At 44.9% G+C, this 70,349-nt stretch overlaps 6 protein-coding genes across 6 annotated transcripts; 4 read left to right on the forward strand and 2 right to left on the reverse strand.

Annotated features, from left to right (window-relative positions):
* Positions 1-3,198: 3,198 nt before the first annotated feature.
* Positions 3,199-8,473, reverse strand: LOC124659644 (plastidic glucose transporter 4-like). The gene is made up of 13 exons (XM_047197478.1): positions 8,218-8,473; positions 7,347-7,458; positions 7,132-7,199; positions 6,751-6,883; positions 6,560-6,659; positions 6,354-6,466; positions 5,922-6,015; positions 5,645-5,798; positions 4,883-5,029; positions 4,730-4,803; positions 4,553-4,641; positions 4,341-4,455; positions 3,199-3,835 (listed from the first exon to the last, which is right to left on the reverse strand). The coding sequence occupies exons 1-13, from the start codon at positions 8,456-8,458 to the stop codon at positions 3,608-3,610; spliced, it is 1,668 nt and encodes a 555-aa protein (XP_047053434.1). The 5' UTR covers positions 8,459-8,473; the 3' UTR covers positions 3,199-3,607.
* Positions 8,474-12,650: 4,177 nt separating this feature from the next.
* On the forward strand, positions 12,651-13,193 carry LOC124664445. The gene has a single exon (XM_047201964.1). It carries the CDS (start codon positions 12,651-12,653, stop codon positions 13,191-13,193), a length of 543 nt encoding a protein of 180 aa, XP_047057920.1.
* Positions 13,194-14,648: 1,455 nt separating this feature from the next.
* Positions 14,649-18,276, reverse strand: LOC124668257 (translation initiation factor IF-2-like). Its single transcript, XM_047205428.1, has 4 exons — positions 16,638-18,276; positions 16,480-16,583; positions 15,965-16,100; positions 14,649-15,428 (listed from the first exon to the last, which is right to left on the reverse strand). The coding sequence occupies exons 1-4, from the start codon at positions 18,274-18,276 to the stop codon at positions 14,749-14,751; spliced, it is 2,559 nt and encodes an 852-aa protein (XP_047061384.1). The 3' UTR covers positions 14,649-14,748.
* A 9,383-nt stretch (positions 18,277-27,659) lies between these two features.
* LOC124665449 (chloroplastic group IIB intron splicing facilitator CRS2, chloroplastic-like) lies at positions 27,660-33,525 on the forward strand. The gene is made up of 8 exons (XM_047202865.1): positions 27,660-27,920; positions 28,010-28,094; positions 29,389-29,456; positions 31,630-31,680; positions 31,775-31,848; positions 32,436-32,494; positions 32,585-32,661; positions 33,316-33,525. Exons 1-8 carry the CDS (start codon positions 27,696-27,698, stop codon positions 33,430-33,432), a joined length of 756 nt encoding a protein of 251 aa, XP_047058821.1. The 5' UTR covers positions 27,660-27,695; the 3' UTR covers positions 33,433-33,525.
* An 8,939-nt stretch (positions 33,526-42,464) lies between these two features.
* Positions 42,465-43,606, forward strand: LOC124664446 (zinc finger protein GIS3-like). Its single transcript, XM_047201965.1, has one exon. The coding sequence runs from the start codon at positions 42,465-42,467 to the stop codon at positions 43,416-43,418; it is 954 nt and encodes a 317-aa protein (XP_047057921.1). The 3' UTR covers positions 43,419-43,606.
* A 10,020-nt stretch (positions 43,607-53,626) lies between these two features.
* Positions 53,627-58,230, forward strand: LOC124665049 (mediator of RNA polymerase II transcription subunit 22b-like). The gene is made up of 4 exons (XM_047202443.1): positions 53,627-53,794; positions 53,870-53,935; positions 55,051-55,285; positions 58,003-58,230. The coding sequence occupies exons 1-3, from the start codon at positions 53,627-53,629 to the stop codon at positions 55,276-55,278; spliced, it is 462 nt and encodes a 153-aa protein (XP_047058399.1). The 3' UTR covers positions 55,279-55,285; positions 58,003-58,230.
* Positions 58,231-70,349: the final 12,119 nt, after the last annotated feature.

Below are 70,349 nucleotides of genomic sequence, written 5' to 3' on the forward strand. Positions count from 1 at the left end.
CAAGGGTGAATAGTGAGATGAATGTTGCTTTATTGAAGCCATATACGACAGAAGAGGTAAAAAAAGCTCTCTTTTCAATTGGAGATATGAAGGCCCCCGGTATTGATGGCTTGCATGCTTTATTTTTCAAAAAATGTTGGCACATCTTAGGGGAGAGTTTGACAATGGAAGTATTGGATGCTATAAATCAGAAGAATATACCGCAAGGATGGAATGATACCATTATAATTCTGATTCCTAAGATTGACTCACCTGAACATATTTCTCAATACAGACCAATCAACCTTTGTACTGTTATGTATAAGGTAATCTCCAAAATGATTGCAGCACGGCTGAAACTAATTCTGGATGATGTTATATCTCAAGTTCAAAGTGCCTTTGTGCGAGGGAGGTTAATAACTGAAAATATCCTTCTAGCTTATGAATGTATACATAAAATCAAAAATAAGAAGATGGGTAAAGAAGATCTTTGTGCGGTGAAGTTGGACATGCATAAGGCATATGATCGTGTGGAGTGGGTTTTTCTGGATCGTATGCTTATTAGACTAGGATTTTACTGAGAGTTCGTGGACCTTTACTAGCATGTGTAAGATCTGTCAAATACAAAGTGAGCAATAATGATGAAGAGACGGAGGAATTTATCCCTACAAGGGGACTTAGACAAGGTGATCCGCTTTCACCGTATCTATTTCTTATTTGTGCAGAGAGTCTATCTAGTGCTTTGGCTCATAGAGAGGAGGTTTGTGGCATTGAAGGTGTTCGGGTGTGTAGAAATGCACCATCAGTTTCTCATTTACTATTTGCTGATGATTCCGTTATACCGATGAAGGCTAATATGGTTAATTCAACCTCATTGAGACAGGTCCTGGATCAATACTGTGCAAGCTCGGGGCAATTGGTAAGTGAAGCAAAATGCAGTATTTTCTTTAGTCCTAATGTGGAGGTGGATGTGAGAGCTCAGATTTGTGCAGAATTGAATATTATGAAAGAGGCAATTTCAGATAGGTACCTTGGACTCCCCTCTATGGTGGGTTTGGACCGAACTGATAGCTTCGTGTATCTTCTGGAAAGGATTATTGAGAGATTGAAAGGATGGAAGGAAAGATTCTTGTCTATGGGTGGTAAGGAGATATTGTTAAAAGCTATTATACAAGCTATTCCAGGTTTTGCGATGGGTGTCTTTAAAATTACAAAACAGCTATGTAAGGATATTAATGATGCCATGGCCGGCTTCTGGTGGGGAGACACGGACGAACACAGGAAGATGCACTGGTTTGCAACGTGGAAGATGTGCATTCCGAAGAAAATCGGAGGTATGGGATTCAGGGATTTACATTCTTTCAATTTAGCAATGTTAGCGAAGCAAAGCTGGAGACTGTTAGAGAGGCCGAATTCTCTATGTGCGCGTGTGCTCAAAGATAAATACTATCCAAATTCAAATCTGCTCATGGCGGGATCAAAGAGTGGATCATCATACACGTGGCAGAGTATTGTAGCGGGTTTGCAAACATTTAAAAGGGGCCATATTTGGAGAATTGGCAATGGTGAAAATGTAAATATTTGGGACGATCATTGGATTCCCACAAGTCCAACAAGGAAGGTTTTCACACCAAGAGGTCATATTATCCTAAGGACTGTAGATGAGCTTATAGATCTGATCACTAATAATTGGGATGAGGAGCTCATTAGATCCTTATTTATCCAGACGGATGCAGAGAGAATTTTGAAAATACCTTTAAGTACAAATCTGACTGAGGATTTTGTGGCTTGGAATTATACAAAAAATAACAGTTTTTCTGTCAGATCGGTTTATTATATTCAATGGAATCATTTATTTGGTGATACTTTGAGGAGAAGGGACGAACATGGTTCATCCCAAATTAATCCTGTTTGGGAGATCTTATGGAGCTTAAATATTCTGAGTAAGGTTAAAATTTTCTTATGGAAGGCATTGCATGGGGTACTCCCTGGTATGGCTATTTTAGTGAGTAGGCATGTCAAAGTGTCACCTCAATGTCCAGTTTGCAAGAATGGACCAGAAGATATATGTCATATTCTGTTTGGGTGTCTAAGAGCGAAGGAGGTCTGGGGAGAGCTCGGTATGTCGGAGGTGATCGAGCATGCAATGATGGTGGACAGATCGGGCTCCGTGGTTCTTGAACATATTCTCCGATCGCCCAATAGTAAATTACCACATCTACAACATGTTACTCTACATGAAATCATAGCTGTCGGAGGCTGGTATATATGGTGCCAGAGAAGGGAATTAGTAAAAGGGGAGTCTGTTAGCCACCTGAAAAAATCAGCGTTTGCAATCAAGGCGATAACTGCAAACTTTGAAACTGCCAACAAGAATTCGGTAGAAAAAGAGATCAAGTGGTTAAAGCCAAATACAGGAAATCTGATGTTAAATATTGATGCAGCTTATTTTCTTAATGGAGCGGGGGCTGTTGCAGGAGTTTTGCGTGACAGTAGTGAAGAAGTCCAGGGAGGTTTCTGTCGGCCTATTGATAACCTCCTTAGCGCGGCGACGGTAGAGGCAAAGGCGTTATCTGAGGGCTTGGTTTTCCTTGAATGAATCAGATGCTCATCTTGCCAAGTTGAAGCTGATGCTTTAGAAGTGATCCAAGCTTGTAATGGAGATGTTGATATAAATAGCCCTTACTCCGCTATTCTTGCTGACTGTTTCTAGAAAGCTAGTGAGATCGAAGAAATTGTCTTTCTGCATTGTCATAGGGAAGCAAATCAAGTGGCGCATGAACTGGCAAAATTGGCGTACTCCAGTAGAGAGAATAGGGTTTGGGAGGGTGATCCACCTGCTTATATTCAGCCCTTTGTAATGAATGATGTGAATCTGTTCACAACCCTAATTTGTACTCTTGTTTATCAGGCGGCAAGTACCAGACGCACTCTTTTCCTTCCAGGGTACCTAAAGGGGCTGGAAGGTTTTTAATGAGGCGGCTTGCTGACCTTAATATATATGATATGATTTCAAGAAAAAAAAAACTCACAACATCCTCTGTGTAGCGGGGATTTTGAACCGCACCGAATGGAAAAACGCTTTGGAGCATTCGTCTAGGGGCGGTCAAACATCCGAGGCGCCTAAATCTTTTTAAGGGACATCTCCAACGGCCAGTAGCCGATTGGAAAGGGCAGCCAATTGAAAAGAGGTAGGGGAAGGACCCTTGGATGCTAGAGTAATCCACAATATGTGATCATATCATTGCACGCAGCAGTCACCACTGGATCTAACATCAGTGACATTCTCCAGCAACGAGAGCTAGTTAGATGAGAAATATATAGTTACACAGTTCGCTTGAAACCCGACAAATGGGACTTTTATTCCCGATAGATTTAGAGAAAAAAAAAAACTAGTTCATCTATACACTACAAAACAACCTATACTTCTTTTGCGCCTCCAGTCAATGCAGCTATTCAGTTCTGAAGTTCAACAGAACAAACAGCCAAGTCCACTGGCTGGCCACAGCCCCCCTAAGCCCCGACGATTTCATGGCATCAGGTGATCTTGCAGCTGGCTTATTTCAGTTAACCGCATAAAAGCTGGAGACAAAAACATCTCCAGGTCCAGGGATGTTTGCGCCTCTGCTCATTCATCGCTCACCAAAAAAGCACCAGCGCGACCAGCGTCGGCTTTACTGGGCGAGCTTAGAGCACGCTCAATCTCTTCCAGGGATCGCCCCTTGGTCTCGACCACATTTCCAGCAATGTAGAGAACTGCGAGAGCGCATACGGACGCGAATCCCAAGTACACGGTGCTGATTCCGAACTTGTTAACGACACTCAAGAAGTACAGGCCAATAAAGAAGTTGCATATCTGCAGCGAGAAAGAACAGATAATGAATCATGGTGCCAGTATGCAAATCGGGGACACAATAAGTTAATAATCATACAACATGCTGAACATCTAGAGAGGTAGTACAAGGATAATTGTAGATGCAACTGGTCCATCATTAGGGTACCCTTTACTCTCTTTTGTCTAAAAAATAAACTAACTGATGATGTCATGGGCAAAAGCTAGTTCTTTTTTTTTTACTAAATAGGGTAGAGAGTACCCTAATGATGGACCACCTGCATCACCGGGATAATCTGTGTCCAGTTTCTGAATGCTACAAAATGAAGCAGGATGCATTCCTTTTTCCAATTTCAACTATCTAACGAAGGGAACAAATCTTAACACTATAAAACAATTTATCACATCCATAAATCAATCAGACTTCACAAAATGCACAATTAACGATTGCCTTGGTTTTTAGACAATGTATGGGATATACTGCTATAGAAGGAAACTATACACAATTGGCTAGTGACTAGAGACTTACCCAGTGCATGCCCAGTGATAATGCAACAGCCTTGGCCCTTATTCTGGAGGCAAATATTTCGGGAAGGAGCAGTGCTGGAACAGGGCCAGCTCCAAGAGCAAAAGACAGCACATACCTGAATAAAATTGTATTTACAAGATTTCAAGTTAAAATGACTCAAATTGATAAAAGGATCAGCATAGGGCCATATTAGGGGAACATAAACCACTTACAGGACAGTGCCAACGACAGCAAGTGTGCCCGAATAAGGTGCCAAAGCCTTCCAGGTGAAGGACAGTGACAGGAGTAACATTGATGCAGCCTTCAAGAGAAAAGAAGAGGTTAATTTGCAGGCCATTTCTACAATGGAAACATAAACACACATGGTTTACTGTAGAGAGAGTCAATACCATTCCAGAAAAGCTTGTTATCAGAAGGCTCTTCCTTCCTTGCTTGTCCATCAGTGAAGACGCAATCATGGTGCCTATGAGAAGTATAAATATCTCTCAGGAAAAAGGTGTTGAAAGTTACAGCAAAAATACTATTAACAACATTGAACTAACCAAAAACATTGGCGGCACTGACAAGAGCACTCGCTGCAACATCAGATGTAATGCCGGCACTGCGGAACACTGATGTAGAGTAGTATACAACCGCATTTATGCCAGCAAGTTGCTGGAACAAAAACAGTGCCGCTCCCATGCTAACAACTGAAACATAATAAGAGAACAAGAAAATCATTAGCTATGATACAAGCACTAAGAAGAGAACAAAAAAATCATGGCGTTGTGGACTGTCAAGAACATGTAGCAGAATTTCATCATAATCATTAGCTATGATACAAGCACTAATAAGAGAACAAAAAAAATCATACAGTGCTAGCCAAGTTATGTAGCCCCTACAGAATCAACTTCTAGCCTGAGTACATGATATTCATGGCGTTGTGGACTGTCAAGAACATGGATGGTAGCAACAGTCTGCTAGGTTGAAGTTCTAAGCTAATCCTGAGATTGTAGTTTCAAGCTTGCAACTATGCAAATGTAAGAGCATAAACATCACTCTAATATTTTCTAACATTACTGTGCATTTTTTGGTCATCATAGATGATAATATAGGCAAGTTTGCTCTGCCCAAACCACTTGCATCTACAAGATTCAGGACTTCCAAGACACATCAAACTTTATCCATAAGTTTTTTGGTACCGACCCTATTTGATACTAGCAATAGAAGGGTTCAGAAAAACAATCAGAAAACATTTTATCGTGATAGGGTGCAAAATATAAAGAGCCAAAAGAAGTCAAATCTAATACAATCTAGCAAAATACCTTTCAAATAGCGTTTGCTGAAAAGATCAAACCAGCTGGCATCTGGCTCATTAGATCCTTGACCACTAGCTTTTAGGTCATACATAACTTCAGTAACCTTTTCCTTCCCATACAATTTTTTTATGGCTGCTTCTGCTTGAGAAAGCTTTCCTTGCTGCAGTTAAGCATAAAGAAGTTATTCTCAAGTGTTGTGTTAATCACAATAAGTTATTTTCGAGTGTCGTGTTGCCACCCGAGTACAAAATATGGTGAATGAAAGAATTTACACATCACAAACCTGGAATAGCCAGCGAGGGCTTTCAGGTGAAACAGCCATTCCTAGAGCCAGCAAAATAGATGGAACTACTGAAATTCCAAACATTGTCCTCCACCTGATTACACACATGAGAAAACCACAAACAGATAAAACAAAGTGAATAATTCATCTATTTATCATGCCAAATTTGTTGTGATTGCATCTCAGTCATTTCCTATATATTTAATTAAATGGGTACAAACATGGCTGTTATTCCAACTTCCTTCCCTACAGTTGCATTTGTTCACAAACAAATTACGAAAGCAATTGGTCTTACATGCATCCATGACTTCATAAATCTGAAGTTTCGAGAATTCAGAAGTTCACAGTCACTTGATCTTTTGCACAAGTACAACTAAGTTCAAAAGGCAACAATGAAGTAAAATAAATGAATGAGGAGATGAGAAAACTTACCATGCAGGATTTTGTGCCAGAGGCAGTCCAGCTACCAAAGCTGCGAGAATTCCAATGCAGATAAAAAGCTGATTGACTGAACCAAGTGCTCCTCGTATTTCAGTTGGTGAAATCTGCAAGGTGCAAATAGCACAGCTGGCAAAGTTCAATCTCACAGACGTCGGTTTCTGAAAAGTGATTGCAATAATTTTGATATATTACAGAACCTCAGATATGTAAAGGGGCACAAGCGCAGAAGAGATCCCAATACCAATTCCAGCAAGTAATCGACCAATAATCATTGTGCGAACATCTTGAGCTGTTGCACTACAAATGTTTTGCAGGTTACGTTTGCATAGCACTACTATACCTTTTGAACGGTAAATTGCTAAAGCAACAAAGTGAGTCTGAAACACACCTCAAGAATGCACCTACAGCAAGAGGGATTGCATCCAGGATAAACGTCCGTGTTCTCCCTAATTTATCAGCCAAAGCACCTCCAGTAAAAGAACCTACTGTAGCCCCAGCGAGGGTTGTGCTAACCACCCATCCTGAAAGAGAAGCAGATGCATTGTGAAGCATATAGGAAAAATAATATCTCATGGAACCATGTTATGAAGTCCTAGCGTATATGTTATTCTTATCCATCACTGCAGTATGCAAACAGTCTGTTGCAACAAAACAAAAAGGTTGTACATAACTGAAATTTCAAATGTCCCTATTGCAGACAATAAGAGAAGGTTGTGTACAAATAACTGAAGGATGGCTTATAGATTGAGCAGGTAAAAGAATTCCATACCTTGTAACACAGCATTTTCGGCAATCCCAAGATCTTTCGAAAGATATTCAAGTGCGCCGTTGACCACACTACATCACATAGGTTCAAATGAGATATTCAGTTTTGCTAGACATTGGTATTTTTGCAATTAAAATTCACTCTAGGAAACTGTGTGCTTTATCCCCCTTGCATGGGAGATTTGTCCACTGTACAGTACAGCAAAGAACAAAACGTACCCGAGATGGTAGCCAAACAAAATTGCCCCCAAGCAAGCGACGCCAACATACGGCAGAACATTTCCAGAAGATTTAGCCTGAACCTTGTCGGGCAGAACATCCTCGGGGTCGACTGGACAAGGCAGTGCATGAGTCGAGATTAGCTGGCATGTTTAAAAGCATACTCAAGCGTCAACTTGCAGAAACGAAGCTGTGAACAACGCATGGACAACAACTGTGAGGTTGGAAACAGTATCAGAAGAATGTAAGAGCCCACGGATCATGTTGCTTTAGGGTTCTCACAAAATTCAAAACATAGAAAAAATGTACGTCCCCCATTTTTCTTCTTATGAAAAGACTTTATTCAGGACCAATATCATCATTCATCAAGTACCACCTCTTCACTAACCCAAAAACAGAACCGTACAAAACAATATAGTGATACACTGTCATGGTCACGATGTACAGGTAATCAGAAGGGGATGCTCTTAGAACCACAAAACGGTGACAGCCCTTCCCCAACGGCGTGTGTAATTCGGAGCCTACTATGCAATACAGCACAAGGACATTCCCGTGACACAATCAGAAGCTGAATCTAAAACAGACAATAAGCATGTCAACTCCCCTGCCAACCACCACCCAGGACGATGACGATGCAAACTCATCCCTGTTTCCAGCAATCCCCCCAACAAAACAAAATTGATACCCGACACAGCACTGCACGCATGACCCTCCTCCGTCACATTCCCACGCGGAATCTATCGACGATTTAGGTGCTGCTAGAGCGTAGAGGCTAGAGGTGAGCCCTAACAACCATCCCCAGATGGTAGAAGCACGCATCCCCTGCAAGCCCCCAACCAGTGACGCGGGACCGGAGCAACGAACGACGCACCTCCGGCTGTGGCGCGCACGCGGCCGTAGCGCGGGCTCCGGAAGACCGCCCCCGCGTTCGGGCGGCCCATCTCGACCCCCGCGAGATCCGCCGCCCGCGACCTGACGCCGCAGCAGAGCCCGCGGTCGTCCGGCATCCGCACGACGCTTCTCCTGCTGCCGAAGCCGCTCGCCGACGATGACCTCCGCTGCCCGCCACCGACGACCCCGACGCCACCACCCTTCACGGCGCACCGCATCATCTTAACGGCGCGTCGGGGCCCGCCTGCGTGCGTGCGTGTACGTTCCTGCGATCGCACACCACCACACTATTACTTTCCGTAAAAAAAAATGGCAACCGAGAAAAGTCGCGGTAAATCGGGGAGTTGACTACTGGTGGTGGTGATAGTGGAGTGGAAAACGACCTCGTACCTTGGAGTGGGATTAATGGCGGGCTCCCCTGCTCGCGAGTGGGTGAGGAAGACGATGGTGGTGGTGGATTGGGAGGAGGAAGACGACGAGTGGGAGCCAGCGCAGCGGGGATATCGTCTTCTCGAGATCCGATAGTTCCGAGGGGAGAGCGCTGGAATTCTTACTGTTTTTTTTCCTCGTTCTTTGGCGCGAGCGATCCACGCGACGTGCCGTGCTGGCGACGACGTCGACGTGTGCGTTGGATAAGGATCGCGTCAGCAAACCGATGATGGGTCTGGTCTGGATCACGAGGATATATCTTGGATATGATGGTCCCGGCCTGGTTGGATACATGAAGTTCAGGTAGCTCGGACTGGGCCTGTTCCTTGGGCCTGTCGCTGTGCGTTCCTGCATGCTATGTTTCTCTCCCGCCATGTCCTCCTCATCCTCACATGGCCTAAAAAAACCACATGGGAAACTAAATCTATATATAAAAAAACTTACTATGTTTCAAAATGGAATTAATATTTCTTTAGATATTCCACGAAAGATATAGTAATTCATATCACCAAGTAGTATCCACATAGGGTGGTGTTCTAGTTTGGAAATGTCGATACTCGCCTATGATGGGTGACGACCACTCGCGTCAACAACACTCTTCATTTAAAGGACATATTGAGCTAAAGCACATGTATGTGATGATTCAAACTCCATATAAGGAAAAAAGGATATTGCCACATGGATTAAACAAGTAATAAACTAGAAGGATATTCAGCGCGTTGCAACGGGAATTTCTTTAATACTCTTTTATGTAAACGAAAGGGTATAAGAGGATACAAAAAGTGATGTACAAAAATATGTAAGATTGAATTTGTCGTAGCAGTGGAGAGGCTATATTTCATTGATGTGAAAATTGTTGTGACTTCAGCTGCTAAAAGATAAGGATGTGGACAACTGGATAAAAAAATGCTGATGTGGATAGCTTGCATATTTCATTAGTGGATGTTGATGGAGATGACATGAAAAATTGGATGGCTAAAACAACTGGTGTTGTGCATAGCATGCATGTAAAGATGTGCTATCATTAGTACATTAATACATGTTGGTAGAGTTTTGCTTTATAAGATATATAGATGAATCACGTACATAAATCGATTCTCATGAGAACAAAAACACGAAATTGGAGAAGGCGGGACATTGGAACACTAGAACACGTAGTGCTTAAATTGATTAAACTAGTAAGGAAGAAAGACGGAGTCATATGTAAACAACTTGTTGAATCAAAAAGTTTAGAATTTTCTTCTAGTTACAAATAGTCTAAGCAATCCTTCCATAAAAGATATTGTAAGCTCGTAAATCTTGGATTCGTACATTTTAGAACCATCTAGATACTAAGAATCTAAGACGATACACAAACATATAAACACATCATGGCATATCTACGTGGCCTAAATCATTTTCTGGATGAATATTACATTCTCACATTTGTATGGACCGGCTATATTTAGATAAAATCTTTTTAAATACTATGGTTGAAACCAATATTCAAAAAATAACATAAGCTTTTACAAATAAATCTAGTTGTATAATAACACTTTTATTTATATGTAACCAATGAAAAATTATTTGTACAAAAAAATCAAATTATAATAGACAAGCATTATTATGTAATAAATGATGTTACTTGAAGTTAGAATTTTATCGGTTAATGTTATACGCTAAACGAAAGAAATAGTTATAGTTTAGTGAGATAGTAATGTATAAATTACTGAGACAAGGAAGCCAAGCGGGCATGATCATTTTACAATACTTAAATTGGTTTGTATGATTATATTTAGGTGTTAAAAAATGTTCCGCTTTAGTAAACTGTTCTTCGACAAGGTATTTGCCTCACGTTTGGGGAGTAGTTAACTCATGGTAGCTAGAAAAGGTTTCATATTTCGTATTTTTCTATGCACAACGAGCGATTTGAGTGATAATATTGTTAGGTTTCTTTTACGAAGTTGAGGACGGCAACAAAAAAAAATCGAGATGAGGATCTTTTTAAGTATAACCAACAAGAACATCCTCATTTCGTGGAACCTTTTTACCATGTCATTTTGCAACATACAACAACGACATATGTAAAATGTAGATACAAATATCTAACAATGTCCACATTCGGTTATCCAACGTTTCAGTTCACTCAAGTTCATTATCATGTTGTTGTAAAAAAATCAAGTTCTTTATATGTTCCAGCTTTCTCAAATCCTGCCATTGTGCTATATATATTTATCAGGAAAGTCCTTCTTAACCCGATGTGATTACGATCTTCCTCTTTAACTCTGTAGACTGTCACATGTATAGTGGAAGTGATTTTACACAATCGTGGTAACATTTATTAACAAGGGTTTATTTCCAAACTCACACATCTCCCACGAAGAAGGTATTCTCCGGAATTGACGACGTGCAGTTGTTCATGTAATTCAGCTTGTTTGTTTAGAAAAATATAAAACCATTTCAAACATTTAAAAAAAATCGGGCCAAAATCCCTAGAATTGATGGTGTGCAGGTGCGCATGTCGATGAAAATCTAGTGGCTGCTCCCGATGTGGGCATGATCTTTCTCTTTAACTCTCTAGAGTGCAACATGTATAGTGGAAGTGATTTTACACAATGGTGGTAACATTTATAACAAGGGTTTATTTCCAAACTCACACATCTCCCACGAAGAAGGTACTCTCGTGCAGGTATTCATGTAATTCAACTGCTTGTTTGTTTAGAAAATATAAAACCATTTTAAACTTCAAAAGAAATCGGGCCAAAATCCGCAGAATTGACAACTTGCAGGTGCCCATGTCGACGAATATCTAGTGGCTGCTCTCATGGTTATGGTTCAGCCGAGAGACTCCAAGACAGAAATATGGTTGTATTATTTCTTGAAAATTTGCATGAGTAATAACTATCAAGGTGACATAGACGGGTGTGAATCATTTCACTTTTTTAAAAACATTTAGATCGAATCTTCCGATATTTTTAGGTGGCAGGGTGCATGGCACCTGAGTGCTTCACCGTATTTCTCCTGCAGTTGACAGCTAGTGACACCGAGATGGTATGGTGTGGTGGTGACTGTTTGACGAGAGCTGTAAATCGGGTGGCGGTGTTGATGCAGGAGTATGAAAATGAGATCGGTGTACTTGACCGGCAATGATATTTGGATCGATCTGATATACAGGGACTGGACGGTGCGAACCACCGCATGGACCGGAAGTGAATGCGGATCGAGCGACCAGACCAAACCGGCGACGAAGGAGCACGTACGTGCGTGCTGCGATCTGAAATAAAGGCGTCAGTCCGGCCAGCTAGGATGCGTCAGTGTCAGTGATGAGTGACCAAACTGGGTAGAGGAGACGTGACGTTGGCGGTATGTGTGGGGTTCGTTCACGTTCAGGTTTTCGTGCTCGAACGAAAGGCGCCAACGGCTAGCTGGGTTTGAAAATGGTCGGCCGGGCGGCCAGCTCAGACCACCGACTCGGCGGCGAGTGTACGGGCGCTTTCCAGCTACGACCCCACGAGTCCACCACGACCACGAGGCCGCTCCTCCATGGACCCCGGCGTGTGTGCCCTCCACTCGCGTCGCCGTTGCCCAACCAGCCGCGCGTAATCTGCCACAGTCTCCCGCGATCGGTTCCGTCGCTTGCATCAGCCTTGTTTTTCTCCGCTTTACCACGACGAATACGGAGTACTGAGTATGTACGTGCTTGTGCGAATAGGGAGTACTACGATGAGGCCGCACCTACGCCAGGAAATCGAAACATTTTCGTTCCAACTCCTGATCGTAAACCGTAAGGAAAGGCGCTTTACGACGACGACGACGCAACTTTCCTGTACGCACGATCCGAATCAAAATTCTGAACGGGCAGCCACCACCACACGACCATAAAACCACCCGCTCCCTCCGCCACCCCACCACACCTACAGCAACCACCGATCAGTCGCTCCACCACATTTGAATGTGAGAAAGAGAGGGAAACCGAACCAAGAAGACCCCGGCCTCGCCGCCACCATGCCGAGGTCCTCTTCCACCTCCACCACCAGGCGGCCCATCCTCGGCAAGGCCATGGCCATCCTCACGACCCTCCCGCTCACGCCCATCTCCAAAGCCAGGGCGGCACGCACCCTGCTCCTCTTCAAGCGCCGCCGCGCCAGACGCCTCCGCCACTACAGCTACGCGTACGTCGGCGAGTACCAGTTCTCCCCCTCGGGCTCCCCACTCCTGCTCCCGCGCCCGCCGGGCCTCTCCGCCTGGCGCAGCGCCAAGCAGCACCGAACAAGAGGCGGCAGGGCCAGGGCCGTCCTTGCGTCCCTCTTCTGCTGCGCCGGCGGGGACGCGCTCGACGTCGCCGTGCTCGACGGCCTGCCGCCCCTGCCACCGCTGCCGCTGCCCCAGGACGACGGCGCGTACGACGGCGAGGTGTACGGCGAGGTGCAGGAGGAGGAGGAGTACGAGGAGGACCAGGAGGAGGAGGTGGACAGCCGCGCGGAGCGGTTCATCGAGAGGTTCTACCAGGAGATGAGGATGCAGGAGACGCGCCGCCTCCTCATCTAGGCTTCCTGCGGAGCTCCATGGAGTTCTGCGTTTCGCTTTCGTCTCGCTAGAATTGTCGCTAGCTATCTTAGCTGCAGTTCGGTTCGGTTCAGATGTGTTCTTCGGCTCCTCGCGCAGTGTTTGATTGTTGCTGTCATGTTATGTCGTGACTCGTGTATGAATTTTACCCACAGAGCTCGTTCCACTGTTGTTGATCACTAATGTTTTTCGAGTTCAAATCCTGGCATGGCTCCATCTCTTCTGTCAGTTCACCACACACCTCCTAGACCCCGTGGCTCGTGTCTGAAATTTACCCACCTCGTTACAGTGTTGTTGATCATTCATGTTTTCTCGAGTTCAAATCCCTGGCATCCCCCCGATCTTTTTGTCAGTCACGCCACATCTACTCGTAGTCACCGTTCGAATTCAGCCGTTCACTTCGAAAATCCCAACGAGCGGTAGACAGAGAGCAAAACACGGAAAAGTTCTTGATAATATACTAATCTGATAAGAGTAATATATCTTGTGTAAACTAAGTCCATCGAGGAATGCTTTTCAGGTTACAGAGAATGCTATGCTTCGAGAACCGGCACTGTTTTGTTCTCTCATCCTTGCATGTTTCCTCCGGCAGCGTTGCTGCTGTGTTCTGTCATGATATGACTCTTGTCTGAATCTACCCACTTCGTCAGTGACTCGGGTTGATCAGCACATTGGCTTGGTGCCATAGTCTCCGTTCCAATCCGGTTGTTTATTTCAAAATCCAAATGAGCCGCATAGCAGAGAGCAAATCATGGGAAGAGTTTTTCTGACAGCAAATCATGGAAAAGTTCGTAATAATCTAGTATTGTGATAAGAGCATTTCAAGGAACGGGGCTCCTTATCTCTCTTGTAGATTAAGTCGATCGAGGAATGCCTTTCCGGATACACAGAGACGACGCTCTGCTTCGAGAACCGGCACAATTTGTTCTCTGATGCTTGCCTGTTTCCTACCCAGTTTATGTGCTGCTTCAGACAAAAGCAAGTCCAGGAAATGCAGCAACAAAAATCCCAGCTTTGCTCAGTGGGAGCTCCGCTCACAGATCACAACGGCATGATGCCGGAAAGGTTAAAGTGTTTTGAGATAAAGAGACACATTAACAATTTTCAGATGGATTAGCAACTAGACGATCCAACGGCAGTACGCCAAGCCTTTGCTTCATGATAGATCCAGCAAAAGGTGCAGCACGCGATGCCATTCTTCCATCAACACGCAAAGGTGTAGACTGTTGGTAACATGCAGTAATTTTACAGTGATTCAGACAGGAATTGGTAAGAAAGGAACTCCAGTCTACAACTCTAGAACAAAGAAACTTCAAGTTCTTAACATTATTCAGTGGAAGGGAAGAAATGCCCGGGAGAGTGAGGACAGTGCATACACTTTTGGTAGGAGCACGTTTCAGTTAGAGAGTACAAAAAGTGAAATAACCCTGAGCCGTTTCGATCTTACATGACTGTACAAATTTTCCTTGCGGAGAAATATGGTACATATCTGCAGAGTGTTACTTATACGTGATCACGTCAACCAGAAAGATCCCCTTCAGCATTGGTCGGATGCAAACTCACCGACAAGGGCCTCAAGTATGTCATTCTCGATCGCGACGCTGATGTTGAACGCTTCCACCTGGCATGCGTCCCGGCTGGCAGCAGCCACTTGGTCCAGCTCTTTCTCGGCTGCTCGGTTCGGAGGAACCTCGACGGTGTCCATCCAGCTGCTGATCTCCTCGGATACGTCCCTCTTCAGCAGGTCGTTGCTTAGAGTGAGAGGGAGCCTCAGCCACGCCTTGTACCCGCATTTGCCGAAGTTGCGGAACCTTGAATCCAGCGACTCGACGATGCAGTCGAACAGGAAGTTGGTGCGGTGGTACTTGTTCTCTTCCTCGAAACCTAGGCTCTCCGATCCGTCGCAGAAGCAACCCTCGACAGTTTCCAACATTTCGACGATGAAAGAGTGGAGAGACAGAGTTGATGGTGTGCCGCAGAAAAGGCTATTGTCCAGAAGCAGTTCGGTGTTTGCAATAGCCTCTCCAATGCTGTGGAGCCTCCCTTCTAAGAAGTTGAAATCTTGTGCCGCAAAACTCTGAACATGTGGAATTTCACCACTGCCGTGAGCATCAGTCTTTGTTGTGTCAATGGACATGGCCAAATCTACCATGTCAGAGTCCAAATTGAAGAGGTCTTCCATCTTGTTCTCCATTGAAACAAAAAACTCTTTACCCTCTGCAATCGAAACAAATAATAGGTTATCATTATAATCAACTAGCATGCACGCCAAAATCTACTAACCCAGTTTGGTCTGTAACTAAGAACTGTTTTAAGATTCTCTCCGGAAAAGAACATTTCTAAGCCAAGCGAAGTTAACTATATTGTAACAGCACAGTCTGATAATAGTTCAAATATTAATGATACATGTAGATTATTTATTGCTCTTGCTACTCATTGTGATTATGATCTTCAATCCGCAATAAAGCGCAAGATGTGCACTAAAGCAATCAATTTTGTGACCAGATGCATTTTGTGCAAAACATAGGTATTCATTTGAAGTTTTATCAACACGTTTATTTACTTGAGTTCAGCAAACGAAGTTATGTAAATTAATTAAGGGAATATATATTTCTAGCTCATTTTTTTTTGAAGAATAAGTCATTCAACCCAGCTCTATAGACAGCTACAAACTTAAATTTTGCTGGGATTACTAGCTACCAAGTATACTCTTCCATTCTAGCTCAAAATTCAAGGTGATAAAAAATGTTTACCATTCTTTTCAACTGGACTGCCTAAGGAGGAAGCATCATTTGAAAAGCATGCTTCGAGGACTGATGTTGGACTTGGCTGATTGGGCTCATCATTCGTGCAAGTAACGGAAAAATCAGCCTCTTGGTCACCCTGGAACTAGAACAGAAGAATGTTTCAAAATTTCAATAGCCAGCAAGAAACAATAGTGTGACCACAGTAAAATGAATGTCAGATTGTTAGGTCAAGTACAGCATTACATCATCAAAGGCTTGACAATGTCTAATTACAATTTTTAACAAATTCACAAAATGTACCAGTCATGGATTCATGCAAATGCTTCCTTTGCAGTCAATACCATTAGACAAAGTGTTACATATTAGCAGTGGAATCTCAGTCTATGTATAGTAAACAAACAGAAAATGGAAAGGCAAATATCAAAGAAGTATTCTCATCATTGATCAAATAAATTCTGAAGTGAAGATAAGACTTTTAAATAGATGGCACAATGATGTAACACGGAAACATCCAAACTGACCTGATAACACTTGTGAAATCCAGGAGATTGATCATTGGACTTGCATACAGTGCCAGCATTATTCAGAGGAGCTGATGAATCGGAGTAGTTACTGCATTGAGAGGCTGAAGTGTTTGTGTCAGCATTGTTCAGAGGAGCTGATGAATCGGAACAGTTACTGCATTGAGAGGCCGAGGTGTTTGTGTCATCAGTAAGGGCAGCGATGAGCTCCTGGAGCAATGACACGGTCAAGTTTGCTGAATGAGCATCACTTGGTGCAACCTTATCAGACAGGCCAAGCTCATCGATTTTCGCTTTCAACAACCTGCTAAACTCCTCTTTCTCAGATGTACCGCCCGCTACTCGATGTTCAGCTTCCAAACATTTGGGATCTGCTGCTGGCATTCTTGTACCACTGGTATCAGATTGCGTGCTTCGGAACCCTCTCTTCTCTGAAACTTGGCCGAGCGACGAAGCCCTGGACGCCGGTCTCGTGGATGAACCAGAGGCAAATGCAGCTGCATTACGGTCTTCTCTGTTATTACTGCCAGCCGTACTACGGTCGATTTTCTTGCGTGATCCTCTTCTCGGCCCAGATGCATTGCTTGCATTCCTACTTGTGGACGCCAGCCCGCTACGATCGATCCCGTCTCTGCGAGTGCTTCTTTGCGGAGTGATCGAGCTCACCAGCTCCCTGCTTGGACCGGAATTGCGTGCCGCCCTCCTACTGCAACCACCACCAGGTGCCAGTCCACCAGCATTGCCAATCGGATGCCTTGAACTAACCAAGTTTCCAGACGCAGCACTCCTCGGAGCATCCGGCCTTGAGAAGGTACCACGCTTGCGCAACAGCCTCTGTTCTCCAGCCCTTGTTACAGCGCCGGCACTGCTCGATCTGACCCGGGCACAGCTGCCCATTCCCCCATTTCTTGATCTATAATCCTTGCGCACTGCATCCAATACAGAAGTGTCTGCATCACCAAAATCTGTTCTTGGCACCACAATCGTGTCACTACCACCCATCACTAACCCAGCAGCAGCAGCATCGCCGCCCATGGCGGTGTCAACGGAGTGCTGCATATGCTGCCACCGGGACGAAGAACCGACCCGCTCCGCATCCACCGGGGGAGCGGCCAGGCTGTCGGACCGGGACAGGAAGTCCTGGAGCGTGCCGCCGGCGTGGCCGCGGTGCTGCGGCGAGGAGCAGGCGTACGCGAGCCTGCCCCTGCCCCTGGAGGATCCCGGGTCCAGCAGCCTGGCCGCGGCGGCGTGCACGAGGCGCGGCCGCCTCGGGCTCCGCGCCGGCAGGTCGGCGCTGTGGTGGCTCCGCGCGTGCGCGTGCGCTTGCGCGTGCGGGTGGGGGTGGGCTGGGGCTGTTGGGCGCCGGCTCGGCGGCAGCATCACCACCACCGACGACACGGCGCCTTCTTGCACCGCCGCCGGCGGTGCCGGCGCCGGCGCCGCGTCCACCTTGCGCTGCTTCTGCGGCCTGGGCGTAGGGGTAGCAACGGTGGCGTCGGCGGGCCAGGACTCGAGGCCCATGAGCCGTGCGACGACGCCGGGACCGGCGGCGGCCATTCCCGACGCGGGGCGAGGAGGCGGGGGTAGCGGGGCGGGGGACGGCGGCGGGGCCGGGAGGAGCCGGCGGGTGTTGGAGGAGCGGGCGGCGGAGGGGAGGAGGCGGCGCGGGGAGAAGAGGCGGCGCTTGCGGGCGAGGCGGCGGTGCCAGTCGAGCAGGTGGAAGAGCACCCCGCCCGCGCACCCCCCGGCGTTCAGCGGCGGCTTCTTCTCCACGATGGCCAGGCTGCCGCCGCCCATCCTCCGCTCGCCACTCGCCACTCGCCAGTCGGCCACTCCTCCGGTGTAGTGTAGTGTTGCTGGTTTCGCCGACCCCTACCTGGGTCCGGGAGCAGGAAAGCGGAGGATGTTGTAGTAGGTGGCACGCAACGGCAGCTAGAGCTAGGCTAGGTACCCTCCACCTCGGCACGCGCCGCGAGGACGAAGGAAGGGGGGAGATGACAGGTGGGGCTATGTGGAGGGTGGGCCGTGGCGTCAGTGGGAGTGGGTTGTGTGGGGTGAGCGGCGCCGCGGACGGGACGGGATCGATGGACGCGTCGTGAGGAAGGAAAGCCAGGCAGCCAAGTGAGCAGTATGAGTGGCAGCCTTCTCGTCGGCGCGGGAACCGAGGTTGGGGAAGAAGCGGACGGACCTGAAGAAAGGTCAGTGTACTGTACAAGCCTACTGGTGTAGTGGCGTGGGAACGGGAACGGGAAGCGATGGGCTAGACTGTACCTCACCGGCCGCCTTCTCATCTGCTGCTTGCGACGGAAGAGAGAAAATGACCAAAAAAACCAATCATATTTATTTTGGATCATCTTATCACATACTAGCCAACATTTTTGGCCTTTTGCACGTATAAATACAATTTTTAGGCCGATGTGCGGAACACGTAGTGTTATCCTCTAGGCCCCCGGTCCATAGACCGAGGATCAAACAACCACATCAAAAGAGCGAACACATACATTCGATAACGCAGTTTGCCGAATTTAATACTCCGCGGATTGGAGGAAAATTTGGCTGGGGAGCGCCGAAGTTCCAGCCGTCCCCCGGCAGGACACCCCAACTTCGGCCATTTGACATATTTCAAACAAATTCGACATAAAATTTAACAAGTTCGGCAAACAAGATTCAGAAAATTGCTGAAACAAATTCGTCGAAAATCAGTACAATGTTTAACAAGTGCTGAAACAAATGAAGCACACAATTTTACAAGTTTTGAAACAAATTAATAAAGACAGACTAGTTGGCGTCGGTATTGGCGTTGCCTCGGAGCGTCCATATGTGCTCCACCAGATCATCTTGCAGTTGTTGATGCATTGTAGAGTCTCGAATCTCCTGGCGCATAGCAATGAAGACGACCCATGATGTCGGCACCTGGTGATTAGGCTCATATGGTGCTTCTTGCTCAGCCAGAGGAACCGGATGTTTTCGCTCATTTTCAATAATCATATTGTGTAGGCACACACAACAGTTCATCACCTCCCACATCTGATCTTTGGACCAAGTCATAGCGGGGAACCGGACGACAGGAAATCTCTGCTGGAGGACACCAAATGCACGCTCGACGTCTTTTCGGCAAGCTTCTTGTTTCTTGACAAACTCGCAATGTCTGGCGGTGCCGGGTCTCGAGATAGTCTTCACAAATGTTGCCCACTTTGGATAGATACCGTCTGCAAGGTAGTATCCTTTGTTGTAGTGCCGACCATTGATCACATAGTTCACCGGGGGAGCATGACCCTCAACAAGCTTGGAAAAGATCGGGAGCGAGTTTAGCACGTCGATGTCATTGTTGGATCCGAGCATACCAAAGAAAGAGTGCCAAATCCAGAGATCATGGCTAGCCACCGCTTCAAGTATCACGATGCGGCCTTTTTTGTGACCCTTGTACGTTCCTCGCCACGCAAACGGACGGCTTCTTCCATTTTCAATGCATGCGATCAATGCTTCCAAACATCCCTCGGAAAACCCCTAGTTTCATTTGTTGCAAGGATCCTCCGAGTGTCTTCGACAGTGGGTGATCTCAAGTAAAAGTCCCCGAACACTGCTATGATGGCCCTGCAGAACCGGTAGAAACAATCAAGGGCAGTGGACTCCGCCATCCGAAGATAGTCATCTGCACCATCACCGGGAGCTCCATACTGAAAGATCGAGATGTCGCCTAGAGGGGGGGTGAATAGGCAATTACAAACTCTTTCGGATTTGTCTTGTAAGAATGCGGAATTAAACTATCGTTTAGTTTACAAGCACAAACCCTAGATATGCTAAGCTCAACTAAGTATAACAATAACAACTAGAGCTAAACAAGATAGGCACAAGATATATGTAGCACAAGTGATAGCAAGATATATGTACTTCAAGCACGATGGCTATCATAAGGAAAGAGAGCTCGGGTATAGAAATAACCGAGGCACACGGAGACGAGGATGTATTCCCGTGTTCCCTTGCTTTGCAACAAGGTACGTCACGTTTGGAGGAGTGGAGGTCCCACGAAGGATTCCCCGCGCCACGAAGGCTCACCCTATTCTCCGAACCACACCCACGAAGGATAATGGCCCTTTCCTTATGGTTAGCTTTTCCTCCGCTCCGGAGATGGCAAGCTCCACAACCACTTCACAAGCTCCACGAAGGAGAAGCCCGGGCCTCTTCACAATCTTCTTGAAGAGATCACCGGAGCACCAACCGCCAAGCCAACTAGGAGGTTTCCCTCCAAGAGTAACAAGCTCACGGTCTCTCACTCGAACTAATCGTGGTGGAGAGCTCAACACTATGCAATGATGCAAAGCAAGAACACTAGAGGTGTTCAAATCCTTCACTCTCAAATCCCACCCAAGCAACAAATGCTAAGATGAGATTGGAGAGGAAGAACAATGGGGAAAGTCAACAAAATACTCCAAGATCTAGATCCCAAGAGTTCCCCTCACTTAGAGGAGAAATGGATTGGTGGAGGTTGTAGATCTAGATCTCCTCTCTTAGATCCCTCAAGAATGAGTAAGAAACATGGGAGGGAAGGGAGAGGAAGCAAGCTCAAGAGGTTCAACAATGGTGGTCAAAACGTGCTCAAGAACCCTAGAAAACTGTTGGGGAAGAAGCCCCTTTTATAGCCAAACGAAATATGACCGTTTGGGGCAGATCTGGGAGTTTTTCGTGCAGCCTGGCGGAAAACCCGGTCAGACCGGGCCAGGGACCGGGCCGCCTGGCGGAAAACCCGGTCGACCGGGCCAGGGACCGGGCGCCCCTGAAAGCCCCCTGGAAACCGTCCGGATGGCACCGGTGTGGGAGCCGGTCTGTGCCGGACGAGCCGGTCAGACAGCCGGCGCCACCGGGCCAAACATGAAAACATGGTTTACAAAAACCATGATAACTTTTGCGTCCGGACTCCGATTTCGATGATCTTGGGCTTGTTGGAATCAGGACAACAAGCCCTACAACTTTATGCATAGAAACATCATTGTCCACCCACGGAATAAAAACCATAAGATGAATGTTTGACCTATCTATAAAAGAGACACCGGTGAAACCTCCAAGCTTGAAAACGCAATAGAAGATGCATATGGATTCCGTTTTCGATGAACTTGGGCTTGTTGTAAAGCTAGCAACAAGCTCAAGAACCTCACACAGAGAAACACCAAGAAGCAATAGATTTATGGAATGCAAAGCATGCAAAGGGTTGAGCTCCCTAAGACGATGTGATCAAGTTACCCAACCGAAAGCCCCTCTTGATAGTGCGGCTATGTATCCTATAACCCGGTCTCCCAACAACCACCTTGAGACCGGTAAAAGCAAAACCTAGCAAGGCCATACCTTTGCCTTGCGCATCCCACTTGATCTCGATGATAGATCTTCAAGCTCAACTCAATCCGGAATGCCTCACTTGATCATTGTTGCTTCGTGAAGACTCACAAATGCTCCCCCATACACCATGATGGGAAAGCTCCATTGATGCACATCTTCATATGTCCATTATCACCAAAATGGACGGCAAGCTTCAAGCACATGATCCTCTTGAGATGCTCAGTCTTGAACTTGCCCAACTCAACCTTGATGACGATCACCACTTGACGTCATCCTCTCATGGGCTATATGAGATCTCACTTTTGATGCATGCCCATGGAAAGATACCTAACCCACATAGACAACACAAGGGAACATATATGATGGGTTAGTTCATAAAGCATAATTGACACGGCTTACCCTACCACATGACTTCTCGTGGCACATTCTTCATGCTTCATGGAGGTCCTGCTGGTCGGAATCCATGGGAGGTCGACGGAGATGGAGGCTGTGGTGGCCGGCGGTAGGGGAGGCGCGGGTGGCGGGCTGGCGGCGCCGGTGCGGGTGCTGGCTGGCTGCTGCTAAACCTAGTTTCATGGAGAGCTGAGACCAGAGAAGATCAAAGGAAAAAATGAGATGTGGAGGGGATTCGGTGATTTTGGGGATTTTGGTGGACGGCTCGTGAGCCGGTCGAGCCGAGCCTCAAGCCTACTTTTCAGGTTTTAATTTGGTGCAAGCCAAGCCTGGCTCGGCTCAATTTTCCTCAAGCCTTCACGAGCCGAGCCTCAAGCCTACTTTTCAGGTTTTAATTTGGTGCAAGCCAAGCCCGGCTCGGCTCGATTTTCCTCGAGCCGAGCCTCGAGCCGGCTCGGCTCGTCTGGATTCCACCCCTACTTGTCACGCAGCCTTGAGAGGTGCACCCAACTGTTGGAAAACGGTTTAACACGTCTAACCGGTAAGATCAGTGATGTGTGTTACAGGCTTACTCTAAAATTGATATTTATATGTGTTCAAAAGGCCAAAGGTGGTGATCATGTGACAAGAAAACCCCAAATGCGATGGTATTTTCTCATTTTCCCCATGAAAGATCGTCTCCTAACAAAATGGCGTAGCAGTTACAATTTTCATGGGGCCGTGAGCTCTCCAAGGAGCGGCGAAGTGTGTGTTTTGGCGAGTCATCAAAAGAAAAAAGCTCCAAAACGGACACCCAGAAAACCGATGACCACCGACGGAAGAAGAACCCGTGTCCATTTTCGCCGTAGCTTTCACGATCCGTGCGCAATCATGCGGCGTCGGGGCCCGGCCACATCAACCCACCCGAGGATTGCACGCACGTAGTAAACGGCGTTCTCCCTGGGGAACATGACAAGACAACGGTTTAATGGCCGCCGAGTCGGGACAGAGACAGACGAAGGAAGACGGGCAGGTGGCAGGAAGGAGAAGGTTGGTGTATGTCGTAGTTGTAGTAGCGGCGCAGGTCCGTCGACACGCGACGGCGCCCTCGGTAGACACCGGCACCGGCGCAGGTCCACCTTCCGTTTACCGTGGATCTCGTGGCGGATCGGTCGACAGTCACCGGCGCAACGGCAGATCGGAGCAGAGAGAGAAGAAGGAGAAAGATGACGCTGCTACGTGAAAAGCGAGGGGACAAGCCGTGCAGGTGCAGGCGAGTGACCGAAGCTACCGCAGCGCCAGCGCGGGGTCTGGCCCTGGCCGTGGAAGGGATGGGTCAAAGGCAACGGACCCTGGGTCCGTGACGACGAGCCAGACAGCGTCAGAACTGCGAAGAGATAGCATGCACAGAACAGGGCCCGGACACGGGCCACGGGCCACCAGTGTCGCTTTTGGACGGATCCATCCATGAATCCATCCACCCATCATCGGCCCCGCACCGCCTATTCTTCTTCTTCTATCCAGCTGCACCGCCCGATCACCGACGCCAGGTCCCCGACGACGCCGCCCGGCCGGCGCACCGTCGCGCACGGTCAAACCACTGTGCCCGCCTCCTGTTCTGGCGATGTCGCGCTGCTCCGGCAAGCGATGTTTTTGCGACGGTGCTGGCCCGCGACCTGCTTCCTTCTTCCTTGCGTTGCGTTGGCCGTGTCTCGGTTCACGCAGGACGTCCGTCCCTTTTACAACGTTCGCTGCTCACAAAAGAGCTTTTTTCAGGTAGGGACATAGCCCGAGTGATGATTGGGGATCTAGGACACCCCTCGCTGCGCTTTCCATGACCGTGAATCAGTGGCTGCATCATCTCCAATCTATATATATGCGTGCATCATTGTGTGCATCATTCTGTTGGGAGTAGTGGCATAGTAACTTCTGTGTCGACACGCCGACGTTCATGATCTATCTATGCGTGCATCATTGTGTGTGCCATCTTGTTGGGAGTAGTGGCATAGTCCCCCGGGAAACGGCAAGTTGCCATGCCAAACTTTTTCTGTCGACATGGGAACGTTGTAATAAGAAGTATAACCCACGGAAAACAACATAGCTGCACCACGTAGTATGTGTTGCTGTTGCTTCCATCCCACTCTTGTCCTCTCGAGTGCTTTGCTCAAGTCAAAAATCCGAGGTCTACCATTTCAAAATTCTTGGGTAGTTGAAGATCAAGGAGCTCAAGTTTTTGTTTGAGGGGTGCTTAGTCCCGAAGGGCGTGTTTAGTTGCTCACGGAAAAACTGAGCCAAAAAAGGGTGTTTGGTTGTCTGAGCTGCACTGGTCTCCTGCATGGAACGAGTTTTAAAGCATCCAATTTTTTTTTGTCTCACTACGAGGTTGTTTCCACTTACCTAGCTCCGGCCGGTGCAACGTGCAAGCGTTGCAAAGCGATGAAGGCATCGTGTTTCGGCACAACTCCCCACTCCACTCCCACACCGCCCAAAACCGCACTCTCACTCCGATTCAGTGTTGCCCTCTACAGTCGACGCTCCTCCACCTCCGTGTCAACCCCACATGTGTTCAAACATCTCCATTTTTCCATGAGGTCAATTATTTATAAGATTTCTTTTAGATTAACAAGGAGAACCTCCACGGTTCCAGTGATCAAATCGACGAAACCAACATCTGGCCCGATATTCTGAGTTATTACAAAAACAAACTAAAGAGAAAGTTGCTTTTCAAAGTATCTGATCCATAAGAACATACTAGGGGAAAACTAAAAACTAAATGCTAGAGGAAGCCGACGCACTGAAACATCTCCTCGACCAAAACCTGAGGCTTCATCAAGCTCAGGAGAAATACATGTCGATGCTTCCAGGGTCGAGGTGAGAGTGGACCAAGTTCCAAGTGGCGTCGTCTTCTTAGTTGTTGGAGAGGATGGGCATGAACCCGAACGAGGCAGCATATCAGTCAGCCACCTTGGATCCTGAAGGTTCCTGGCAGCTCCTTCGATACATGCTCGCAGGATACATGCTCGCAGAAGCGATCGACGAGAGGGAGCATCTAGTTCTTGAAGATGATCTTCTATCTTCTAACTGAAAGAAGAATCATCCACAAAATCTGGTGCAAGTTAAGACAAGGTTGCCCGTTAAAGATCATCTCGTTACGAAATTTCCAAATGCATCGAAGGATAGCAGCACAAATAGAATTGAGAATTGGGTGCTTTTTGTTTGCAAACCAGAACCCGACAATAGACAAATAATCCTCCCCTAACTGAGTGTTAAAAAACTCAGAGACAAGGTGTCAGATTTGTTTAGCCACTATGCATTGGAAGAAAAGATGATCAATGCTTTCATCTTCATAACAGAAAATGCAGCACACAGGTTTATTCATGTTTTTTTGGGCAAGTTGTCTCTAGTCATGAACTTATTATGAGACAGTAACCAAAGGAACAAATGCACTCTAGGGGGTATGTTTAGTTGCTAAACAACAAGAATATGAATGGGAGTAACCCCGCCAAAGTTAATAATGGCATAAAGTGAGCTAGTGGAGTATTCACCAGAACTTTCATATTGCCAAATTAGAGAATCACACTCATGTGAGTATGAAATGATGGTGACTATCCCCTCAAGTCCATAACATTGCTGCATTAAGGGAGTTGCTAAGTTACTTCTAAAACTAAGCATTAGGGTAGTGCCACCCCAGATTTAGGCAATGATTTTATTTTGTTCATTGCAAAGCACATATAGCTCAAAGAACTAGACAACTAATGGGGAGGTACCAAACCAGGTGTCCTCTCAGAATCTGATTTTTCTACTATCTCTAATCTTCCACCTATATCCAAATTTAACACTTTCAACTGCCCACATCACCCCTTTCCAAACTGGGATACCCCAGTGGTGGAACTATAGAAAATGTTTGGGTTGCTTGCGTTATATTTAGTATCCACAAGGGTCTTCCAGAGTTTTCCATCCTCTTTGGAATACCTTTTTATCCAAGACCCAAGGAGATATAGGTTAACATTAGCTAGGTCTAGAATACCTAGCCCTCCAAACTCTTTTTTTTTGTAGACTAGTCTCCAATTTGCTAGATGGAGTTTCGTGTGCACTTCAAAATCATTCCACAAGCAATTGTCCATTTGGGTATTTATGAGATCCAAAGCCCACGTGGGGAATTTAAAAAAGGAGAGCAAATAAACATGTATGCTAGCAAGGCAAGCCTTAATTAGGGTTATCCTGGCAGCATAGGAAAGTAATTTACGCTTCCAACATGCAATTCTTTTCAATATTTTATCTATGAGAGGTTGGATGTCTTTCCTCCTAAGCTTATTATAGTGGAGAGGGATACCTAGATATTTAATGAGAGGAGGATATTTGGGACTAGTGGCATAGTCCCCCGGGAAAGGGTCGACATGCGAACATTGTAATAAGAAGTATAACCCATGGAAAACAACGTAGCTGCACCAGGTAGTATGTGTTGCTTCCATCTCACTCTTGTCGCTCTCGAGTGCTTTGCTCAAGTCAAAGATCCGAGGTCTACCATTTCAAAATTCTTGGGTAGTTGGTGGAAGATCGAGAATCTCAAGTTTTTGTTTGAGGGGTGCTCAGTCCCGAAGGGCGTGTTTAGTTGCTCACGGGAAAACTGAGCCAAAAAAGGGTGTTTGGTTGTCTGAGCTGCACCGGCCTCCTGCATGAAACGAGTTCTAAAGCATCCAAAAAATTGTCCCACTACGAGATTGTTTTCACTTAGCCTAGCTCCGGCCCGGTGCAATGTTCATGCGTTGGGAAGCGATGAAGGCAGCGCGTTTCGGCACAACTCCCCACTCCACTCCCACACCGCTCAAAACTGCACTCTCACCCCAATTCGGCGTTGCCCTCTACATACGATGCTCCTCCACCTCCGTGTCATCCCTATATGTGTTAAAACATCTCCGTTTTTCCATGAGGTCAATTATTTATACTACTCCCTCCGGTCTTTTTTAATTGACTCAGATTTAGTACAACTTTGTACTAAATTTGAGTCAACTAAAAGAGAACGGAGGGAGTAAGATTCTTGTTTACATCATCAATTATTTGTATTTATATTTTTATCCGAAGCAAATTGCTTTATAAATCATTGATTCGTTATATTTAGAGGAGAGGGATTAAACGGCTTTTGTAATTGGTGTAAGATTGAGAAAGAATCCATGATGAGCAATGAAGTTGGGGGTTGCTCAATCCTGAAGTGGCCCAACCCAGTGCGGTCAGTTTTTCCTTTGAGCTCCACTGCCACTGCGGTCAGATTGAGCTCAACCCAACCGAAGCTATCTCCTCCTCCAACTCCAGCCCATCATCTCATGTCACCCATTTGAAGTGCACAGCCCAGCCCAGGCATCCTTCCGGCCCGCGTAAAACCCATACCCCGCCCCGAGATATTTTTTCCAATTCGCTCCCTCCAGAAACAAAACACTCGAAAACGAGCCCAAATCCAATTCCCCCTCCGCCCTATCGCCTATCGGTTTCGGTTCCCACCGTCCTCCCCGCCGGCCATGCCGCTCGCCATGGCCACTCCCACCACCGCCGCCCACCTCGCCTCACCGCCCCTCCTCCCCTCCTTCCCCACCACCCCGCGCCGCCGGCACCTCGCCGCCCCGCGCCGCGGCGCCCGCCTCGCCTCCGTCCCAGACCCCGGGGCGGGGCCCCTGGAGTACACGCCCTGGCTCATCGCCGGCCTCGGCAACCCCGGCGCTAAGTACCACGGCACGCGCCACAACGTGCGTACACTCCTCCCTGCTCCCGTTCCCACCTCCTCCGGTTCGAGACAGCCCTCCTCCAACTTCATTTCGTGCGTGTGTGTTGTCAGGTGGGGTTCGAGATGGTGGACCGCATCGCGCGGGAGGAAGGCGTCGCCATGAACACCATCCAGTCCAAGTCCCTGCTCGGAGTAGGTAAGGTACCCTGCCGCTCACTCTCTCCTCGCTTGCACCCACTGCTATGATTTCCGTCCCGTACTCACTGCGTGCTGCTACGGGAACTTCAACAAGACGTACGTCCTCGTGCCGAATTCGTAGCTGTGAGAGCCATACTGGCCGGCCTGGACGTTAATCGCGCTTCACGCTACGGTTGTGCGGTCAGACAGCAGTGCTTGCTGCTGTTATTTGGAGAACCAATCGACGTGTTCAGTTCAGAACGAGCGACCTCCCCAGTTCCCAGTCTGCGGATAGCTAATCAGAGCTTGATTTTGCATAGACATGTTTGCAAAATGAATGCGCCGGCTAGGTGTTTTTCTACTTGATTTGTTTTTGGAGAACTGGCCCCGCAGGAACTTCAGTTGCTAGACACTACATACGAGTCAATAATAAACTGGTTTCCATGAAAATGTAAGATCTAATTAAGCAGGACTGTTTTTTCCACTAGCACGGGCCGTTATACAAAAGGACTGTATTCTGAAATATTTTTGTCAGTTTGCGTGGTAGTCTCCAGAAGTACCCCTATCTTGAGGTACAAACAACATATTCACGCAGCTTATAAAATTTGACACTTGGCTTTGTGCTAAAGCTTCAGTATGGTAGACTGGATATTTGTCAATTGGAAATGAAACAGCATTATCTCTTGTTTGTTCTGCATTTGACCTCAGGTATTGCACCTTTTTGACACCCCCCTCTTAGAGTTAGGCCCAGTTCTTTTGGCGGCTTCTCCGAGAAGCTGCCCTCCCCCAGCTTCCTGGGGAAGCCGGTGACAAAATTTTGTGAGGCTTCCAAATTAGTTTAGCCTTAGCTATTCTAGAAGCCTCGGAAAATTTTAGAACCGGCTTCCCCAGGAAGCTGGGGGAGGGCAGCTTCTCCGAGAAGCCGCCAAAAGAACTGGGCCTATGTAGTTTACCTAGTCAATTGCCTTCTGCCAAATTCATCTTTGAAAACATACTCTTCTACTGCTAAAAAAATAATTTGTGTTGTTGTCTTGTTGACGGCCTTCTAGATTTTGAACGTTAACCATGATGTTCAAAGTACGTATTCGTTGGAGCCTTGGTGGTACTACATTTGTGTAGTGGCATATATTTGATGCATTAACTACTTCTGAAGAAAGTAGTCTTGGTACATCAAAGTTTGGCTAGTTGAGTGAACATTTTCTTACTGCAAGCACCGTTATGAACGGCGAGATGTTGTTGCAGTCATTTCTCATTTGTAATCTTTATATTTATAATTGTGTTGTCAATCATCCTTTGTGTTGAATTCGGTGCAGGTTCAGTTGGGGATGTCCCAGTGTTGCTGGTAAAGCCGCAATCATACATGAATTACTGTGGTGAAGCAGTGAGTGTTTTATTCTTGGCCTTCATGTAATAAACATTTCATGGGAACTATATTATTTCTGGAACAGTTACTTATAGATTGTATTTACAATAATAGTATCACTTCAAAGTCTGTTTGGCACTCACAGCACGAAGCTATCAGTATCAGTTCCGTTGGTAATCTTTTGAAGAGCTAATTACATCTCGGGTACAACAACTTGCACCTCATGTGCAAATTAGTACATTAAGTTGCATACTGGGAAGCCGGAGTACATCAACTTGTAAATTCGAATCAGATTAGTACCAGCCTATCGGGCTCTGCCACGTGTGATGACATAGTCACGCTTGGAAACTCCTCCGCTCTCAGAAATCTTTGACAAACCCCCCTACTTATTTTGAACACTATGTTGGGGTCCTTGTTGCATTAGAGCATCTCCACCGGCGGCCCCGATAGCGGCCCCGATAGCAATTTGGGGCTGGGGGCGAAAATGGGCTCGCACCGGGGCGCCCCAAACGGCGCCGGCCAATTTTAGAGCCAATAGATCACCGACAATCCTATGCCGGCCCCTTCGCCAAGCGGCATGCTCCGCTCCACCAACTGCCCCGATAGCAATTTGGGGCTGGGGGCGAAAATGGGCTCGCACCGGGGCGCCCCAAACGGCGCCGGCCAATTTTAGAGCCCAATAGAATCACCGGCAATCCTGTGTCGGCCCCTTCGCCAAGCGGCATGCTCCGCTCGACGCAGCTATCGTTCGATGAGGCCGACGTGCTGTACTGGCACCGCATCCCCGTGCCAGTGCAGTTCAAGTTGTCGCACGGCTGACACGCCTCCAACGGCGGTTTCGCCGTGCCGTCGCTGCCGCCGCGAGGACCACAGATGCGGGCCCATGCCAGGCAACTCCGGGCCGAGATGACGCCGGAGGGAAGGAGCCTCCCGGAGAATGTCGTCGAGAGCCCATCCTGGGAAGAGCGCTTCGGCCGCGAGCGCGCCGCCGAGGTCGCGCGGATGGACAATCCCTCCGGCGGCCGCTTCAACAACGTCGGCCGCCGTGCCTGGTGGTACGGGCGCGACGTCGGCGCCACGCTTCGCGAGTACGGCTACCATCCACGCGTTAGTGGGTAACGGGAGCCGGTCTACTTCCCGCGGGCGGAGAACATGGCGCCGCAACCTACCACGCAGAGGACGCTGGAACGGACCGCAGCGTCCGGAACCTCACGCACGGGATCGTCCGCCGTCGGGCGCACGCGCTCGGCCGCGCCCGCACCTCCTTCCGGAGGCGTCGTCATCCGCGACGACGCCAGGCGCACCTCCTCTGTTCCGGTTCGTCGGACGACGAGGTCGGACCGCCTCTCCCGCGTCAAGGAGGAGGACGCCCCGCCACCACTTCCGCCGGCGAAGAAGACATGGTGGGAGAAAAAGGCCGAGGCGCAGGCGGCCCTCCGTGGCGACGGCGACGAGGAGGAGTTCCACGCCCAGAGCTTCATCGTCGGCCGCTTGGTGGACGAGGACTACCGTCACATCGCGATCGACCCGCGACAGGCGGCGGCGTGGTCCGTCAGGGACCACGGCGCCAACTACGTCGACCTCGCCGGACAGTAGAGCATTTTCTAGTTAGTGTTCTGATGAGGTGTATTGATGTAGTGTTGCTGTATTTGGTATGAGCTGATGAATAAATGTAAACACTTTTATTGAATAAATATGTGGAGAAATGGAATACCTTTTGCTCAGTACATACGTGGAGAAATTTGAAGAAATTTTCTTGGATAAATCCCATGGCTAACGACTGGGAAGGATTTGGAACGGGAAAAGACAACCTCAAGGTCCTACTTGCAAAACTTCATATGATGACAGGGTCCACCGTGACACCATTCCGGCCTTTTTTGACTAATCTGATTCGGACTTACAACTTGTTGTACTCCGACTTCCCAGTTTGCAACTTAATGTACTAATTTGCACATGAGGTACAAGTTGTTGTATCTGGGATGTAATTACCTCTCTTTTGAATGCTTCACAACTATGCCTAGATATATCAATTCCCATTTCACTTAGTATATCATGGAGCACATCTTAGCATAATGAGCTGCTATAAGTTGGTGCCAGGACTTGTTGAACACCTACTGTTTATAGTCTGATGCAATTTTGATCTTCTTAATTTGTCATGTACTAACGGAAAACATTCCTCTATTATGTGAAGATTGGACCACTTGCTGCCTATTACCAAGTACCTCTGCGACACATTCTTGTGGTACAGTATATCATTGTTCTCTAAATAGTTTACCACAATCATTCAGCATCATGTGCTTGCGACTGAAATCAATGAGTTATGTATTTTCTTGCAGATTTATGATGAGACGAGTCTGCCCAATGGTGTATTGCGAGTTCAACGGAAAGGTGGTCATGGCCGCCATAATGGGTAATATCCAGAGTTCCAAATCATCTAAACAATTAGTAGGTGTATTACTTATAGTCATAAGGAACCTGCTGATGTTACTCACATACATAATGCAGCAGACTTAGTTCAGCTACTTCATTTTCTCTTTGTGGAGTTCTGAGTGAACCAAAAGTAGATCAATTTAGAGTAACTATAATAAAACTTGGCCTGGTTTAGTCATCAGATTTAATAGAAAGATTTACTTCTCTCGAAATCATATCGATTGTTAACTTTTTGTATAGCTCCTGTTGAGACGTTCGTCTGAAGAACTCAAGAACTACAATCATGAGTTTTCTCAGGATGCAAGACATGGGTCCAACTTACAAAATAAAATTGTCAAAATTTAACATTTGAATACTTAGAATCGATGCTTGCCTCTTCTGACTATGTATTGTGAGGAAAATATTAGTTCCTTTCTTTCATTAGGTTTTGGTTATATTTAGCATTAGTTTGCTTATAAGCATTATGCTTTTGAAGTTCTGTTCTGTAGTTTTTAAATCTAAGATCCATTACTTACATTTCACAATCTGTTGCTTACACTATGCAATTACCATCTTCATGAAAAAAAGCTTACAGAACGTAATTGAGAATTTGGATGGATGCCGGGAGTTTCCTCGTTTATCGATAGGTATATATGACTGTGTACACCACCTAACTCTTTAGTGTCTTACCCGAATTCATATTATGGCAATATTGAGCTGTTGAATGTTGGATATAGGCATTGGTAGCCCACCTGGTAAAATGGATGCACGAGCTTTTCTTCTGCAAAAGTTTAGTTCAGAGGAACGTGTTCAGGTATTGACTTTTCCCTACGTTTAATCAGTTAGTCGTAGATATGGCATATTGTATGTAGTGTGAAAATCCCTTTCTTGTGAGCTTTCCTCCTCTTGTCGACTATATGTGTATGTTCATCTGTCTTTCTTCTCTTCAACTAGACAAAAAACCCGACATCATTGCCAACTTCAGTTGCATGACTAATAACATTTCAATTGAACATTGGCTGAAGAGAAAATGAGAAAAAATCTTCCACTATTTCGTTAGGTAATCATAACCAAAAGACATGATATTTGGTGAAGTCTTAAGATGTAATCAAGCTACAAATGATTGTGTGAACATGTCTTAACTACAACAAAGAATGATGATGTAGTTCTGTATTGCCGTATTGGCCAAAGTGCACCTTTTGTGGTTGACACTAAGGTACTATCTCATTTATACATACTGCCAATTGTTACCATTACAAGCTTACACAGGAGAGTTTTTGCATGCTTGGTTCTGGGGAACAACATTAGGAATCTTAACCTGTACTTTATCATCCTAAAGAAAACTGAATTGTTTGTGGCCTGGATTCCCCCTCTTTTCTAGTGGTCTGCCCTGTTGTGGGAGGAACTCTCTCATATGGTTGTTTCTACATGTTTGTTGATTTAAACCTGTTCTGTTAATTTGATCAAGATTGACACCGCGTTGGAGCAAGGGGTGGATGCTGTGAGGACTCTGGTGCTCAAGGGTTTTAGTGGAAGTATTGAGAGATTCAATCTGGTGCAGAAGTACAAGTTCAACAGGGTTTGATGTAGATGCTTGGATCTGCCTACTTTTGGAAGATGCATGAATACACACCAACATTGTTGGAAGTGTTTGATGTGCTAATTTGCATATCCTACTTAGGCGCACTAAGTTGGGTGCCCTGTAGCTTTTAGGATGCTAAGAACTTAGCAGCGTGTATATAAGGTAGAGTTCTTCACATCTTCCGAAAGATAACTCATGGTTTACTCAAATTGGAAACATGATAGGACCAATTGATAAAGGCCATGTAAAAGCACTATGTACTTCTATAGGTTAATGTTTATTAAGACATTTGGGTCTGATATACAAGAGGAATGTAGACCATTTCGTTCCCCCTTTCCTGATTCTGTGATTTTGTCGATGCAAATAAATACTAGTTGTCCTTGTTGGAGTAGATCATCTGCCTGCAAAGTGGTGATAGAGGTGATTTATTATCTTTGACCGTACAACTCGTTTTCATCAACTTGATGTGGTAAAGTTGTTTAGTAGTGTGTCATATTATGGTTAGAGATGTCTATGCCCCCACGTTATCTCACACTTCAGAAAACTATTGTTGAAGATCCTCATTGCTTATTTGATAAGGACTTGAAAGCAAAATATAGTTTATTTATTTTCTTATGCTGATATGTCAGTCTGAACTTGTCGGTAGCAGATAGATAGTAGAAGTTTCTCGTACTATGTAAGGCTTGCACAACTTCTTGCATCATCTAACCTATACTAACAGTCCACCATCTAGAAGAAGCAGAGTAAAGCTAATGTAGCTCTAGTTTGCATTATGTTTACAAGTTCAATCTGGAATCGAGTCGTTAACTTGCATAAGTTAGCTTATGACGAAGTAAATGCCATTAGCAACTATCTAGGAACCTACTTTAGCTAAATTTGAAAACTGGGTCTACACAGAGTAGTACAAACTAATTTAAGAAGACAAGATCTGTTAGACTTAGGGTCATTTGTTTCCTGTGATGACAGAAGTTAGAAGCCCTTGAAGCGTTCAAGTTGATAGGGTACATCAAGGTGGAGATAATAATTGAATCACCTTTTGAGTTCATGGCTGGCTTATGCTCATCTTCTTCTTTACTGCTATCTTATCCTTATGTGCATTTCAATTTTGAGTTTATTAGCTCCTGATCTGGCACCATGCCAATTTACTACTCCCTCAGTTGTACTAACTTTGTACTTAATCCCCGACATTTATTATGGATCAGAGAGAGTGCCACAGATCATGAAAGTTAACCAACATTTATAGTGGTACATAAATATTCCGTAACACTAGGTTTGGGTTAGTACTAGCACATTTCATATTCTTTTTGTATTTTTGACTTGGATCGTTTTCATATTTTGAAATAGATGTTGCTTTGCCTCTGTTTCAACGAAAAATGGTGCCATGCATAAAAAATTAATTGGTGATGTTTATAGCATGCACATGTTAAATTTCGGGGAAGTTGTACTTTTGCTACTTATGCTACTTAACCCTTACAAAACAATTATACACATGTTCCCTGCATAATAGTGTATTTTTATTTGCTTCGTTGCAGAACAACTACATATATGTATATATGTCATCAAATTTTATTAGTGAACGTTACAACGTCAAATGCATGATTTGGCAATACAGTTAGTGAAGGTAAGATTCAGAAACCTAGTCTTTTTTGCAACTGGCAATGGCGATTGGCAACCTCCATCCAGATTTTTTTTGGGTTTCACATATTAGCCCAGAAGTTTGCGTAGTTGGAGAAATGACCTGTGTACTGATGTTGGGTTTTTGTAGTTGATTAGTTGTCATAGAATCAAACAAGGTGGCTATTTTTATGGTAAGAGTTCATAAATATCTTTTGTTTAATCTTAATTGGCCATACTTGATTAAATTAAAGGTTGTACCACCCTTCTGTTTTCAAGCTTCAGAGTGTCTGAGAGCAAAGATGAAATAAGTACCCCTTCAGAAAATAAAGATGCAGTAGCTTTTGGTAACTGTGTAAATGTAAAAAAGATCAGTTTTGAGTAACAACTGTATGAACTTATGATGAATTAAGTGCCTAGAGAATTATGTCTCATGTGATGACCACATGTGTTCATTATTTGCTGAAGCAACAGCTGAATGGAAAGTAACTTATTCTGAATAAAATAACAGTTTGTTTTACTAGAACATCAAAGTGGGCAAGGAAGGAACTAGTTTCAGTGCTGAGCTACCAATATTCCAGAAAAGCCAGAGATAACTTGTGGTGTGATGTTACCAGTAACAACCAAGTGACTTGTCCAATACATCACACAAGATACGATATTTGTCAAAGGCTTAGTTTTGACCTTGGTTTCAAGACCAAAAACCATTAGTCTAGTAACCTCACTTCCACTACTTTTCGCTAGAAAATTCCTTATGCCTAATTATTTTTTAATCACCAAGTGGATTCCAAAGTTTCAAAGATTATATTACCTAAAGCTCTTCCCTCCACCATCACGTTACCTAAACTACTTGCTAATCTCTTTCTTAAAGCCATCACACAAGTAGGACATGGAGTAATCATACATCTAATCCATGTGCATCCATTTGTTGATCATTCGCTTGCTGAGCTGTATTATATGTACCAAGTGTCGTAATCGTAGCCGTATTAGCTTAGTTCACGGGTTACACTGGATCTCTGGGTTTTAAATTGTTTTCTGTGGTGACGTTTCATTTTAGTGTTTTGTTAAGCTTTAGACATTCTAGACTATTAGATTTTGGTCTAGGTGTTTCTTTACTCCCTTATTGCATGATTAAGTATAGGAGAATCACTTCACATGACTTTAAGTGAAATCCACCCAATCTCAAGTGCTTATTTTTATGGAGTAGGTAATGTCACTTGGAACACTAGAACATAGTTTATAGTCCTTGCTCACATTGCTTGGGTTTGCTAACTAGCTTTCAAACTTATTCTGAAGGAAGACATCAGACTCAATTATTAAGCCATGCCATTCTTAATCTCCTGTGGTGGCCAAAAAGCACTTGCGGAGAAAAATAGAGAGATATGGTTGCTAAGTTGAGTGTTATGTATATATTGCTTTGCAGTAAAATGGGTGAGGTCATCCTTGGGATTAAACTATGCGGTAAACTTGTCATCATGAGCCACAACGAAGGATTTTCTCTTGAGAGCACAGCTTAGGCGGGTCCCTGCTGGGATTTGGGCGATCTTAAATGTTGTCAACTTTGTGCTTACAATCAACTAAAGAAAAGTTGGGTGTGTGACCAGGAGCCTTTGTTTAGGTAGCACAACAAACTCAAGACAAACTTGGGACTAGTGACATGTCTAGCTTGTAATCAAGTTGCCACTTGTATCTTATCAACACCACATCAAGGTTAGAGATCAGTGTTCTGTTTTCCTCTGCTGTAATTAAATGGTCCACATCCCTAGGTAATTCAGAGAGTAAGGCGCAGAGCCTTGTGAGAGCCACACTTGTGACGTGTTATCTACCTTTCAAAAACCTTGAGATAAAAGACTGTCATGCTTCAGATCATTAGTGCAGTAGCACCATAGAACAATTTTTTTTTGGATAATAACGTTTACTCCTTTCCTATACGGTCAGGTGTGAGCATGACAGTTTTTGTTTTATGTAAAGAAGTATGCATAACCATTTCAGAGCTCTCATATAGTCATATTCCTGGGCATTAACTCTGGAATAGAGATTGAAATAGGACAATAGCATGGCAGCAAATAAGGGTCCCTTAGCTGTGTTTCCCTGGCTGTGAGAGTTAAAGAATGTCTAGGTGAGATGCTCTGCAGTGCAAGGTGGAGACCACTGCAGCAAGAAAATGCTAATGATGTATGCAACACCCAAATGAAGGTGTCCCTTGTCGGATAGCCCTCAATCTTTAATCAGGGGAACTAAGGGATGATTCACTGACCCTATTTTTGTTTTTGTCATAAACTAGGAAGTAGGAAGTGGTAAGATATGGAGGAAAACATAGAAAACTCTCATTTGATTCCCTACATGTCACTAGATCGCATAGAATTATCATCAAACGAGGGGAATTATCAGCATGAACAGAATTCTCAAAGACTATACGGTCCAGCGAAACCGCCTAATCCCAAAACGGGACTGTCCCATTCAATTATTGAGTAAGTTGAATATGAATTATGACCAATGAGTTTATTTGGGTTCAATTCTGACATGTCACATTACAGCAGCACTTTTTTACTGCGACAATTAATCACACTTATCCAATCAAACAACAATAGTTTGCGTAAGATGAGTGTAACTCCAAATCTATAGTATCGTGTAAGAACTCAACTTACATTTTCCTGTAGCTTATGCTTCTGTCAATCTTGGTACCAGAATAGCCAAGCATCCAGTTCAGGAATAATCTTACGAAGTATATGGTCCTATCCTAATATTTATTACATGATCCATTACTGGTAATTTGAATCCGGATATTTTTAGGTAACTTGATGATATAGTGCATCTATATTTGCAGGTCTATTTGAGTACATGTTAGATTCTTTGTTGCATAAACTAATGATATTAGTGCTGCAGAACTTGTATTATAATGAACGACCATGTGCTTTTGCTGCAAATTGCATTCTGAGGATCTCTTACCCTCCAACCGCCCAAGCTTCTTTCAGACAATTCCTCCTGGAATCAAAACATACTTAATTTTCAAAAGAAGTTGGTGTCTTCATGGGGTCCTAGTATTACTCGTCTTATAAGGAAGCCCAGAGCAGAGGAAAAGGACAAGTAGATGAGGACTTTTGAAGTTATAGAAGCCAAAGTTTCTTTATAGAACATAGCAACTTGCATGGCTCTACATATTTTGGATTTTGCTAGGTTCACCACTAGCATGTGGGATGGGCTGGAATCAGTCCTAACCAACTAATGACTTCTACTGTTCTTTTTTGGTTCAAGCCTCATGCAGTATACTGGATTAATACTTTTCACTCAACATTTGTTTTTGTTTGAAGAATTGGTTGTTTGATTGTAGGGTGTATGGTGTATCGCTTCCAACTTTAGAATTAAAATGTGATAATTCCATTTTTTCAATGATATTCATATCAAAGATTTATAGGATACTTTTATGAATCAATAGATAGACTAGGTATGTTAATACAAACGAGATAGTGTTTATTGCAAAGCTATCGATCAATTTTAATGAAACAAATGATGGATAGCTAGGAGGCACTAGGTACCAATTTAAAGAATAGACATCCCCATCCGAGCTGAAGAGGATTCTTACCTGGGTGGTGGGGATGTACACCCACACCTTCAACCAACTGAACTAGATGTCAATGTCTTGCAGGAAATATGTTTGTGATCAGAAAAAATAAGTGATAGCAGCTATTCTTTTTGGAGAGCATATATGACTGCAGTAGATATGAGTCAAAACAAGTTTAGTGTTCAGATCTGGCCTATACAAGAGTAGGATCTATCTCAATTATGTCTTCATGGTGGTCATATTTGTGCTCGACTTTCCTGTTTCACATGATTGATGTTCTCAAATGTGCATCATTTTGTGTGGCCTTACTTTTTTGGGAGATGTTGATGTTTCCTGCGCTTGCCATGCACTAACTTATAGACTTGAAAATATCTAGCTACAGTTTGGGGATGTCAAATCGGCATCACATTGATTGGAACTTCAATTTGGCATAGCAGTGAACATTCTTTGGACTAGCGCAACGAGGACACTTATTTACAGTAAGCAAGAACTGTTCAGTAGGAGATTCCTTTCGTTGATTTAATATTAAAGGTTGCACATTGTATGCCGATAACTACGCTTGATCTTTTCTTGTCGGTAATAATTGGCTACAGGTCGGAGGAATATGTATTTATGAACTAGTGGTTTCTTAATTATTGTCCTGATACATAGCACCGTATACAAAATAGATCAACAATTTAGCAAGAGAAGACCCATGCATGTGAGGTTTCTTATTTAATGGCTACTAGTATGTATGATGTTTTAGGTAATTGTAGTATACAAACTCTAGGATCATCTTGATAATATATTTATTCTTTATTCCTGTACCCAATACGAGTTTGGGTTACAGATGTCAGTGTCAAACAAAAGGTGGCTTTGTTTCATAAAACCGGGCTGTGTCAGTCTAACGGATCCAAAAGATCTATTAAATGGTTCTTTGACTCTTGCTTGATTTGTTATAGATGGAGGCATGTTTAGAGAATAAACAAGTACAGGCTGATATACTTTATGGTCATCAATGCAATCAAGTATTTGCTCAACTTGGCTAACCTGAAACCATTAAAGTAAGCTGGAGGTCCATGACCTAAGCATGGTTAAAACTACAAAGTGAAAAATATTGGATCAGAACAAAGCCACATCTCTGGTGACAGCTATATAACCGCAACTTCTCTCTAAGCAACAACTACTGATAATATATTGTAGATGGTATCAACTTTTTTTATGGCAGCAATTGCGACTCCCAAGCTCATGTTTTAGTTGAAAGGGATAGAAAGAGAGGAATAGATGGATGCCAAGTTTAGGGGACAGGGGTGGGCCTTGTTTAGAAGTTGGAGAAAGACTTTGGAAAGAGGAGAGATAGGAAGGGAATTTCAGGTGAAAGAAGCTTTCGTGGATGGTGGAGACGAGATTATGTTAGAAAAAGTTTGTGAAATTCTAGCTTTCTCTGGGGTTAGTAGGATTTTGGAGAGATTTCTTTCCAACCTGGTTGAAGAAAAAGTCCAACCGGAAAGTTTGTTGATTTGAACTCATGTAGGTGCAGGAGGTGCTGGGCTCGAGATTATGCTACTGTCCAGCTGGTTTAGCTGTGTGAAAACACAAACAGGTGGAGGGTGGGCGATCTTTGCGCACTAGTTAGTAGTTACAGTAGAGATTTCCAAAGGCTGCACACACGCAAACCTGATCTTTCTGGAGAAGTTGCAGCCTGAATATGCATGCATGGTAGTGGCTTCCTCCTTTTGATTCTAAGTCAAGCATGATGGTTCATGTTAATTAGTGTCAGTACAACAACAAAGTGAACTTTTTAAATTGTTGGCTTATCTTTATCTGTCATTGATCCCAGCTTCTTTGTTGATTAATTCCCAGTTATGGTAGTAGTACAACAAGTGGAAGTCTCTTCACTTGAGTAGACTTACAATAATTGAAGCAAATTAATACCGATGCCTCACCATTTAAATGATGTGAAATGCATGTCAGGAAAAGCTGGCTGATTAGCAAGGTTGGTCAGATATGTTTTTCGTGTTTCTTAACGTCAGTGTGTGTTTTTTCTATGCAAAGCTATTCTTCTGCTTTGGGTTTGTGTGGACGTGGGGCTTAAACTTCGGGCAGACAAGACAGATAGTATGTTGATCAGACGTCTAAACAATAATTACATCAATTATTACTGTCACTTTTCTCTGACATTTTGAAATGTGATGGAATGTTATGTTCCTTGTCTCTGTTGCAAGAAAATCTGGGTGGCTGAAAATGTGGGAAGTTAACGAAAATGTCAGATTAGCTATTTCTACTTTTATCCACAACTCCTAAAGTAACCTGGCATGATAAATGAATAAATACTTTCAGGGTCATCATTTAAGGTAAAATAAATTTAACTATTGTCAATTCTTTTTTCTGGTAACTGCTTTCATGAATGAATATGTCCTATAACTTTGTATCGCGTGTATTTATACAAAGAATGTATTTTCATGTATAACAGCTGTACCATAAGTATTATCTTTATAGAGTTCTTGCATATTATGTATGATCGTTATTGCTTCCAGTACCAAGGGTTGGTATTAAGATTTGAGATTGTTTGACCCCTCTTGAACAAACTGTCAAACTGGTTATGCGCTCCAGGTACATTCTATACTCCATCCTCACTGCCTTTTTGCTGAACATGAACACAGATATAAATATTACTTTATAATATACATACACACATACCTATTTATTTATTGCAAGAAACATATCTAGCTAGAACTACATTATTTTTTCCATGTACCAGAAGCATGTTCTACTACTATATATTTCTCCCTGACGAATACAATATGTTTTGGTTTTTTGCAAAGACATAATAATGGTCCGAGCGATGGGACTCATCAAAAGCGACGATTCTTTGCCGAGGTCATCCACCATCATGACAGGAAAGCTGGCCAACACAAGGGAACAAAAATGGGCACATACCTACGTACGTATACATGCACTCCAAACATACTCTTTTGGACATACACACATGCTTCACAGAGAATTTCATACCTTTGCAGTACACTGGTCCAACTGATCCCACATGCACATATGAGCCTTTCAGCTTTAGTTTGTACTACACACATTCACAATTAGATTAGCCAAGAACAAGCAAGCTAAGTGTGGCACCCACTGAATGAGCTCTTGCAGCACATGGCCCATCTCTTATCTCTTTCGATACACACACATATTCATATAGTTTTATTCATGCATAGCAACAAAGAACCCTGCATTATTGTAATGTGTTGCCTCACCTCCACACAACACACGGCATTGCCAGTCTAAAACTATTTGCATTACGTACTAGGTGTAAACAAAACATAATTGATTGAAGCATCCTGCTCCATGAGTCTGACCACTAAAGAAATGCTACCCTGGTACGTATTAGTTGGCCACTTAGTTCTAGCCTGGCTAGTGCCACATTAGTATACATATAAACAATAGGGATCCCTAAATAATATCTTATCGTGTAGCCAGATAGGTATAGCGTATATTGTAGTGATCTAATCTACTACTTCTGGGAGGTAGCTAGCTTAAATAAAAAAGTTCGGGATAATATATCAAGGAAGGAGCTAGCCCTATCATGCGTGTGCCGATCGATCGTAATAAATCAAGGAGTCGTCCGTCCGGTCCAGGCACATAGAAATAGAATACTGAACAACATGGAGCCCGGACAAAGCACAATCTAGAACCCAACAACGCTGTCTCTAGTGACCTTGCTTCTCCTGTTCCCAACTACTGATCCTCTCTTTCTTTCTCTCTCTCCCTCTCTTGCAATGGTACTTTGCATCTACAGTCCTTCTCTCTCTAAAGTGCATGGGAGATATAATAATATTAGAGGAGACACTGTACATGCATGGTGTATGCATGTATTCAAATCATGCAGCATAGTGTTCACCTATATCCACTCGACTGTGCTTGTGCATCCAGCTCCGGGTGTTATATATACTGCCCCTTCTCACCTGACACAGCCACAGCCCATGCACATCCAACTTTGACAGCATCACTCTTCTTCTACCTTCTCTCCTGTTGTCTGAGCATGACAAGCCCCAGGCTGAAGCTCTTCGGCTTCCACTTCTCCTCCTCGGAGGAGGATCACCACCAGCAGCAAGAGATCATGGACATGACGGAGCCCGAGGCCGGCGAGACGGAGAAGGGCGGGTCGGACTCGTCCTCCTCGTCTACCACTACCACTACGACTGCCAACGCGGCGGCGGGCGGCGGTGCTGCAGGCGGCGAAGCGGGGCGGAGGTACGAGTGCCAGTACTGCTGCCGCGAGTTCGCCAACTCACAGGCGCTGGGCGGCCACCAGAACGCGCACAAGAAGGAGCGGCAGCAACTCAAGCGCGCGCAGCTGCAGGCCGCCGCGGCAGCAGCCGGACGCGCTGCAGGAGGAGGTGCGCTGTACCCTCGCGGCGCCGGCGGGATGAACCCGATGGTGTCTGCCTTCGTGCAGCCGCAGCACCTCCTTGGCAGCGGCACCGGTGGCGACGGAGGGCCCACCAGCTGGGTCTACTTCTCCCCGCGTGCCGCCGCGGTGGCCGGTGGTGCCCAGGGCCAGCAGTTCCACGTCTCTCACGGCTGCGTCTTCCCGTCTGGCCGCGCCACCCCGGCCTCCGCGTCTCCGGCCGTGTTCTCCTACTCCCCGTCCGCCTCCTCCGCCCAGGCCGCGGCGGGTGCCCCCTACGTCGTGCCGGAAGTCGTCGACCACCACGGCCGGAGGCTCGTCCACGCCGCTAGCTTCCCGAGATACCCCGGCATGGTGATGGCGCCAGAGCCCATGGCCGCCGCGCCCGAGGACGCGCTGGGGCTCGACCTGCAGCTCAGCTTGTGACTCGATCCGGCCGTCTCGGACGTGCGATCGAGCTACCTACGTGCTGTTACTTCGGTAACAAAGAAAATTAATCACCCACTGCTACTAGTACCCACGTACTCCTTCGTGCTAAGCTCGATCGACCCCTCGCTAGGAGGCAATTAAGTAATTAGCTAGCGCTAGTAAGTAAAGTATTCTTAGCTTAATTTGGAGTGTAAGCCGCCTTGTAACTCGACTCCAGCTCGTTCTTGATATGATCGATGGCGCGCGCCATGTAAATTCTTGGGTCAATTCCATCCACCCATCTCTGCCATTTGCAGTATTATTATTAATATCACCCAATTTTTTTGTTGATGAGATGGTGTATTATTGTTAATCCAGTTAAGAATCACAATTACGTCGGTCGATCCATGGAGGAGGAGGACGTGTTTGATTTGTCAAGGATGGATGTCACACATGACCATTATGTAATGGGGGCATGCATCCATTTATATACAATCAAGGCGGCACTTGGTGATTGGTGAGTGCGCCATGAGTCAGTTTTCCTCTTCCATTTTCATCATGCCACCTAAAACCCCCTTTATCTGTCTGCTCACAATTAATTAACTGTTCCTAATCCAGCATGCATGATACATTACCATGTACTACCACTACTAACCGTTAACCAAGCACTAGTACAAATTGACCTTCATCTAGCATTAACCCAAAGTCACTTTCTACTATAGTAGATAAATTCATAGGCAAGTAGCAAGGAAGCACACACATGCATGCAAAATACTATATACTTTTATTTATGCTCGGGCCGATCCATATCACGAGCACGTACATAGGTAGCATGGGTGTGGCGATAGGACGCGGCACCGCAAGATGTTGAAGAGCGCACCAAAGCGAGATGGAACAAACCTTGTTCCGTGTGCAAAAGGCCCGTGTGTACTTCGCTCCACTCCAAAGCGGCCGTGCGGGTTTAGTGATATCTGCCACTGTTCATCGCACCTACGTGTCAACCATATGTGCATTGTACATGACACACAGTCTTACATGCTCCCTCTGTTAAAAATTAATTGAATTTCTAATTTTGTCTTAAGTCAAACTTCTCTAAGTTTAACCGAACTTAAAGAATTTTTTTGTTAATTTTCACGACATCCAGTCTATATAGTCGACATCCAGTCTATATAGTCAGTGAACATATTATGTGATGAACTAAACTGATGTTCTAAATGTTTTCTTCTTTGGAAAAGTTATTACATGGACATGGTGTAGTGCATGTGAGCAGCTACAGGAGTCCATGCATGCATGCGTTGATCAATGTTCTAGTACTCGTTTTAAGTGAAAGGACACTGGAGTACTTGTACTAGTGGTAGTAATTAAACACAGTGCACATAACAGGAACGCAGGATATTTCTTTTTATGGTAATGTCCTGCGAATCCCTGCCTAGAGATTCTCAATGACCCCACGTCCCCTTTAACCCGGCCACGTAGGCTGACCACGTTTCGGGCTCCCATTGGACCCCTCCAACCAATGTCAACTCGACACATGTCCTGCGCTCCCATTGGCTGCCTCGGCGACAGCAGCCATGGCTACCCTGGCCAACGTACTTGGTTGGCCACGTACAAAAGCCCAGTCCCGCATGGACATGGCGACCAGTAGGATCAGGCTCCGCTTTACAGTAGGGTTTTGTTTAATGCATGTGACCAGTAGTTAATTGCTACTCTAAGACCCTAAACTGTGGTTAACTAGTCAACATGTGCACAGTGTCGAACCCCTCCTGGAGGAGAAGAGGTGGATGATGATAGATCATCCTAAGATTCGTATCGCTTATATTAAGCGAGGGCTGCCCGTCTTTTCCGCCCACCAGCTGTCATGCGCGCTCGCACCGGTCAGTCTTTTCCTTCCACCTCCCCCTTTTCTCCCGCCCCTGAGAACGTATTATAAGACACGATTGTCGGTGTTACATTTTGGTCCATATGCTTGAATTACATGCGCAAAAACGGTCATTGCGATTTTTTTGTACTCTTGGTCCATTGGTAAGTGAGTATCACAAAGCTTGCATACTAAACAGTTATCCCATGTACGTACATGTCTTGTATAATGATTAACTAACTGTATCGCGTCGACTGATTGTTGCTTATGAAACTCGCGTGATGTTGATCAAGGCATACTAGGCTACTTAAATTAATCACAACTCTTAACCCATCTCGAAACTGTTTAAGGAAATGGTGGTTAATTGTATAATGCCCTATGCATGTCATTAAGCGGTCGCTTTACTCTGCAAAGCGTCATCCGATATAAACTAACCTACTTCGACTGCCATAATTGTACGGGATGCATGTACAAAGGTTTTCATAGGATGTCTCCAGACAGGCAACTAGGCTAGTTTAACATACAATCCCAATTAATTAACATAGTGGTCACTATCGTATGTGGTGTATTTGCACAGCAGCGACAGCTCAATCCGCTCGACAAATCGATAGAGGACAAACACCACACCTATCTGACCCATCTCACTCGAGGAAATAGCACATAACACCAGCTGTTGGTGAATCTTTTGCACAAAACCACAGGTTGCAGTTTGTTTTGCATAGAACACCAGATTTCTTGGTAATCTTTGCAAAAAACACATAATACTTGATTAGCCTCTGTTGACACAGCAATTAGATGACCGGGTCCAGTAGTAGTTGTTAGAGTATATATCTGTATATTGTAGTTTCCCCATATGTTAGGGGGCTTCCTGCATATTTGCGTCTGTACATGTACTATATATTGTGACCTTTGGCCCCCTGATAATACATGTTGTGTATTCCTATCATGGTATCAGAGCTTTAGGTTTAGCTCCTCTTTTCTTCTCGTCACAACCGCCACCTCCCCGGTCTCCGTTGCCGGTTCCGATCTGGCCGCTATTCTTTTCTGGATTGAGATCGATCTATCTCACGGCTCGGCTCCCACGAGGTCTCGTCGATTCGTCCTCGCCCGTGTCGCCCCGTCGGCCAAGCGGAAGCCCCGTCGCCTCAACGCCACCATCGCCAGATCGCAGCGCGCGCAGCAACTGCTCCTCCGATTTCGCTCAGCGCGCGCGGATGTGGACCCTGCTCCTCCGATTTGCTCCTCCGATTTTGCCCCTACGACGCCCACCCGGGATTCCTCCTCAGCTCGCCCCTGCGACGCCCGCCCGGGATTCCTCCTCCCCTCGGGATTCCTCCTCCGCTCGCCCCTGCGACGCCCGCCCGCTCGCCCGGCTCTCTTCGATTCACCAGGCAGGCCCTGGCCCGGATTCCTCCTCGAGCTTCCCAGCTCGCCCGGCTCTCTTCCGCCGTACAGACGGTTTCGATCGGTGTGGTAATTCCGATCTGAGTTGAAAAAAAAGAACAAAAAAAATCATGTCTTCCTCATCGGGCTATGTTGCGATCCCTTGCTGCCCGGTGATCTTTGATGGCGCAAATTACCCTGATTTCGCTGCCTTCATGCGCGTCCACATGCGCGGTCTTCGTCTTTGGGGTGTGCTTTACGGCGAGGTCTCTCGTCCGCCGCGCCCCGTTGCTCCTACGGTGCCTGTTGCACCGCCACCTGTTGCCCTTGCCCCCGATGCTACTCGGGCGGATAAGGATGCGGCCAAGAGTGCTGATGACACTTGCTCGGCTGATTATGACCGGAAGGTCCAGGACCACTCTACCGCCGTTGCGACTTACCGGCTGGATCGGACCGAGTACACTCGGTGGATAGATGAGGATGCTCGTGCTGCTGCTTGTTCTCACCTCCAGGTGTTCCGCCTCGGTATGCGGCTGAGTTTATGGGTCTTCCCACCGCTGTCGCTCGGTGGGCTTTTCTTCGTCAGCGCTATCAGCCGTCTGGGGATGCTCTCTACCTATCTGTGGTCCGCCAGGAGCATGCCCTTCAGCAGGGTGATTCTACTATTGATGAGTTCTACACGCAGAGTGCTGCTATTTGGCGTTAGCTTGATTCTCTCCGTACAACTGTGTGTGCCACCTGTCCCTGCTGTCTGACTGTGCGCGCGGATCTGGAGTTTCAGCGCGTTTTTGAGTTCTTGTCGCGGCTCCGCAAGGAGTTTGAGCCGCGCCGTGCCCAACTACTTGCTGAGCTTCGTACTGAGGAGACTCGTCTTCGTGGTGCTGGTCTTCTTGATGTTCCCTCTGTTCTTGCTGCTCGTGGTCCTCCTGTGCCGTCTGCTCGTGGACCTCCTATGCCGCCAGCATCGTTCCTGCCATCGCCCACACCTCCACTCCCACCACCACCGCCGCGCGCCACCGCACCACCATGGGGAAGAAGAAAAACGATTTCGAGGCGTCCGACAGCGGCACCAACAAGGCGGAGCGGCTGCACGGAGTTGGCGCCGCCCGTCGGCGTGGCACGGCTGATGCAGAACAAATTATCTTGACTCTTACTTTTGTGTTTGAAGTGAGATACTAAATTTGGATAAATATGATCTTCTCAAGCTTTTGGATGGATATGTTAACCGAATGGATATGTTGATTGTGTTAATATAGAGGTATTTTTTTGCACGTTACACTACAACACTTGGTTAGTAGAAGAATATACTGGTCGAACCTGATTGATCGAACCAGACCACTCCTATAATTGCTGTGTCAAATAGGCTAATTATGTTTTATGTGTTTCTTGCAAAGATTACAGGAAAATATGGTGTTTTATGCAAAACAAACTTCAACCTGTGGTTCTATGCAAAAGATTCACCAACAACTGGTGTTATGCGCTATTTCCTCATCTCACTCTCTTAATTTGGGTTAGTTTGGTTGTCCTGATTACTGACCAAATCAATTTACCATTTCATTTGCAGCTTAATTGAGATGCAGTCAATTAATTGCATGTGGCGAGACTCACAATCTAGGGTTGCATCATCTTGGGATCTTGTGTTGCTTGTGGGACTAGTTAATTGGTGGCCCAAGTACACGTAGGTATAAGTCTTTTAATAAAAGGACAAGAAGTAGGTGACGCATATATGGCCCCTCTCTAGTGTGCACGTATGAAATTCGTTTTCGTTTAGACCAGGCAAGTTAATTGCACTTGATCTGGCCGGCCATTTCTGTTTGGTGACTGCAAATAGAGATAAGCGCTGGGGCGAGGGTACTTGAATATATATATGCACAAGATTAGGAAGAAGTTTCTAGCTGAGAAGCTAGCTAGCTGAAAGGGATGTCCATCTAATTAGCACTTAATTGATTTGTTTTGATTGACTAGATGTATGGAATTAGTTACCTTCTTAAAAAATATGATATTGGCAACTTCTTAGGGTTCAAGTTTTGCCGAATTCTTGTAGTGGTTGATGTGATGGGGAAGGTGATGTAAAGCTAGAAATATTGATAAATAAATTGCGTCGGTAGGTGTCTATCTTGATATCAACTCGGAATTGTCCTTTTCATGTCCTGATTTCCTGAGGCAATTGTAATCTTCGTAGCATTGAATAAGTAAGCACCCAAGGAGCATCATTTAGTCCACATGCAGGAGCGTATGCTTGGGTTAGAATCTAATTTGATTCTCTAACAAATTATACTATAAGAAACTTGTTTACACATCTGTCTAAATAGTAGGATTGACCTGGGTGCTCACTTCTTAATGAACACTAAAGTTATTTGCCATTTTTTGTTTAAAGGTAATGTGAATGTTAGGTGGATTGTTTTTTTATTTTTATGGATTTATTAAAACGTGTAAATGTGATCTGATGAGTTTTTTTGTCGGTCTTACGACGTTTGTGCTAGTTGATTGTTTCCACTCTAAAAGCATGTATTCTCAGTTCATCAGTTTAACATATATTGCCACCTTGAGTTAGCACTCTTTGCCGAGACAACTTGTTGTGCACATGACCAAAAAGAGGCTGTGATCACTTTCCTAGATGCAGATATGAACCACCTGGACCTGGTACTATTTGCATTCAGTTTTTGTGATCACTTTTGACATGGTTGTCATATATTAACTCCACTTTGGTACTCCTTTGTGAACCAGAACACTCAAAGGGTTCGATTCTTTTTGGACTATGCATTGTCTTGTTTCATCTACTTTTGCTTAGACATAAATGTAGAAATAGCTGAGGTAAGGACCAAGCTTAGGTTATTTTGATGTATATTATTAATTTTGTAATTGCATATATAATATCACTACCCAGTTTTGAGCACTAATTAATATGTAGTGCAAAGTAATATATTTGCATTATGGCTTAGTTTGGTAATTCTAAGTTGTTATGGTAACTAAATGGGGCGGTGCTAGTTCAGAGAGATCAATAATTGATCACTACAGGACGTTGTTTATATTCACGGAAAAGCTGACTGCTTTTGAAAGAAGGAGACATAACAAACAAGCTGAATGACCACCAAGCGACATTTTCCCCAAAGGGTTCCTTGAACTATACTCCGTACTTTGTTAAGTAGGACACCCAACCACTAGAAACAACGAGCTGATGAACCATCATATTTCCCAACAAACAACCTATGCTGATACCCTTAATTACCACAAGGCATCTAGAATTATTATTATTTTGCCTCCCTAGGAGTAAAGGCTAAAGAACTAAAAAACTTTGGGATGAGGCTCCTCCCCATGTGTGTCACCATCACCAAGATGTCCCAACTACAAACAAGATCTCAAAAGGGGAGATTTGAAAACACTTTTGCCATGATCTCACTTGAGTCCTTGATGCAGTTTTATGTCAAGAAACCTTATCCTAAATGGGACGTGATTAGATTGTGGGTCCCAGCTGGCCTCCCTTGTTGTTTTCTAGCTAGGGTTCCTCAACTTGATTATTGTGCGCCGAAAGATGGCAGCTTGTGTGTGTTCCTGGAGAACTCAAATATGCTATAATTATATGTATGTGGTGTTGGAGCATATCCCAATTTTGGGCAAGCATCTGAGTTGTCATGCATCCTCTAGTGGAACCTGCACAAGACAAGAAAAAAATATTATTTTGTGGCTCTGAAAGCATAGTAGAATTTCACATTTGTTTCTTACCAATTTTTCCAGGAAAAATAGTTCAACTAATTTCCACATTCAGACTGGTTCCGAGGAGTTGAATTACAGAACATCGAAGAAAAGTCATGGATCTCAAGACATCTAAATATAGTGCACTATCTAGGACAGATTTCCACTGAATTAGAGAAGGAACCCACTTTGCTTGTTGCTGAGGAGTTGATCAGTCCTCCTCTAGTCCCTCTCCCTAGCTAGCTTGTCTACAATGGAAGCAATGGAGTCAATGTCTTGTCTCCTTTGGAATCATGTCAAGACCCTCTTAGGGCATCATCATGTTGTACTTAAGTACCCATCTCTCTCCCTCGTTTCATGGTGCTGGGCCCGTCCTGCACCAGCCAGTCAGGGCTCAACAGGCAGAGCAGTGTGCTGCCAAGGTGTTTTAGTAGCCCTAGGAGTGAGCGCTATGATTAGAAGGAAGATGCCATGCTTAAGCTGACATGCAAAGATGAAAAGTGCACGATGCACCTTGGTGGAGTGGACTCCTGATCATTTGGTCTGATGAAAGCTTGCCCGCTTTATCGGTATCTGTACTTTGCAATGCATCCATCCCCTGTCACTTGTGCCCCTGTTTTTCTGGTATAGCTACATGCCCTCATCTCTTTTTCCTCAGGGTCTCACAGCTCAGCTCAATTAGGTGAGTTTTGTTTTGTTTTGGTTGGTTGCAGGTCAGTACTACTTGATGCATGCATGGTCATCTATATGATAAAATAGCTCATTTCACCTTGTAAAAACACTACTTTTGCCTGTGATGCGCCAGGTGCGAATCTTGACCTACTTTCAGTTGGCTAAGCACTTTGGTAGACAGTGCGGTGCCATCCACCCTGGCACATTAATCTCAGGATTTACTAATTAAATTTGCACTGCAGCCTCATCACATTTTCAGATTAATCTCCCTAGGGCTCAAATCTTTAGTGTAGCTCGTGGATGATTAGTGCTGCAGGTAAGAGGCTGCTTAATCAGACTGGTCCAAAACTAACTATAGCTAGCTAGCTTGGCTCGTTAATCAAGCCACAAAGCTATCTTATGTTTGAGATGCTTTCTAATGTGTACGGAGAGCTAGCAGTCTATATATTCTATAATGGCACTTGTGGAGTAAGTAACAATGCTAAATTGGCCACTAGTACTAGCTAGTGTGCTGCTGAAGTGCTGAGTAGCAGCTGCATATGTAGGTTTGTTAGTCATGGCATGGAGTCATGAGGCATCTAAGCTCTAAAGCGCTTGTCGGAGCTGATCAAGCTAGCTGCCACCCATCTATCCATGCGTCCTTCACGTTGAGTTGCTTGCAAGGCAGAGGAAAGAACATCACACTACGGGAACCAGTCAAGGGACGAGGGAGTAAGTAAAATATTGTTGAGAGTTGATGCTGCACCAGCAGGAACAACACCACCGTGACTGAGATAGCAGAAAGGTAAAAAAGAGAAGGTGAAAGATAGGAGATGACAAGGTATCAGCGACCGATCGTGTCATCTACGTCGAGTGATGGTGTGTTCACTCACCGTCACAGATCACATGCACTCATCTACAGTGTGTCAAAAGATGTCGAAGACATGGGAAGCATGCAGCTGGGTGTGTGTTAGGTACGGTTGATCTTCGTCAGCTTCGTGAACCAAATCTTATGATATAGTTAAGTGAATTTTCTTTCAATACACTCTTAGAATGAAAGGTTTGTCTGAAGAACGGGTCATCAAAGTTAATGATGATGTTGGAAAACACTTCTAAATGAGTAAAGGATTAAGACAAGATGACCCATTATCACTTGTGTTATTTAATTGTGGCCGATATGTTAGCTATCATGATCAAACATGCAAAAAATGTTGATCGGATTGAGGGAGTAATTCCACATCTAGTAGATGATAGACTTTCTATCATCTAATATGTCAATGACACGATTGTCTTTATGGAACATGATCTTGAAAAGAAAAAAAAAAGAAAAAAAAAGAATTCTATAAGCTTCCGACTAACTTTCAAGACTTAAAATAAACTTCCCAAGAGTGAATTATTTTGTTTCGATACAACCCATGAGGAGGTGTCTCTATATGCTATTTGGGTATTCCGTTCTAGACGTTAAAAGAAAACACGTCGAGGAAAGACACTAAAAGAGACTAAGCAGTTAGAAAAAAATTACTATCTATGGGATATTTCTTTAATTCGGCACTAAGTAGTATGGTACAATACATTATTTCTTTCTTCCAGCTAACTAAAGGAGTATTTCTTAGGTACGATTATTTCTGATCAATATTATTTTGAGAAGGAGATATTGAGAAAAAGAAATATCGACTGGCTAAATAGAGTTTGGTTTACCGATCCAAAGATCAAGGTGGGCTAGGTATTCTCGACCTTGAGGTTAAGAATACAACCCCTTCTAGGCAAATGGCTTTAGAAGCACTTGTCGAAGATGGAGTTTGGCAAAAAATTCTAGAAAATACATATACTCAAATGCATTCGCCCAAGTCTATTGAAAACTTGTGAACTCGTATTAATTTCTAGGCTGGTCTAATGGCGATTTATATGGTCAATCATCTAAGTAGACTCTAGCATGTATCCACTCTATAGTGTTCTGTTTGGCAACTTGTTGCATGGTATGATCGGAGGTTTAGAATTTCTATTAGGATGAAAGCACTTGACGTTAGTTGGTAGTTTTACCTACATAGAGATGACAAGGTTCTAAATGATAATTTTTCACGCATGCAGGTTATCTATCGGTGTACCAGTTTGCTCCACTCATGATTGCAACATGTGGATAATCGAGACTTTATACGAAGGTATCTACACGGTTAGAAAACATTTTGAGATATTTTATCCAACGCGGATGGCAAGGTGATATACGTATTGGACCTCCATCAACATTGGAGTTTTACCCTTTCTTGATGACTACTCATCGCCTTTTTTTTTCTAGACTTATTGCGAATATGTGCATTTTTGTTATGTAGAGACCGGGTGTAATGTTTAAACCTTTTGTAATCAACAAAACCACCCTTTATTGAAAAATTATCGTGTGCCACGTTTTTTTTTTTTGAGAACTCCATTTTTTTTAGAACATTTTCACGGACCACCCTTTTTAAAATCTTTGACTGTCGGTTCACGGACCATTCTGACTGTCAAGGCCCATATAAGGCCTTGTTTCCTCGTCATCCCTAGCCATCGATTTGTCCGGCCCGGCCTGCAAAGCCTTCCCCGGCCCTGTGTCAACTGGACCAAAACTTGCTGGCCTCCTCCGATCCTTCCCCTACCCGTCTCTCCCAGGATGAGCAAGCTGGGCGGCGGCATCGGCGGCGCCGGCGGCACCGCCGCGGGACCGACGGCGGCGGCCGCGGCCGCCGCGGCGCAGAAGCAGAGGGCGCTGCTCCAGAAGGCCGACGCCGACGTCGCCAGCCTCGTCGACAACTTCTCCGCCCTCATCAACATCGCCCGCGTACGCCCCATCTCTCCTCCGTGCCCCCGCATCCTGGCTACCTAACCCCTAACCCCGTGTCCTCCCTCGCCTCAGGTCAACGACCCGCCCGTGCGCAACTCGCAGGAGGAGTTCCAGATGGAGATGCGCGCCTCCCGCATGGTAAGTAACCACCACGGCTCAGCAGCTCGCTCGCTGCCCACCACTTGTTCGGAGATTTGTTTCTTTCCACTGTGTTTGAAACTGAACCATGCCCGGAATGCTGTTGTTGCTTAACTCAATTGCTGCATGACTCCTGTGCCGTAATGTCCATGGTGTTGTAATTAGATGATACCAAATCAAACTGCAAGGGGCCATTGCGAGCTACTAATATTGGCATCAACCAATATGAGATACTAAGATCTAACCAGGGCAGGAACCTAGGCTAGAAATGTAGCTTGTAATTGTGGCACCTAATTAAGCGATGTTTGAAGTAGGAGAAGCTATCCATGTATTACATGCTGCAGATCTGTAGTGCGAGATCCTGCACTTGATATGGTGTAACTATGGAGATGAGACTCAACATGAGAAGAAACAATTGTACAGCTGTGATGTGGCTAGGGTGAAAGTGCAGATGCTAGATTGAATGAGGATACGATCAAAACAGAGATCAGTTAAGCAAGATATGTAACAAACTAAGTCTAGACGTGCAGGGTAAAGTTTCACAGATGTTAATAAAATTTGAAGCTTGGGAACGCCTTGGTTCAGTGGCGCTGGCTCCCAGCAGTTGGCCTTTTCAATGGTCATAGACGATTAGAACCTCATTTTTTCTCCATATTTAGTGCTGTGATTTTAAAAAGTCGAAACACTTCTTTTCCTCTACAGATAGTATATGGTAGCAGGCTAGCAGCTGGTTTGATATTTCTGCTGTACTGCAACCTGCTGAGTGTTTAGTTAATTCTAGAATACCATCAAATCTACTACTCCCTCTGTCCCGAAATGTAAGGCGCCTAAGGATTAGACAAAAGTCAAATCATATTAACTTTGACTAAAATATTTACGAAAAAAATCTACATCTACAGTTTTGAATGGACACATTAAGAAATTATACTTTATGGCGAATCTATTGGTATTGATTTAGTATTGTAATTGTCCATATTTTTGTGTATAAACTTGGTGAAACTTAGAAAACGTTGAACTTCTAAGTAAACCTTGGATGCCTTACATTTTGGGATGGAGGAAAAATTATTCTGGCCTTCATCTTGCTTGGTTGTCAACTTCTGTTTAATGTTTTCCAGGTACATTCAGCGGATTCTCTGTTGAAACTAGTATCCGAGCTTAAGAGGACAGCCATCTTTTCTGGGCTTGCTTCTTTGAGTGAGAATGTTGATAGAAGGATTGAGGTGCTCAATCAGCAGGCAGAGGGAACCGACAGAATGCTGGAGAGAATTGGGCAGGAGGCAGCAGCAAGCCTTAAGGAGTTGGAGGCACATTACTACTCATCTGTTGTGCGGACTCCGCTCTAATACTGAGGTGAATATATTTTGTCTGAAAAAAATATGTGTGTTTTTAGTTGTAGAGAAAATTCGTAATCTGCATCACTTTTCTTTCAAAGATGATTCTCTACAATGACTGTCAAATTGTTACATTTACCTTCAGTGTCAACTAAATGAAGCAAGAATTATATATGCTTGGAACAATGGTACCTTATGTTCTGTAATAATATTTGCAATGAATAATCTTTGGAAATAGCACCTGTCGAACAAGAACTTCATGCCTTGACACCATTAGACTTATTAGTAGTAGGAACCACAACCAAACAGTTAAGACTGATATTTGATATTTGTTGTTGTTGCTTGATATGTCACGAATTGTATTTCAAATTCCTTTACATGCATTCTGCTTCCCTTTTAGATTCATCTTTATGATCAGCAAAAAGCTGGCATGGGAGCTTTCTCTCTCATGTTTCCCCTTTATTAATAATCTAAGTGTAGGTTGTAAGGATATATGGTAGAACCGGAGGATAGGATAGCCCCCGACCCTGATCTAAGGTCTGTAGCCTCGGCACCCCATAACTGCTGTTTGATATGAACTAGAAGGAGACTGGGACGTAGATTGGGCTTGAGTTTATTTCATTGCTTAGTTTTGGAATAACTAGTCTGGGCATAATATAGCCTGGATTACATCTGACTTGCTGGAAAAGAAGAACTCTAACTAACTCTTTGCCTAACCGAATATGTAATCTAAACTGACTCTAACTTATTTAAACTGCCTAACTAATCTTAACCCTGTAGCCGCTGGATTGTTGCCACCACGTAACATCTCTCCTTCCCTTGCCAGACAACTTGCCCCACGAGCTGGAATGCAGGGTGGCTGTGACAAAGCCTAGCCTGGCTTGTCAACTTGTTCATCATCAGAGCCAGGAACGATTTAGAGAGCGAAGAGCTGCTCGCAGCGATGCCGTGAAGAGAACTTCTTGTCACAGTTGAAACAAAGACCTTGGCTTCCATGATGTTCATCTCTGTAGGAGTCGGCCGTTTGAATGGCTTTGACCCTATGGATGCTGCTGACGCCAAGCTCTCTGTTGGTGCTGCTGGTACTGTGCTAGTAGTTGTCCTGGAATATGCTGGACCCCCTGGGACTGAAGCTGTAGCCAGGAGCGGGCTAGGTCCTTGGCCTCGTCGAGTCTTGCTGGTTTGGAGAGCTCCACCTGAGTCTTCATTTGGTCGACCAGGCCGGTGGTGAAGACACCATGCTCCTGTGCATCGGGCAGTGTCTCGCAGCGTGACAGGATGGTGAGGAATTTCTCTTGGTAGTCCTCCACCGTGCTTGTGCGATGAAGCGAGATGAGCTCGCCGAACTGGTTGCTTCTTGATGGAGGACCAAAATGAGCGTTGATGCTAGAAACAAAAGCAGGCCATGAGGGCCATCCCTGCTTGTTCTTCAGTAGGCGATACCACAGGCTATCCGCCCCTGTAAGGTGAACTGCTGCCATCCATGTCCTGTCCACTTCCGGAGTTGCATGGCCGGAGAAGTACTCGTTGCAGTAGTCAACCAGGGCAGCGGTCCCTCCTTACCATCATAGGTAGAGAGGTCAATTTTTTGGGGAATCGGAAGTGCCCACCGTTGTGTTCCCACTCCTTGGCATCGTTCTCCTGCGGGTAGGAGCCCACCTTGGACGCCGCCATGGATGCCGATGGCAAGAAAGGATTGCTCAGCTTTGAAGGAGGTGGAACCGGAGGCGGGACAGAAGACCTTCTTGGTCGTCCAGGCCCCCATCTCCCTGGACCTATTTCTCCAGTTGGACGATGGCCAACCCCTGTGCCTTGGTTTGCTGGTCTGATTCACATATAGCGTCTGAGATCCTGCGCACGCCAGCTGTCAGCTTGCCCACTGCGCCATCAGGGCTAAAGTAAGAGTCCAGATGCTTGATGAGATTATCGAACGAAGCCTTGACTGACCGTGTTGATCTGCTCGCCAACCTGCTCTCGGACGAGTTCCTGGACCTCAGCCACTGTGGCGTCGCCAAGCTTATCGTCAGGATTCATGGTGAGCGGAGCAGCGTAGACCGCCGAATCTGATACCGAACTGGTAGAACCTGAGGATAGGATAGCCCCTGACCCTGATCTAAGGTCTTAGGGGCGCTCGATGGGAGGCCGAAGTCTGTAGCTTCGGAGCCCCAGAGCTGCTGATTGATACGAACTAGAAGGAGACTAGGACGTAGATTGGGTTTGAGTTTATTTCATTGCTTAATTTCGGAATAACTAGTCTGGGCATAATATAGCCTGGATTACTTCTGACTTGCAGGAAAAAGAACTCTAACTAACTCTTTGCCCAACACAATACGTAATCTAAACCCACTCTAACTTACTTAAACCTCCTAATTAACCCTGTAGCCACTGGATTGGTGCCACTATGTAACAATATAAGTTGGTGAATTACTGTTGACAATTAAGAATCAAACAACTTAACTACCAAATAGTTCTTGAATGAATAGTCAAGTGTCCAAGCATGGAATTTCTAGGAAAAGTACTAAAGTTCATGTATTTTGTGCAATTGCTAATTAGCAAGATGGGAGCTCGGTGCTCAGTTGAAGAACTTGGCCTTACACCTGAATTCTTTGACTTGCTCCTTATATGTTGAGCATAGATTCTTTTGATCTGAATATGATTCTAGATTAAATAAGTGCAAATTAACATTTTATAAGATCAGTCTCTATCATTAACTTTGGCTGCCGTTTATGGATTCAGGACGTCTTTGGCTTTCCACTGATAGCAGAGTGACTCTAGAGGAGCTGTGCAAGGACGTGGTGAATATATCTTGCGTTAAAAATCAGCTCAAACTGTGTAGGTTGAGAACAGATGCACTCATTTCCAATGATGTTGTATTAGCTATTGAGATGGCATGCTAATTCTAGTTTCTATCTGTTTTCCTAATTTCTTGTCCTTTTTAGAGGGTTATTACAACTTCTACTTCAATGAGGTGTCTTTTCTTGTGCTCCTTTTCTGACTTGCAGTCGTTATAATTTCTTGTGCTCCTTTTCTGACTTGCAGTGAGCTTTGTCTGAACCCAAAAAAATTCCATTGTCCGACTTAGTAACTGGGCTTGAATTCCTTGCGACCAGTTGTAGGAAATCGTCTACTATGTTGATGAAAAATCCTTTTTCAAAAAAAAAAATGTTGATGAAAATCCTTTTGCCAGAAAGGCAATCTTATGTGGTGCAAATGTGACCTTTTCGGCCTCCCTTTGTCTCCTCAAATGTCATGTCCAGGCCAGCTCTGTACTTGTGACTTGTGAGCCTGTGATGGCCCCAGAAAAATCTGTACGTGTCGTGTATGCAGTCGACTGGGAGATACTCTTCTGTCCTTGATAACACTCCTTTTTCTTCATGTGCACTAGCCACTGGCCTAGCTACTGTCCGTGGTCTGAGCTGGCCGAGTCTTGGTCGTGAAGAAAACATGCAGGAGCTTGTTCCTCAAGTCCACGGAGCTGTATAGTCATGGAGTGTGCCTGAAGCAGCTAGCCGTGTCAGTAAACTTTCGTTTGTCAGTCAGGGACTCAGGGTGCCTGTTGGACTTGGACTTGCGGTAATGTACCTGTACTTGGCAGATGTAAAAGAATGCAGCATCGATCAGCTCATGAATGCGAGTGAGAATTGAGACCATGGTGCGACCGGCCGGCTCGCTTGAAGAGACAGACGGCTGGAGATGCCACAGTGCACAGGGCACAGGCCACAGCAATGCTCAACCAGGCACACAACAGGTTGCTGAAACGAGGCCTGCAGCTGCCTGCCTGATGCTGAGACGAGAGAGAGACGGGCTGGAGATCCCACGGGTTGCAGGTATTTGCGAGGAATCTGCGTTGCGCATGTCCTGCAAGCGATTTTAGGGCATATCCAGCGGCGCCGCGCCGTGAACGAAAATGCGTCTGGGTCCTACTCCAGCGGGGCGACGCAAAGTGACCGGCCCGTCCGCGGAGACCCAAACCTGGCACAAATATGCGCCAGGTTTGTGTCTCCGTGGTCGCGCCGAGTGTCCGCCGAAAAAGACGTAGGACCCGCGCGTCAGTGGGAGGGAGGCCGATATTTTTCCTCCACTGGCCATTCCCCGCGCGAAAAAAGCAAACTAGACCGGTGCGAACAGTGCAGAAGCGATGGACGTCGTCGCCGCCGCAGCCACCGCCATGGATGCGGAGCGAACCCTCGCACCCGCCGCCGCCCCACACTCCCCCGTAGCCACGACAGTAGCCACAATGGAGGCTCCGCCGGAAGCAAAGCGGGCCGCCACCGGCGGCGGCCGGGAGGCAAAGCCGAAGGCGGCAAAGAAGGTGCTCTCCCCGGAGGAGAAAGTGATTGAGGCCGCGAAACGTCGCGGCCGGCGCAGGAACCAGAAGATGAAGACTGCCGCGGCCGCCAACAAGCAGTCCTGGCAGATGCAGATCAAAACCGGCGTCGCGCAAGTAGCCTTCCATCCGACCTTAGCGGAGGGCTACATGCTCGTCAAGAGAGAGGTGATCGCCGGCGTCGCTCCTCCGGTCTCGTCGGTGAGCTCGGTAAGTTCCCAGCTGTGTCCTGGAACTCCCGCTCCCTTGCAGGGCCACCCGGCGTCGCGGTTTGCCTCCGGCCTGCCGCCGGTGGAGTTGACCGGGGCGGCGGAGCAGTTCAACGGGGCGGCGGTTCCCGACCTCAACCGGAGGAATGGGACAGCGATCAACCTCGACGGCGAAGACGACGATCAAGGCCGTCCAACCCTTCCACCTCGTCCCCGAGGCCACAAGGCTACCAAGGCCGATCTACAACGGGAGGCGCAGGCCCTTGTGTTCACCCAGAGCATGGCGAAGATAATGGCCGACAATCGTGCCGCCTTGGCTGCTAGGGACGAGAAGAGGCGTCTGGAAAAAGAGGCCGCAGCTGCCATCTACCACAACCTCGCCAAAGAGGTAATTGAGGTCCAAAAAGCAGACGCCGAGGCCAACTTGCTTGACGCTGAGGCCAGGAGGATGGACGCACAGGCCAAGATCCTTGCAGAGGACACTAGGATCATGCTAGCCGACTTGAGCAGCGTCGACGACAACACCAGGGTCTGGTTCATGAAGAGGCGCGCCGAAATCCGCGCGCGAGACACCTGATCGCCGGCACAATGCGCCCAGCACCTTGGCCTCCTTTTGGACATTTTTATTGCTGTTCAGACCTTGTTGTGCTCCTTTTGGTCTCCACTTTGCGTCGTACGATATGCAAAGTGAGATGAACTTGTCTCAACCCTCAAATTGCGGCTGTAAAATTTGGTGCAAAGTTGATGCGTGCTTCTATTTTTTGAATTCTGGCTGCGCCGAAAATGTGTCGCCTCGCTGGAGCCAGCCCCAGACGCAAACGGACAAGCGACCATTTTCGCGTCCGCCTGACGACGGAAACGAACGTCCGTGGATATTTTGGGTGTCCGAAATGTGTCGCGCCGCTGGAGATGCCCTTAGCGCAAGTCTTGCGGATCCCGTAAATCCATCAAACCCGTAAAATAACAACTCGTTTACAGTTTTTGTTTGGTTTCGCGTGCCGATTAAATTCAGTATACCCAAATGAAGCAACCGAAAGAAAAGTAAAGGCCTCCGAAAAAGACAGCCAAATTCTGGCATGACAACTGGTTTGCTCGGGGCCCTCTATCTCAATGGGCGCCCGACCTCTACAAAATTGCCTCGAGGAAGAATCGTACGGTCGCCAAAGAGCTAAGTGAAAACAACTGGATCCGCTCTATCGCGTCCCTTAACTCGCCTCAACTGCTCGCGCAATATATCGACGTCTGGGAGGCTGTCCACTCCATCAACCTTGCCCCCGAGTCGCCGGACAACATCGTCTGGACGCTAAATGCCAACTCAACCTACAGCGCTACCTCCGCCTATGAGGCACAATTCCTTGGCTCCCAAGCCCGCTTCGATGCCATGAAGATTTGGTCGGCTCATGCGGAGCCCAAATGCAAGTTATTCGGTTGGCTAGCCCTTCATGGAAAGCTCCTTACCGCCGATATGCTTGCCATCCGAGGATGGCCTCACGACCCTCGATGCCCCTTGTGTCTCAGCGAGCCTGAGACTGCTGACCACCTTTGCAGAAACTGCCCGTTCACGGCGGCCGTCTGGAACCTTATCAAATCTTGGGATGGCGACTCCTCCGATGACCGACGCCTTGACTTCCAATCCATATCTGACTGGTGGAATGACACGATAAAGGAAAAGCCGCAGAAAGAAAAGAAACGCATCAGCGGCCGGTTCTTATATGTACTCTGGAACGCATGGAAGGAACGAAACCGGCGCATTTTCACTGGACAACGTCTTACCTACCTTGAGGTCGCAAGCATCGCTAACGAGGATATCCTCCAAAGGGATCGTGCTATAAATGGCTTCGGCCCGGTCATCCCGGCCGAGCCGGATTAGTTTTTCTTTTGGTAGCTCGTATTTCATGGTGGGTTCTGGGCATTTGACCACCTTAAGCTAAAAAATACCCTCTCTTTGTACAGTTTGGACCGTTTTGTTCCCTCTTGCTTAATGAAAAGGCAGTGCTTCTACCGGTTGCTCCAAAAAAAAAAATTCTACACCCGAACTGTGAATACACGGTTTCCGCGGCCGGAGTCAAGTGAAAACTCTATTCTCGCGCGGGAGATGGCGCGATGAAATTTTCTAGCCCCCTCCCCGCGTTCTGCTCTGCGCAGGCTCTCTCCGCCGTCGCCGCCTATCGCCATCTATTTCGGCCGCATCTCCCATGCGGTCACCGCCTAGGAGCTTCCGCGCTCCACCGCAACACAGCGGAGGAACTCCTCCGGTCGCCTGGCGCCCTCTCTCCTCCCGAATCGACCGCATCGAGTCCGCCGCAGTAACTCATCGATTTTGATCTTGGATATAGTTTTCCGAGCTCCGTTCATGTCGCATGGTCCGATTTTGACTTTGGATTTGTTGTAGATGTCTTCATCATTGATATACGAGTTCATTTTCAAGGATTCGTCGTCGTTGGATGATTTCGATCTCGACGAACTGCTGAACAACGATGATGGCAAGCATATGATCCTCGTCCTCGCCCTGAAGGAGCTCCAAGGTAGAGCCAACCTCAAGAGGCGATGCCTCTAACCATTTCAAAATATTTCTTTTTGTGTAATTTAAAGCTCATAGGAAAGTAAGGTGTGGAAGGAAAAAAACCACTATGCATGTCATGGTTTTGACTGATTATGAGTAATGAGCTAGGTTGGAACCATGATGTCATGGGAAACACCTTTCAACATTGCACTTACATTTAGTTGATCATCATGCACCTAGTTACTGACGGCCATCTCGGATGAAATAAAGGTGCATTGGGGTACTAACCAGAAGCCATGCTTACATGGTGAAAGTTCCGGCACGAGCATCCTCAAAATAGGAAGTTTGAAAAGAGAAAGAATATTTTACATTTGAAAAAAGAAGTCAGAAAAGAAAAAAATATGTATGGAAAAAAGTTAGAGAGGATGCTTACAAGACTGTTGTCCTTGTTGTCCCGGTATGGATGGCTTAAAACGATACTTTTCTAGTTGATTTTTCTTTTTGTACAGGCTGCATAGAGGTACCCCTTTGTGTTATTCTTGGTTAAAACAAATATGTGAAAGGTCTGCGCTAATCTAAACTTGAGTAATACGAGGTGTGGTCTTCTAAGTGCTGGAGCATGAGGCAATACTTACTTATAAGAGGTCAAATACATGAATCATAGGTGTCTCTGAAACAAAGAGATACATGGTACCACATCCTTATGAGTATAGTTGACATGAATTGCATATCTTAAAAACTTGTTTTATGCTCTCGTTATCTTTTTATTTTTGTTGGAGATCTAGCATATACATTCCCTACTTACTTTCTTATGGCCGAGAGTCAGGAATATCAAAAAAAAAGAGGACAAAGAGTCTTGCAAATAATCTCTATAGAATTTTCCCAAGCATGTTTACGATTCATAATACTTATCATTCATTTTCTTACGATGTTATTTACGATTATGCATGTTTGTAGAATGTAAGAGTTATATTACTTTATGAGTTCATCTTACTTATTGTCATTCTTTATTGACCGAACCATGTAAGACTTTGCATGATTATTTAGAAGCAATACAATATATTCCAAAGTTCTTATTAGCTTTATTAACTTTATGCTCGAGGATGAGCATAGGTTAATATTGGGGATGTTGATGCATGTAAAATGCATACATGAATTTTATCCTTTATTAGAATGAATTCCCACACATTTGCAATATATATGATGATAATACCATGTTTTACATTGATTTATGGGGATTTACCAATGATCCCCTTTATTTGTGGTATAACACTACAGAACAAAGAAGTGAGCCTATGTCACTTGGTTAGGGTAGTGGATGTGCAACCCAGCCACCTAGGTTCAACTCCCCAGGGACGCGAATTTATGTTCTTATTATTAAAAAAACAAAATCACTGTAGGGGCTTCCCCTACCGTATTCCTTTCAAAAAAAAACTCGACAGAACAGGAAAACTCTTTTTTGTGTATTTTTCACTTTCAGAGACCTATACGGAATAAAATTAAGCTAGGATTTCTGGAGGACCATTTTTTCATCGGGAGAAGCAACATGGGCCCTTGAAGTACACCTGGAGGGGCCTGGGGCCCAAAAGAAGGCAGGTGGCATGACCACCTTGCTAGGGCGCGCGACCCCCCTCTTTCGGCTGTAATCGACTTGCTTCTTTCGCAAACCGATGTATTTTTACCTTAAAACCCTATATATATAACCCCAAGGGTTCTCTAGAGGAGACCGCCACAGAAACACCGAAACACGAAAAAAGAGGCTACAACAGTGAAGATTGAAGGGGGAAACTCCGCCGAAGCCGCCGCCGGAGAGATCTCCACATTCTCCAACGGCTTTCTCATCATTACTATGATCAAGGGGTTGTAGTCCACCTCTGGATCACGGGTTTGTGGAAGTAGTTTCATCTATTTATCTCATGGTTTTCGTAGTTCTTAGTGCCATATGAGCTACCCAACATGATTATGGTCATATTTGTAATACCTATATGGTGGATCTTTATTCTATGATATTTTGTTATACTTTGTGTAAGATGTATTGATAGATGCATATTATGTACCCCGTTCTTAATTATTGGTGGATCTTTAGTATGCAAGAACGTGTGTGGGGTGATGTGTGTGTTAGAAGGAATAACATGGTTTTGGTGATTGAATAGTGACAACAAATTCATGATCTATTATGGCTTTGCCTTTTCTTTTGCAATCTCACTAGGGATAAAGTGAATGCATGTGCTATTTTCGTCACGTGACAAAAGTGATGATCTTGTTTGTTCAAGGTAGCATATTAATATTCAAACATCATGTTAATGTATTTATGGCTATAATCTGTTAATTCTTAATACAAGATTGCTTGAAGTTATTCCTGTCTCGTGGAATAAGATAGATGTGTTGTGCATCATCTCTATTATGACGTGATGCCCAAATGAATGTGTATCGTACACATGTTAAAGTTATTTTCCTCATATCTCATTGATGAATTGTTATTGTCCACTACAACTTAAAAAAGAGAATAGTCAAGTGAACCCATGAACCCCGGTCCAATTTTAATCATAAGAAACACCTTTCCATTGATTTTATCTTAATTTTTATTTGCAGCACCATTTTAATCCCAAATACAAAATACTTTTCTATCTTATTTGCACTCAATACCCCAAAACAAACAAACATTTACTGCTTTTACCTAGTTTACTTCACTTGTTTCGTTTATTTTACTCTAGTTACTACTTTACTTTATTTTTACTTACACAAAACCTTGTGCTTCACAACCACACGGTGGAGTTAGGGACATAAGGATTTGTTTTATTTTGTAGGATTGCTAGAAGAAGAGAGGGAGAGATAATTCTTTACTCCATTCGCCAAGAGTTCGATATAACCCTCAAGTCACCCTTGTGGGGAAAATACTCTGCTAACACAACACTTTGCAATTGGAGTCCAAACGTCATCACCATGTGATTTTATTTGAATATGACCTACGTGTCATAACTATTTATATTTTTCCACGAAGGTCGCTAGGACGGAGGTCACATGCCGGAGGCGCCTGGTACATGGAAGTGCTTCCACACGGTGGATGAGGTGCTCCATGCAGCCATGGTGATGATCATGGCGCCATGATAGAGGAGCGAGTTTGTCATCATGATGAAACAAAATGAAGATCAAAGACTATACCATATCACAAATATTAAATGCATGTGATGTTTATCCTTTTCTTAGCACTATAATTGCGCATTAGTTTTCATTAAGGTGAACCCTCAGATAATATGAAGTAGTAGTTTCATCCATCTGTAGCAACGTCACTAGAATTGACCTCACAATGTGCTCCATGTAACATGGGTACAAACGTGTGTTCATTTGTAAAGAGTATATGATGAATGGTTCTCATAGCAGAATGCACATGGTTGTTTTAGCGTCCTGGCATGATGGTCATGAGTTCAGGACACACCAATCAAAAGATAAACAAGAGTTGCATAGTGTTGCAATTGGAAAGGTCACCTACCAATCGTGGCCATCGGCATTAGTGATGTAACATCAATGGTGACGTGCCACTTCATAAGTTTTGCATTACTTAGTGTCATTTATGAGGGTTAATGAACTTAAGTGCAAATAACTCCCAAATTTTTAGAATCCAATTGAGTGTTTTTACAAATGAATAAATGTCTTAATGAACTTATATTTAGTATTTTGTAGATATCATGTCTGGTTTTGGAGATCACAACATTAAAATGTTGCTTGATCAAGAGCCGCTTTTCTGCATGCGGTCACAACTTTGTGAGGTGGGGAACCACCTTGCAGGTAGCTCTTCGGAAGCTGGAATGTGATACCTTCGATCCGGATTACAGATTGAAGTATGGTAAGATTTTTCCCGAGAAGATCTAGGTTTAATCGAATCTTGGAAAGCGCTGCTAAATGGTTATGAAGGAAACGTCTATAAAATTTGCTAGTGTATTTTATCTTCAGTTTACCGGACCTATCTAGTTTACTTTTAAGGGGGTTATGTTCAATGATGGAAATAGGCCAGGGTTAAGGTTTCACCTGCAACTATGCATACATATATAAATAAAGCTCATATGTGTAACAAATAAAATGGAGATAAGAGATTTGTGAGTAGCACATCCGTAAATACCCTTGCCCCTAAATCTAGAGGTGACAAGAGCCTAATGGTCCAACCATTCTCCTCACAACCGCAAGCAACAACAATTTTTAAGTAAATACAGACCAAAGCCTTTAGCTAGATGATTATGCTATGATCCCCAATGAATCATTAAACACGTACCGTTACTTTACCCTTTCTATCACTTAGGTTTCGTGGTAACACACCGTTCTCCACTAATGCCACCACTTCCCTTGATCGACTCGAATGATATGGGTACCTGCAGATCATCCAGACGAGGCAAAGAGACAAGGATACAAGATCGCAGAACTCCTATTTAATCCTTACACATAACAAAAGATTAGATGCACACGAACGCTATGAGGATTCACCCCAACCCGCAGCCCGTTTGGACTACTCACACATAATATCAAGATCAAATACAAAGAAAGAAAGCATTGTGCAAAATACTTAGATTGAAATCACAATATTCTTACAATGGTTGCCAATTCTCAAGGAGATCTCTATTATAATGGTGATGGCTATGGCTATGGAGGAGATGGGAGATGGGATGGATGAACTATGGTGATGGATCAAATACAAAGATAGAAATCATTGTGCAAAAGACTTAGATTGAAATCATAATATTCTTACAATTGTCGCCATTTCTCAAGGAGATCTCTATTACAATGGTGATGGCTATGGCTATGGAGGAGATGGAGGATGGAATGGATGAACTATGGTGATGGATCTCCCTCGGTGTGTGATGAGCGCAAATTGCACACCGTTGGGGAACCCCAAGAGGAAGGTATGATGAGCACAGTAGCAAGTTTTTCATCAGTAAGAAACCAAGGTTTAATCTACCAGTAGGAGAAAGGCGTGACTTCTGAAGGTGCTGCTAGCTAACTTGTGGCAGGGCGCACTACCGGCGTGAGCAACAACGTGGAACCTGCACACAACACAACCGAAATACTTTGCCACAACTTACAGTGAGGTTGTCAATCTCACCGATTTTTCTGAAAACAAAGGATTAATTGTATTGTATGGAAAGAGATGTTTGTTTGCAGTGAAATTAAAGAGAACAGTGCTTGCAGTAAGTAAACGGAACAGGATGATTTTATCAGTGTAAAAGAAAGGACCGGGGTCCACAGTTCACTAGAGGTGTCTCTCCATAAAGATAAATAACATGATGGGTGAACAAATTACAGCTGTGCAATTGACAGAATAAAGACCATACATGTCAAGATGATTACTATGAGATTCGTTTGGGCATATTACAACATAATACATAGACCGTAATCCAACTGCATCTATGACTAATAATCCACCTTCAGGTTATCATCCGAACCCCTTCCAGTATTAAGTTGCAAGCAACAGATTATCGCATTAAGCAATGTGTGTAAAGTAAACAATGGAATTATCTTTAGATAAAGCATTCCCTAGTAGCAACAACACATCTACAATCTTAGAAGTTATTGTAACTCTTCCAGATTACTAGAGGCATGAACCCACTATCGAGCATAAATACTCCCTCTTGGAGTTACAAGCATTTACTTGGCCAAAGCATCAACTAGCAACGGAGAGCATGCAAGATCACAAATAACATATGACAAGTATATAATCAACCTCAACATAGTATTCAATATTCATCGGATCCCAGCAAACACAACATGTAGCATTACATAAAGATGATCTTGACCATGATAGGCAGCTCATAAGATCTAAACATAAAGCATAAATTGGAGAAGACAACCATCTAGCTACTCTTATGGACCCGTAGTCCGGATATGAACTACTCACACATCACTTCGGAGGCGGGCATGGCGATGTAGAGGCCTCCGGTGATGATCTCCCTCTCCGGCATGGTGCCGAAAAGAGCTTCAGAACCCTCCCGAGCTAGGGTTGGCGATGGTGGCCGTGACAAAACTTTTCATGGATGGAGGCTCGGGTATTTAGGTTTTTCCCGAGATCGTGAATAAATAGGTGGAAGGGCGAGGTCGGTGGATGCCTGGGAGGCCCACACCACCCCATGGCGCGGCCAGGGCTTGGGCTACGCCATGGCTTGGTGTGGCCACCCTGTGGCGCCTCTTCGTCTCTCCTCTAGACTCCGTCTTCGTTACGGTAAAATAAGAACTTCGGCTTTTGTTTCGTCCAATTCCGAGAATTTTCCTGCACAATTTTTCTGAAATACAAAACAGCAGAAAACAGAGAACTGGCACCGTGGTATCTTGTCAATAGGTTAGTGCCGGAAAATTTATAAAAGTGCAACGAAGTGTAAATAAAACATATATAAATTGGTGTAAAATAAGCATGGAGCATCAAAAATTATAGATACGTTTGCAACGTATCAGTGTGTTGCGGATGGATCTGGTGGATGACGGCTCTGTTTGGCGACGAATGGCTCTCTTTTAAGTTTCGGTCCCTTCATGACTTTTATAGTGTTTGCCCTCGGGAACGCAACCGCAGGTGATATGGGCGGACGGTACGGGCGGGGCTTGACCGTACCGATGCCCGTTAAAACCCCTGGAACTGCCTTTCCGAGCGTAGTCAACTTTGCCATGTTCCTGACGTGATTTTCTTCAGCAATTGCAGGTCCATTTTCCATTATAACGTGATATCCTAATATAGAAGAGATTGCACATCTTTGCATTGATCATGCATTAGTGGCAAGTTGAGAGGTAAACTTAGTCAATTTCTTGACTTAGCTAAGGGTTTAAACGCGGGAAAATATGACGTATTTTACAGCCATCAACATCCCTAAGCTTAAAATTGATCGTCCTCGAGCAAGAAACAAAGAACCATAAGGAACTTGGCGTTTAAACTAAAAAACGAGAAAGCAAAGTCACTTACAAGTGGTAGCCTTATGATTTTACACTTCTTCCATTTGAAAGCTTAGCATAGTTAGAGAAGTGCCAAGAATATAATACAAGCATTGGTAACTCGAGGCAATCACAATAAATATTATAAGTATGAATAGCTAGTTGTGTAAACAATCACTCTAGCCTAAATAGTTAACTCTCAGTTTGCCAAGGAACACTGGATGTTTATTATCATCAAATTAAGTATGAGCATTCATGTCTAAAGAGGTATAAGCAATGAAGTATCTTAATTGCGCCCACATCAATCGATCAAGGCTATCAAAACACTTACTACCCATTCAATGCCTTTCAAGAATATAGTTATCTAATAGTAGCGAGTCCATGCCAAGACTTGAGAAGTGATATCTTTCGGATTTCTTTGATAGTTTCCAAGTAAAAAATCATGAATAACTTTGTAGGATTGTGACAATCATGGGGCCAGTAGTGCTAGTATCCCAAGAGTGTGCACAACAGTCGTGTTGACACACATAAAGCAATATCAGACACTAAAGCATATGTTGACACGCGTAAAGCAATATCTCATGTTTATATACAACCTTACATCTTGGCATGAATCTCAGCTACCACTAGACTTCAATTCCATCAAACAACTCCTATGAACAGTGCTATCAAGTCTATCACAACATCTATGGAGTTAAGTATCTTCAAAGTTAAACTCTTAAGACAATTGGTCATCATACAAGTCAGAGTTTTAAGACTTTTTCTTGTCGTACTTGTTTGGCAATATTATTTCCATGGCAAGACTCGGTTAACTAGATGAACTAGAGTAAGAAATTTCATAACTAACTAAGCATACAAATAAAGCTCTACTCCAATTTTTTCAAATCACTCCCACTGGTACAATATCTTAACAAACCTATTGACTAGCATAAATAATTCAAACTTCAAAAGTGGGATAAATAAGACATACCTCTTGTAGGTGGCTCCAAATTTCTCTTCCTTATGATGTGTTCCTTCAAAACTCTTAGTATATCTCTCTCATAAATAATATCAAGCAAGGAGGCACTAGAAAATTCAGCGCTTTCAAGAACAAGGATAAAACAAAAATCTTTTTGTATTTTCATGAATTGGGATAGAGAGG

This window comes from Lolium rigidum, chromosome 6 (assembly GCF_022539505.1).
Source record: "Lolium rigidum isolate FL_2022 chromosome 6, APGP_CSIRO_Lrig_0.1, whole genome shotgun sequence".
NCBI lineage: Eukaryota > Viridiplantae > Streptophyta > Magnoliopsida > Poales > Poaceae > Lolium > Lolium rigidum.

What these genes read in the sequence shown, in the direction of transcription:
- LOC124659644 (XM_047197478.1), bottom strand. Translation starts at nt 8,458, where the DNA reads ATGATGCGGTGCGCCGTGAAGGGTGGTGGCGTCGGGGTCGTCGGTGGC. An exon ending in CGAAAATGCTGTGTTACAAG is followed by an intron (nt 6,884 to 7,131) that starts GTATGGAATTCT and finishes CTTCTCTTTCAG; the next exon opens with GATGGGTGGTTAGCACAACC. An exon ending in CAGCAAACGCTATTTGAAAG is followed by an intron (nt 5,030 to 5,644) that starts GTATTTTGCTAG and finishes ATTATGTTTCAG; the next exon opens with TTGTTAGCATGGGAGCGGCA.
- LOC124664445 (XM_047201964.1), top strand. Translation starts at nt 12,651, where the DNA reads ATGCCGAGGTCCTCTTCCACCTCCACCACCAGGCGGCCCATCCTCGGC.
- LOC124668257 (XM_047205428.1), bottom strand. Translation starts at nt 18,276, where the DNA reads ATGGGCGGCGGCAGCCTGGCCATCGTGGAGAAGAAGCCGCCGCTGAAC. An exon ending in GATTTCACAAGTGTTATCAG is followed by an intron (nt 16,101 to 16,479) that starts GTCAGTTTGGAT and finishes CTTCTGTTCTAG; the next exon opens with TTCCAGGGTGACCAAGAGGC. An exon ending in CAGTCCAGTTGAAAAGAATG is followed by an intron (nt 15,429 to 15,964) that starts GTAAACATTTTT and finishes TTTCGATTGCAG; the next exon opens with AGGGTAAAGAGTTTTTTGTT.
- LOC124665449 (XM_047202865.1), top strand. Translation starts at nt 27,696, where the DNA reads ATGCCGCTCGCCATGGCCACTCCCACCACCGCCGCCCACCTCGCCTCA. An exon ending in CAAGTCCCTGCTCGGAGTAG is followed by an intron (nt 28,095 to 29,388) that starts GTAAGGTACCCT and finishes AATTCGGTGCAG; the next exon opens with GTTCAGTTGGGGATGTCCCA. An exon ending in CTCTGCGACACATTCTTGTG is followed by an intron (nt 31,681 to 31,774) that starts GTACAGTATATC and finishes ATTTTCTTGCAG; the next exon opens with ATTTATGATGAGACGAGTCT.
- LOC124664446 (XM_047201965.1), top strand. Translation starts at nt 42,465, where the DNA reads ATGCAGCATAGTGTTCACCTATATCCACTCGACTGTGCTTGTGCATCC.
- LOC124665049 (XM_047202443.1), top strand. Translation starts at nt 53,627, where the DNA reads ATGAGCAAGCTGGGCGGCGGCATCGGCGGCGCCGGCGGCACCGCCGCG. An exon ending in CCCTCATCAACATCGCCCGC is followed by an intron (nt 53,795 to 53,869) that starts GTACGCCCCATC and finishes CCCTCGCCTCAG; the next exon opens with GTCAACGACCCGCCCGTGCG. An exon ending in AGATGCGCGCCTCCCGCATG is followed by an intron (nt 53,936 to 55,050) that starts GTAAGTAACCAC and finishes AATGTTTTCCAG; the next exon opens with GTACATTCAGCGGATTCTCT.